Below are 55,798 nucleotides of genomic sequence, written 5' to 3'. Positions count from 1 at the left end.
TATCTAACAGTACGGAACTAACCTACACAACATACGATACAATGGCAATCTAACAGTACAGTGCGTTTGCTTTTGTGTTTGCGTTTGTGTTTGGGTTTGCGTGTTTGTATTTTCGTTTGCTTTTGTGTTTGTGTTTGTTTTTGTGTTTTTGTTTGCGTTATGTTTGCATTTTTTTATGTTTGTGTTTTGGTTTTTGTCGGTTGTGGTTAGTGTCAAGTTAAAAGTTAGAGATGGGTTTAGGGTTATGTGTCGGGTATATGCTGCTTAATACACACACATACGAATATATTTTGGAGGGTGTCCATTTCAATATTAAATTTAAGAACGGAAAAGAAAACACTCTACTAAAGCAAAAGAAAAATAGGGGACACACTGACACACATGTTAGGATGATCAAATGAGTCCCGAAACATATAAGGACAAAGCAACACGCGGGTTACAAAAACACTGAACCAAATAAAACTACGGCTGGTTAGAAAAGCGATACTAAAAGTTAACACTGGCCACACCCAGAGAAACAGATTCTTTACTAAGGAACACTGAGGGAAATCTAGGACACAGATGCCACTATACAAAACTAAACTCTAACCTAGTAGCTTCAAAGAACTGGACCGTACCCTCAAACAATCCTGCTGCACCCCTAACATCACGTGACGAAAACATTACAAACTGGACGATGATAACGTGACTACAGACAGCTTAGAGTCAGGGGTGTCCAAACTTTTCAGTCCGAGGGCCGCATTAACTATCAAATTTCAGTTCAGGGGCCAGTTTCTTCCTGGCATGTCTTTAATTTTTCTGATCAAAGTTCCTCAGCCATCGCCAACAAACGGTTTTTTCCGTGGACAAAAATATCTCCGCGGACCGGATAAGAGGACCTCGCGGGCAGCATTCGGCCCGCGGGCCGTAGTTTGGACACCCCTGGTCTAGAGCAACAGGAGTGAACATCAGCAACCGGGACATGTTACTAAGTACACAAAACATTCACCCATTCATCCCATCTACTCCTTCACTAAAACAATGATCTAACTCTTATACTCTTAATCACATTATGCAAGTGCATTATAAGCGTGAATGTTATCTTGCGACAAATTCATCATGATATTCATTGGTGTATATTACACGACAATATATGTTTGTATTTGCGATATATCTAGTCGTCAATGACAAGATTAGCATATTTCATGTAAAGGTATTTCAAACATAAACCACCTGCTCTTACTCGTATTTCCAATGAATACGTGTTTAAATTTGAAAAATCTGAAGCAAATCAAAAGTACCATCACAACGGGGTAGCGCATCACACAGAATGACACAATTTTTAAATTAGACCACGGTTAAACAATTGCAGAGAAAAAAAGCTACATACACATGAACTAATAAAAGACATTTTAAAGATAAAAAATATAAAAATACACGACACACTTCCCTCAGTTTAAAGACTAATACGGTGGTACGGTAGGAACCGTAGACCCCCTAAGTCCCTATAACACTCTTCTACGGCAATTTAATTCATTGATAATTTTATCTTGTAAGTACGTTACTTAAGTGTACTCAGAGTTTTTTCATTTAAAAAATGTAGGAGTTAAATGGGTTTTTAAAAGAGAAATGAACCTTTGACAAGATGAAGGTTGTATTGGGAAAAAAATCTTATCTTGAATGATAAGAAAAATGTTTAAAAATACTTTTTTATTACCGCTTTAACATGATTTCGTGATATACTTAATCCGTTAAGTGAATATTTTAAGAGACACATTTAACTTTTAATATTCAAAGCTAGTAATATTACATAAACTGCTTTTTACGAAGGATGGGCTTATTTAAATAATACAATTTATGTCTATGTAGTAGCACTACAAATAGACGTAAACTAAACAAATCCTCCATTGGGCAGATGAAGTAGAGTTAATGTTCCTTGACTTCGGCAAGTGAAGGGAAGGTGTGGTCAGCACTTTGCCAAGCCGTCTTTACTTTCCAAACTTGAGTGAGGAGTATTTTAACCGGATCCGGAAAATGTTATCGGATGTATACGAAAATTTAGGTAGAAGCGAAAATTTAACAGGATAAGAACTTGCACTGGAAACGGTACTTTATCCGGAATTGGCACTTTTAGCGGTTCCGTAAATTTTGCTGGATACGGATATTTAGAACCTTAACAGGTACGAAATATAACCCAAACGAATCTTTATTCGGAACTGGCATTTTAACCAGATCCTGAAACTTAACCTAAATATAACCACTTAACTGTAATCCTAATACCTACTTTTACTATATTTTATTCCGGTATAGCTACATACTTATAAAAGTAGACACTTAAATTATGCGTTTAATTTTTTGCGTCTTTATGAGCAATGACGTCATTATTATTGTTTATATGATTTTTAAATCAATTTTTTTAAATTCTACAACCAATAACGCCATTCTAATTTCTATTTTGTGACAAGACACTACGGGTAAAAGTATATATTTTCTATATAAATTCGGTTTCCTTCTGACGAGGGGGACGTAGACGGGGTGGGGGTGGTATGCTTTGAGAACTAAAGTTATAATTTAATATACTTGAATTCTAAAAGGAAGTATGCAAAATGTACATATGAATTTAATGATTATGGTATTAAAAATGTGACTGCTGAGCGTGCAGTCATATATTATGTCGAATGTCAACTCTATTTTTTGCGTAAATTATAAATACATGGAGATACATTGTCAAACTAATCTAAAATCACGCTTTTTGCTGATAAGGAAAATCGTTTTGTTCAAAAAATCTACTTCCGTCAGGGTATGCCATGACAATAAAAGGAAACCGAGGTCAAAATCTCCGCACACACTTCAACAAGTGGTTTATAAGTTTCGTGAACAAACTCTGTAGAGAAATATCCGATTGCTCACAACAAAACGTAAGTAGATTTCTAACAGTGGATATCTAATTATTGTAGTGAAATAAATAAGAAAACTCTTATATGATGGATTAATTTATACCAATTTTTAAATATTTTGTTTTTACAGGTAGGTATGGGTTAAAAAATAAATGTGGTAAAAGTTTATTTTACTCGTCAAAAACAAACTTCTATTTGCTAACAGGCCTTAAAGTTTGTAGATCATTTATCGTCATATTAATTAGGTACATATTTTAAATAAACTACGAAAGCTTTCAACATGATACATACTTTTTGTAACGTATACACACAAGCAAATATATATATATATATATATATATATATATATATATATATATATATATATATATATATATATATATATATATATATATATATATATATATATATATGTATGTATATATATATATATATGTATATATATATATATATATATATGTATGTATATATATATAAGGCTTTTTACAAGCATATATACATAATGTATACATTAATCTATTTATATTGTTTTATTTATTTAAGGTGTATGAGGTTTATAACTATTATTTCATAGAACTAAAGATGCTGGTCATTCTAGTACTGGTCTCATGTCTGCCATACCTGTCCTTTGGCCAGGATGTGAGCAACGTGGCGTATGAATCCTTCAGGAAAATAGATGCTAACCATGACGGACACATCACAAAACCAGAGCTCGTCAGTTACTTCGATGTACGTACATGACTTTGGGTTTTTTATTTGTTTTAGTTTTGTACGTTCTAAACACTAGGGCGAAACTACAGTTTCATTTCTTAATCATCCCACATAGAATAAATGTTTACGTATTGTGTCCACCCAGCGGTGTAAGTTACCAGGTCTGTGTACTGAAACTACTATTTTATCTCCGTTGTTTGGTGAAGCGTACTTCAATGATGGTCCATAGCCTATTAGATCTGCCGGATTAGCTGCAGAGCTGAATGTTTTACCTAGTGTTACATGCTGTGAGATTTCTGTAGAAGCTGACCAGGAGGGTCTTTACGCTAAATGATATTGTACATAATTATTGTCAATCTTGCTCTCCTAGTGCTGAAGTACGTCGATTTTGCCATCTCCATAGCTTTTGTTTACTCAAGAACAATCTTCAAGGCAGCAGTTGTTTGGTCCTGGAGTTTTCTCTACTCGAGTTGCTGTTGTCAGCTATCGAGTCTCATCTGCCCGGGATTTCGAGCTAGGGACAGATCAGTTTTTTTGCAACTATGCGCTTTACCTACCCGACCAAGCCGTCCCCTTTCTTGCTTTAAATGCAGGAAAGATGTGCGGAATACAGATATTTAAAAAACAATTAGTATTTTTTTTTATTTGGAAAAAAAAATGGTCAAATGTCATTTTGAAAAAATGAGTACATCGATTAGGAGCTGGATCAGGTCAATATTGTGGGCCTTTGTATTGCCATTCATTTCTCGTCTTTCCTGAACTGGTTTTTCTTTTAGGCTTGCGGTGTAGTAAAGTAAAGTTTCGTTTCAAACTTGACGGCCTATGGGGCAAGTGAAGTAGAGTTTACTTGTTTCTGAGACCTCGGCATATAAAGGGATAGTGTGGTCATCACTATGTCCAGCCGACTAGCGGTGTAGGGGTGTGAAGAAGTAGCAAGCGGAAGCAGCGTTAATTGGTTGTCGTTAAACTGCAATAAAGATGTGAATTTTACTAGAAGATCTCTTGGACAGCCATAGAAATCGTGGTTGTGTTGAAATGTAACCTGGTAATGCCCATAGTAAAACTAGACGCTACAGCAACAAATGTCTATGTGAGCTGAGCACCACAGTTATTAAACCACGGAGTACAACATTAGGATCCTTATCCTATCATACTTTGTGCTTTTACAGTTGTTTTGTTTTACGTAGCAACCGCCTAACCATGACATTTGAACTCAGAACTTTGACCTGAACAACGACGGTCACGTGACCAAGCTGGAGTACGCCCACCATGTTGACCAGGTGTACCACGAGGCGGCGGCCAATAGAATCATGCACCAGATCTTCGGTGGGCTGGACACCGACAACAACGGCCACCTCAACCACGCCGACTACGACGACATCTTCAACCTGGCCGACGCCAACAACAACAACTACGTCAGCGATCCTGAATACGAAAGGTTTGTTTAATGAATGGTTTCTCTATCGATTGGTCTAATACAGGGGTGGGGGTGTTATAGATTACACAGATAGTATTGCAGTAGATAGGATTCTGAGTGCTGCGCCGACATAATAATCCGTTATCACAGGTTCGGTTCCAGATTTATAGTGACTCATTTGTTTCCCGAACACTAATATCTGTAAAAGTCCCTCAGATTATCTGTAGAAGGTCCGCACAATGTCTGTAGGAGATCTACACATTATCTGTATGAGGCCCACACATTATATGTAAGAGGCCCACACATTATCTGTAAGAGGCCCACACATTATCTGTAAGAGGCCCACACATTATCTGTAAGAGGCCCACACATTATCTGTAAGAGGCCCACACATTATCTGTAAGAGGCCCACACATTATCTGTAAGAGGCCCACACATTATCTGTAGAAGGTTCCCCATTATCTCTAGGTGGCCCACATTTTATCTGAAGGATAACTACACAACAAATTTATACTTTCAAAACATTATTAACAGCAGACATAGCTCGACACAAATAAACGAGACTCAGTCTTTAGGTACCAGGGGTAGACGAATCTTGAAAACAAAAACAATAACTTTACCATTCTTTCCCTTTTTCAGATACTTCAAAATTATTGCAACGTAAAAATAAACAATAATGGATTTGGATAAATAAAGCTTATTTGAGGTTTTAATAATACAGTGTTTTTTCTTTTCTTGCACTGTTCGAAGTCAGGCATCTATGTTTTAGAGAAAACAAACGGAGACAACTGGATGAAACACAAGTTCACGAGTCTACTTTGTACTTTACCCCCCGCCTTAGAAAATTTAAAGTGCTTCCTCCCCCCCCCCCACCTCCCGGGGGAAAAAACCACTGAAAAAAAAGTTCTTGTATTGTTGGACTCTCTGCAGTCCCCCCGAGGTGTTCCAAAACGGAACTTACTTGTTTTAAGCTTAATTTGTCTTTAGTTATAACTGTATAAATGTCTATACTGTGTGATTGTGTAACGATTGTTGTTTTTTAGTTTTAAAAACTAAAAGGTTATAAATGTTATAGATTCCAGCCTAAAATTGTTATATATGAATCCTTTAGGAGAGGGTGAAAAATATGAAAAGACAATTAATTAGATGTTTAATTTACGACTAAGACTGTATGTCTACTAACATTAAGTTTTTCCAATCTACAACGGCTACTGATGTACAGGGGCGGAACTACAGTGCCGCCAGACCCCGCAATGCGGGGGGGGGGGGCCCAGGGCATTTAGGGGCCCAGAGCTGACCATAATCAATTTTGTTATAGTAAAAAAAATAATTTTCTAGTAAAAGCAAAACAGATCTATAATACAGTAGTGATCTTCTACAGTAGCTAACACACGCTGTTTCTTAAAGGAACAAATATATAGGCTACATGTCTTGTAGTGTGAAAGACAGGCAAACGTTCTAACCACTCCCATGACTTATTTCCCTTTTTTAAATAGTTAAATATGTGTGCTTTTAAGAAATTTTTAATAGATTTGCACTAAACAAATTAAAAAGCAATTACTTCTCTTAATTATTATTGCTTTTAAATACATAATAAAAATGACATAGTATAAAAAGGAAATGTATTAAAAACTAATAATATAAATACAAAAAAAATAATCATAAGGCGAGAAACCATTACACATACAAAGCTTTCATGCTTCATATTCTTTTGACCGACATGTACATAAGGAAGCACTATGTCAGACATTAAAACAGAATTTCAAAGCAGGCCAATAGCACACACACAAATTATGTGATGTTTAACATATTTTAATTTAAAATAAAAACTAAGAATTTTTAATATTTTTCGAATTTCCGTCAAGCCTGGATTGAGTATTCTATGTACGTATTTCGTATTTTCGTATATAGGGTCCTATTTTATATATATATATATATATATATATATATATATATATATATATATATATATATATATATATATATATATACATATATATATATACATATATATATATATATATATATATATATATATATATATATATATATATATACATATATATATATATACATATATATATATATATATATATATATATATACATATATATATATATATATACATATATATATATATATATATATATATATATATATATATATATATATATATATATATATATATATATATATATATATATATATATATATATATATATATATATATATTTGGTTCCATGACATATGATCTCAGGACAAATGATCTCAGACAAAATATCTCAGACAAAATATCTCACGGACAAATGATCTCAGGACAAATGATCTCAGGACAAATGATCTCAAGGACAAATGATCTCACGGACAAAAGATACCAGGACAAAATATATCAGGACAAATGATATCATGGACAAATGATCTCAGACAAAATATCTCAGACAAAATATCTCACAGCAAAATGTTGATAGTATGTACAATGATTTTAGTTAATTTGAACTTTTTAAAAAATTGACTGCCAATATGTTTTTGTTTACTTTCTTTACGCATCATAATTGTGAATAAAATGAATGTGTTAAACTTAACAAACCATCAATAGATTTATTCAACTTAATCTTTGTAATGGCCTTTGATTTGAAAAAATAAAAATTAAAACAAACTTTCTCCTTTAGCCTGAAAGGTATGATAAATGATAATGTATAAAACAAAGTAACGGTAGCTATACAGCAATAATGTTTAAAACATGCGAAATATCTTTCAAAAATGTTAATGGGTCTCTAGGTTCGTAACGTAAAATTATTGTTTTTATTGCATGATCAACACAAACATAACGTTTACGTTTCTTTGCTGACAGTACATCGTTATGATCACACCTCTCCAATATTATGTGATCATGTATTGTGTGAACTCTTGCTCGACATGTTCTAACTCCGCGATGACCGCTGTTTGTCTTAAATAAGCATTAGTCACCTGATCACTAAGGTGTGATGACGCATAACTATTGAATTTAGCTATTAGTTGTATTGTTCATGGAGGGCGGATGTCTTTCCCTTAAGGCATGTCTCTACCATCAAAGCGGGCTGCCACCTTGATACGCATGTGTTTCTCTATTGTTATTTCATCCTCTTTGATCTAGTTTCGTCCACCTGACATGGTTGGATTGTTTCATGTTTGGCAAGCCCGCCTACGCTGTCTATCGAACAATTTCTTTAATCTTCTATAGTAATAATCCTAATTTTAAAATTCAATATACACTTTTAAAAGTGCAATATGATAAATTTATACGGCAAACATTTCTTACAATTATCATATGGGCCTATAAACAATATTAAACATATTAAACAAAACCATACGACAGTCAATAAAAAATTGTTCAGATCAACTAAAGTCACCCAATACACTATCAAAATTTAGGTGTGAGATATTTTGTCTGAGATATTTTGTCTGAGATCAATTGTCCGTGGTATCATTTGTCCTGATATATTTTGTCCGGGTATCTTTTGTCCGTGAGATCATTTGTCCTTGAGATCATTTGTCCTGAGATCATTTGTCCTGAGATCATTTGTCCGTGAGATATTTTGTCTGAGATATTTTGTCTGAGATCATTTGTCCTGAGATCATTTGTCCTGTCACCATATATTTATATATATATATATATATATATATATATATATATATATATATATATATATATATATATATATATATATATATATATATATGGGGCCCAAAAAATTTTTTTGCGGGCTGGCCTTTTTTTTCTAGTTCCGCCACTGCTGATGTAATTTGTTTTTCAACTTGATTAATTATGCTAATAAAAACTACCAAACTATTTTGTTTAGAACTTAAGCTCTATATAATTTTTACAGTAGCAAATTATAACTTAAAGTTGTATTTATATGTAAGCGGTCAACCTAAGGTGCAGGAAATGAATGTAAAGTTAAGCAACGAATTATCTCCCATTTGAAAATCCAAATAACAAAATTTTATTCAAGGGAAATGACTTTCACTAGAATTGCTAAATTAACCAAGTGTAACTAAGGCATATTTTTAAAACACAATAAACGCTCTAAATTTCATTATTTAATAATTTTAACAAATCTTTTATTTTAACTATGTAATCTTGTAAAATCAATATATTTTACCTATTGAATACTTAATTGTAGGTTTTGTTTGAAAGTCTAAAAATAGAAGTTTTATCATAACATACTTCTATTCAATTTGGATGACACACATCCGATGGGGGTTATCTGTTCGAACATTTATTTTAAATTTTGGATCCCTTAAATAAAGGGACGTCTTTCAAAAAAACAAACACGGGGAACTGTTTTAGCCATTTCTAGAATTATTAATTAAATATAAAAAAAATAATTTGAAAAACAAAGTTTACGGTTAGATATATATATTTGACATATATTAATACTTTAAGACTGGTAATATAGATTCCTAAAAACACTAAAGATTTTTCAAGCAGAGAAGGCCTACCTTACTTTGTAGTGTGTTCCGTACTGAATTGAAATCATCTAACTTACGATAAACTCGACTACTCGATATACTCTACTACATTCACAACTTATATCAAACTTCGATACCTAAACATAACTAGACTTGATGCTCCAGAACCACGACACCAACTAGATTAACTTCACCAAGCTCAACAAACGGTACTCCCAATCAACAACGATTTCAGTGAACCTACTACTACACTTAAACAGTCAATATAATTCGATATATTAATACCACAACAATCAATACTCCCGAACTCCAGAACTACCATACTTCATCACCTGCATTCTTATTTCTCTACTACCAATCATATTCCACTAGACCTTCAACTACACAACAGCCAAAAAAAAATTCGACATTTTCACACTTACATACTTTATACCTACGAAACCATATCAGCAACAGCCTTCCGTCGTTACTCCCAAATCTAAACGAGTCATCACAACTTACCAAACAACTGACAATACTTTGAATACCCCGTCATTACAAAACTCTATACACCAGAACAGATTTCTAATTCAAAGTCAGAGAAAACTTACAAGCCCTATTAAAATGTTCGAAATTTAAATTACGAACTTATTTAATCGTTTTCTACACAGTGGCGGAAATAGAAAAAAAAGGGCCACCCCGCAAAACATTTTTTTAGGCCCCCACATATATATATATATATATATATATATATATATATATATATATACCTATATATATATATATACATACACAAAATGCATACATAGGGTACTTATTGCTGGCCTGTTCGGATTGGATTTTGAAAAAACAAAACAAAAATTCAATTTAAACAAATTAATACAACAACATGTCATTATTGTCACGCGTGTTTTGAAAGTCTGTTTTATTTTATTTTTGCTATACGACCTAATAACCTTTAGTTGGTAAAATGTGTAGTAAAATTAGTAGTAGTAAAATTATTAGACATATTCTAGCTAAAATACACACTTTAAGAAATCCTAACAGGGTAGTTTCCCTGGATGTATTCCATTTTTGGGTTGGTGTCTATAGAATAAAGATAATCCAACCGCAGCTACGGTAATTTTTTCACAAAACAACCATCAAGTCAGAAATGCAAGAAAATTAAACTTTTTTTTTATTATGGTCGGCTGTGGGCCCCTAAATGGCGTGCCCCCCCCCCCCCCCCCCCCGCATTGCGGGTCTGGCGGCACTGTAGTTCCGCCCCTGTTTCTACATCAATTATGTTACACCAAATTAAGAAGGCAAAGTGAATGGTAAAAAACGCCCCGATCTTTCCAAATTAGGAAGGTGGGGTTGCATTTTCACAATCGCGAATAAATATAGGCCTACAGACCTAATTTTGGGTGGGTGCGGTTACAAAATTGATAGTTCGTCCTGGGTGCCGAAGTAGATCGCTACTCCTTTATAAAAGTTTTTAATTATTAGGTACTCTTGATAATAGCGATTAAAACTTTTGCGCCCCCTAGAGATGGCGCCCTAGGCGACCGTCTAGTTCGCCTAGGGTAGCGCCAGCCATGTATGTGCAAAAACGATTTACAACATTACCATGTAATGTGACTTCTGATAAAAGAGCTGTAACATAACTATGTAACGGTCTAAACTTAAACGTAATTTAAAGTTGTCAAAATGTTTTTAGTTAAAGAGGAACTAACAAGATGATATGTTAGCAATCACTGGACCAGTGAGGTCAATTGTGTTGCGGATTGTCGACTTTTTTAAAAAAATGAAAAAAGAAAATGTGGCACTTTAAAAAATAAGTCTTAGGTATCTAAAAAAAAACACAACGTTAAAATCCTATATTATAAAAATTTGAAAACAACATTTTTTAGTATTATCTTGATATACCTTTGTCTAATCTATATATATAATTCTCTTCTGGGAGACGCTAGAAAACAAGCTGTAAACACGCTCCCTACCACCCCACCCCTACATGGTCTTAGTGAGCTGTGTTCACTCTAAATGTTTACAAACAGATCCGGGTTTAGTGACGACTATTAGGGGCAGATAATTTAGTTTGAAACGATTTTAAACGTAGGAAGGGGGGGGGTTATGGTCCTTAACGAGCTACTTATAGTGTTTTAAAGAAATATTTTCAGTGGCAGCGTTGGTACTGTCGAATTCACAAATTATGAATTACTGAAAAGTAGAAAAAAAACAACTAAATAGCGGCGCATTTTTATGCCGCGGGCGGGCTCGTGTTCAATAATTAGCGTTTAATATTTCTAAGGGGAATAACAAAGGAAACAACGAAAATAATCAGCTATTAAGCAGAGTTACAGGAAATGGAAATATTAATTGATTTGTTATAATTAATTAACTGTGTTATTTTATTTTCTTCAGCCTTTCGTCCGACTGGCTTTAGAATATTTATTTCTTCTTAAATTGTTGCATTGGTTGTTTGGCACATTATATCAAATATGAAAGTCGTTTTAATGTGCATTTTTTATTGTTCTTTTTACATTAACGAGCCCGCTGCATCAACATTGTATTAATAGTTAAACACGAATAATAAATAATAATAAATAATTATAACAATATTATATTAACTAAATAAATGTCCCATTGATGAAGAAATACAAACGGCGCTAGGTTGATAGCGTTGTCTTTTGATCTAAACCGGACCAAAATCATCACCTTAACTTCAAAATTTACCAGAAACGAAAAGTGTAATTGCAATAAGATTTTTATCCAAAAAAAAAGCATTCTAACTGGATCCAGAAATTTAACTTGAAACAAAACACATTAAAACCCCAACTTTAATCCTGCTACTAACGCTAACTACATATATTGCTTTTCCGATTTTTTGTATATTTATATTCACTTCTAAAATTAGACAATTACTTTAGGCGTTTAATTTTTTTGTCTCAATAGGGCTGGTAAGTAGGTCACCAACCAGTTCTATGGCTCATGCAGGTTTTATTGAGCCGTATAACTGGTTAGTGACCTACCTACCAGCCCTATTAACAAGACGTCATTATTGTAGAATATTGTTTTTGGCATTCGATTCTTAATTCTATTATTTTTTATTCCTCAATCCATGATGCCTTTCTATTTTATGTATAGACTCTAAATATAGACATTAACACACTACTTTAACTGGGAACCTTGATCTACATGTATAGTTACTGCACATTCATACAAAATATAGCCGTAGTCATACCATTTAAGCCTTGCATTTAAGCTAAAACTTGAAAAAAGTCACATTCTGAGTCTCTTTCAGGCAATTTCTACCGATCCGAGGTGGGAAGGGGGGGGGGGGGGGGATGGGGAGGGGCGGGAGTGCGTCTAACTCCCCATGGAACGAAATATCATTTATATAGAATATATTTGTACATGTATCCGACCCACCCCCCTTCCCCCCGGAAAATTTTAGTTTCCCCACCCCCCCCCCCCCCCCGAATTTTTTATTTAAGTGCATCCCCTTTTGTGGGAAAAACGCATTTGTAGATCATACAGACTGAAGGTAGACTCAACTTGTATAAACTAGACCCGTTTTATACTTCTGGCCGCTAAACCTCAAGCATGCAGATAGAGTGTCTTTCATACTCTTTTTTTCGGGGGGGGGGGGGAGTTAAAGTATGTATTTTCTATAAAAATTGTATTTTGTTCGGGGAAGGAGAGGGTGGGCGATAGACGTTCGTTGAACGGGGTGGGGGGCTCTGCCTCACCCTACCCAAAGAGATGCCTGAAAGAAACTACGCACGCATACTTAAATACTACACCACTCCCACCACATTGAACACACTCGAGCACCCTCCTTATTTTTAAATTTAGCAACTTTTTTTTTATAAAACCGGTAATTTCCTAAGCTTTTTACTGAGCGGGGTCAAGATTAGACAAAGTGATATTTTGTTAATGCAATATACAAAAACAAAACACGTATTCAAGTTACTTCTAGAATGTTTGACCTGACTTATATAACATTTCATTCATAGAAAGACACTAATAGCCTACTATAAAGTATAAAGATGGTTGGCACTAATTAAGTACAGAGATGGAGGTAACAAATTGGTACACAGATGGTTGTCAAGAATTAATTACACAGATGGTTGTCAAGAATTAATTACACAGATGGTTGTCAAGAATTGAGCACACAGATGGTTGTCAAGAATTGAGTACAAAGATGGTTGTCAAGAATTGAGTACAAATATGGTTGTCAAGAATAGAGTACATAGATGGTTGGCACCAATAAAGTAGAGAGATGGTTGGCACCAAATAAAGTAGAGAGATGGTTGGCACCATCTGTATTAAGCACAAAGGTGGCTGTCACACGTTGATCATAGAACACAGATAGACGCCAGTCACTGATCATAGAACACAGATAGACGCCACACACTGATCATAGAACACAGATAGACGCCACACACTGATCATAGAACACAGATAGACGCCACACACTGATCATAGAACACAGATAGACGCCAGTCACTGGCCCCTATATACACAGAACACATGTGTCCCGTATTTCCGTTTTCTCCACTTAGATATAAACCCCGATAAGAACACCAAAATCTATTTCTGGAACTCTAAGGCTGGTGATGAGACTCTACCACGTGACCACCTCGTCCTGGTTTCATCTATCTGACCCAGACAAAAGATACGATGTGACCTTGGTGCTGAAGCGTCTAGAACGTTCCACGCTCTTATCATGCTCGCGTCTCGTGGTCGGCTGTGTTAAAAATTAGTTAGCAATATTATTTTGATTCAATAAAAGAAAACTTAGATTTAAAAAAAAATAGTTTATTGTTTTGTCATTAACTTCTCATCAATAAATCAGGACGTCAACAATGAAATACATCAACCGTTTGATCATTAGTAAAAATTACAATATTTTAGTCATTATTTAACTATTGTGATGGTTTATAATATAGTTAGTAATAGATCAATGCTAGTTTCATTGGGATAAGTCAAAGCCAACATGAATTAAGGAGAGACACTAACATTAGTTCATGTGTGTATAAACACAAACACGCACGCACACATTATACACACTCGAGCGCGTTTTGTTTGTTTACCCTTTTATTCGGTATCCATAAATATCAAAGCATTAAAAAAAAGCAACATTACTTTGGTAACGAAAGCTTAGACTTGAAATATACATAAAGCTGTTCTCGATTCGCCTCTACTACCCCCCCTCTCCCTCACTTATACATGATTGCGATAATCAGTGTTTTAATGCTATTAAGAAACTGTTGTTTTTTTTTTTGCTTTTTAATAGAGTGCTATACTTTCCCAATAGTTTATTTCAATAAACTCAATTTTAAATTGTTGACATTTTACAAGCTTTTAACTCACTGTCTCTGTCTGTCCGTCTAGATCGAAACGCCCGAGCGAATTTACGGGCACTTCTAACTGACAGATGCGGTTCGTAGTTGATACTTGGGTCAAGACATGAAGACAATGCAACATGACATATAAATATCACTTAATTGTTTGCCTAATTAATTGTGTATGAATTAATTACAATATTGACCAAATTAGTAGGCAGTCTTACCCAACTACTCCGTACTATTATACACGCGCAATCACGTTCATTAAGTGCGCAATGGTTTTTAGTCATGCAACTATTGTAAATTTTAAAAATTTAAAGTACTCAAAAAAATATTCATAAAAAACATTTTAATAACAAGCTTTTATGTGATAATGCACTAAAAAGTACAAAGTAAATTATACACTACTATTTAAATAACTATATAGACAAGAGTGTGTCACTTTAGTATCTATTGGATATCTTTACTAATCTTTACGACACCCACGCTTCTTTATAGTTAATTAAATAGTAGTGTATAATTTATTTTGTAATTTTTATTGCATAGTCATAACAGCTTGTTATTAAATCGTTTTTTTTGGGTACTTTTTATGTTCCCTATTTTATTGAGTGTATTTTTATTTCACACTAATGAGAACTGTTTTCATCAGAAATTAGTTTAATTTTTTTATTTCCATTCGAATATTTACACGTGAACATTCCCTTTACACAGCACACTCCGTACGTGAATGTTCATATCCTGTTTAAGAGATATTAAAGATATTATTTTTCATATATTATTTTTTTGCGCCGACGCGAAAAGGGCGCAAACGTGATAGGTAATAATATGAAGAGCTCATGACTGAATTGTATACAGTCGAAATAAAGAATGTGGACTTCTTACTTGGCATGACAGACTTATTTAATTGTTTTCTATATCAGTTGTGTGACACCAAAATAAAAAGGCAAAGTGCCTGTTAAAGACAAAGTTTTTTCCAGGCATCTCTACCGCCCCCCCCCCCCCGGACGAAATGGAATTTATATAGAAAAATATATACTACTTTTAACAGTTTCCACCCACCGTAAATTTTAGTCCACCCCCCCCCCCCCCCCCCCCCCGCCTCCCGAAAATTTCAAGTGCCCCCGGAAAAAAAGTCTGGAAGAAACACTAGTTAAAAAGCGCCCCGATCTTTACAAATGATGGAGGTAGGGGTGCATTTTCACCAACGCGCAAGATGGGGCGCAAAATTGATAGTTCGTCATGGGCACCTACATAGATCGTTACGCTTTTGTATATAGTTAATGTAATATAATCAAAATTATCAATTATTACGTACTTTTTGATCATGGCGATTTCACATTTTTGCGCCCCCCTATGGACAGCGCCCTAAGTGACCGACTAGTTCACCTTATAGGTAGCGCCGGCCCTGCATATACCGGACATTCAAAATGCTCAATATTCAGTAAATATAGATTCTGGTCAAACAATTTATATAATTCATCTAAATAAAAATGAAAATACAGAGGACGGTATTTAAAGCATCCATTCCTCCAAATGTTAAATATCGGATACTTTGGGAGTCGAACATCGCAAATTACCTATTTTATTATTCGGCACAATTTCGGGACAGGCATCTCTGCCTGTTTATTTTCGTATATCCAAAACGTTATTTAATCAAGCAAATGTACTTTAATATCTCTAAAACATGATGTAAAACATGATGTAAATATTTTTTTATTTCTTACACCAAGATATCATGTGATTGACATCTGCTGGGTGTCCACGCTGTTTCTCCTTCAAAACTCCATCTGTATTAGGAGGGGCTTCACAGTATAGCAGTCCAGCTTACAGTTACCACAGTGAGTAGTGCTGTTATAGTCAACCCATGTGAATATTTTAATTTTTACAAGCTTTTATTTAACTTGCTTCCTAGCACTTGCTTTGTTTCGTCTTTTGTAGTTGTGGATCGGAACTGGCGAGTGAAATTTCAACAAATTTGTTACCGACCAATTACTCTGAAATCATATTGCGATCTGCCATCAAATTGGACTTAATTTTATGCTTAATTAGTTTTTAAAGAACCAATTAAAACTTCTTATATAAAGAACTATTTACCGCGCTATTATACGCACATTTTTCATTTTCATTTAGTGCTCAATAGTTTTCAGTCCTGCAACGTTATTGTATTAAAAAAAAAAATTAAGTACTAAAAAACGTTATAATAACATGCTTTCATGTAATAATGCACTAGATCTAAATATGAAAAATAACCGATTAAAAAACAATTAAAACATGAACTACTATTTAAATAACTTTTTAAAAACGCCGTGGTAGCTTCTTGAATTATAGTGAATGTATTCAATATAAGCCCGCGTGCGCACTTCTCTCTCTCTCTCTCTCTCTCACACACACTCTTGGAGTTTTGCTGAAAATAATATGGTGGATGTTATAAATGTATAAACTAAATTTTATTTAACGACGGAAAATAAAAATTAAGTTATTTTTGAATATAGAAACACAATTTGAAATATGCAACCGGAAAAGCGATTATTGTTGTGAAAAGAACGCAATAAACAATGAAGTTACGTGCCACATTTTTAAACTTCGGAAAGAACACAAAACTAATGACGTAATCTTCCAATTTAAGAATATAAAGAAATGAATTGTTTCATTTAAATTTAAATTAGATCTATAAATCTACATCTCACGACATACGCAATGAAATATGTACAATTTTCTCGGCCTAAAGTAGCACACATTACTTTAAAAAAACAACATAAGTACGTAAATCTAAGTCTCTTAATCAGTGTGTGAATTTAGTATGGTGATGTGTTGACTAATAATGTACATAATTTGGTTTTTCTAATAGGTATTAGTAGTCTATGTTATTTTAAATGAATCGGATTTCTAGCTATTTAGTTATTCCTTTGCTTTGTCGCTAATATCGTTGGATGTGTAGTAAAGAGCATTGCGTTTTGACCAATAACTATTTTATAAAATACTTTTCTCATACAAGTTTAACATTAAAATTAATATATAGGCCTATAATTCACGTGTAACGTGTACCGACGGCTAGTACGTAATATAGTGACCCAATCTTTTCTTTTTTGAGACAATATTGGTACGAGGAATTAAAAATGATGTTTTGATTTTTAATATCAAACGAAAATGTTAAGCTGATAACTTCTTGTGAAAGCTTATAGAAAATGTATTAAAATTATACAGAAAGCAGCATAATTGTCCAAAATGTGGTGTTTCAAAAATGTTCCAGACCCAGCACCATGTCAATCATCCTAGCCCTTCTCGTCTGCCTGCCCATGGTCTTTGGCCAGGACATCAACCAGGTGGCCGACGCCTCCTTCAGAAGTATGGACGGCAACCATGACGGTCACATCGTTAGATCAGAAGTCAACACCTACTTTGATGTACGTAATATTCGCTGTATTGATCGAAATATCAAGTCACATTTTGTTAAAGCTGTAAAAACTTGTACTTATCGGGTAAAAAATTGGTGGGGTGGTAGAGCATACGGTTAATATCACGTAAGTCGACAGTTCGGATTCGGGGTTGTAGAACGTCCTTTAGTCCACTCATCTATAAGTTAGTAAAGTAAAGACGGCTGTGCATATTGCTTACCTCACTATCCTTTCAAATGCGCATATTACAAACATGTTAAACTTTCCATATGGACCGTTATGGTCGACAAAAACTTTTTAATTAGGTAAAAACAATGTTCATGTAAACAATTGACATTGGTATATTCTCAATTTCAGGGCTACGACCAAAACAACGACGGTCATGTGACCAGAGGTGAATACACCCACCATGTTGACCAACTGTACCATGACCCCACCGTCAACAGAGTCCTCCACGGCATCTTCAACGGTCTAGACAGCGACAGCGACGGTGTCCTTGACAACGACGACTACACCGCTCTCTTCAGCAGCGCCGACTCCAACAACAACAACCAAGTCACACACCAAGAATATGTCAAGTAAAATAAGTTCTTTTTTTTTGTCTAACAGCATTATACACTGTCATTTCCCTTGTCTAAGTTAATTTACTAAATAGCCACCATCATAAATATGTTGTAAGGGACTGAGTTGTCGGTAGGTGGGGTACACAATTGTTAACCTGAGTATCTTGAGTTCGCAACCCGGATTTAAGTCTTTAGAACGTCGACGAGTCAAAACAATTCTGATGTGTAGACCGCTGGGCCTTATTGGCTGGGCTTAGAAATGACCACACCATCTCTTCATATACCAAGCTTATAGAAATAGCTAAACTACTTCATTTACCCTATTTATTGCCGAGTTTGAATTATTATACATTTTATTCCTCATGCCATTAAACCCTCAACTATTTAGGGACGATACGTCCAAAGAAGGAAAATATATGCGGCATATCCACTAGGGTTAAACTGAATATATACTCATACATTGTTATCAATTGATCTAATATTTTCACATTTGATTTTTGTTTTGACAGCTACTTCCACACCCTCGTCAACTAGAAAGGCCTCAACAAAATATTTTGGTATCATATTATTTTACGATGTATCAAAAATAAAAATAAAAGAAACGCTAAATTATTTGCGGTTGTTTATTTTATCATAACAAAAAGTGGTAAAATATGAAATTTTGTTTCGATATTATGTGTGATTCAAACATGGTGTGAGAAAAATGCGTAATATTTTTTAGAAAGAAATTAATCAAATATATTTATTTCTAAAATATAATCGCAAAAAATATACCAATTACTATATATTCTTGTAAAAAATATCCTTAACAACAAACTAAGTGAAGGACATTATATGGTTATGAAAATAATCTCATCAGTGAAACATGTTAATGAAAATATTTTTGAACAGCTTATAACAATTTTGTGATCGACAAAGTAAATAATCTTGCACGTGTGATGTAGGTTTGTCTGTGGTTTTAAAACAGAATTCCAGTCTAAGTCGGTATCGTTTACGTCACATGTGATGCAACTGTCAGACAGTTAAGAATAAGCAAGTTTTGCAAAAATCTGTCTAAATAGATAAGTATCACTTAAATATCCAACAAACTTATTGGAATATAAAACCAATCAACCAGCACAAATAAGATACGGAAAATAATTTTTTTTTAAAATTAGAATATTACACGAATTGTAAATGTTAGATTATCGATTAATCTTTAATAAATATCACACAAAGCAAAACAATGATTTACATCTTAAATCCTAGCTTCCAAAGGTGAGTGTTAATATTTAGTAGGGGACACCAAATCGAATTTTTAAAAAGATTTTACCTATAAAAAGAGATTTATCTTGTATACATTTGACATAAGCGAAGTATATAAAGCCATAACACAATGACGCATTTGGAGAAGCGGAATACAGAATGACACCAAGACCTCTTATTTTCCATTCCTAGTAGTACTATTGGAGAGGCTACCTTCAACAGAATTATGTTTAGTGAATGTTATGCGCCAACGACCAGTTAACTGCTACATCAGCCTGCTTTTCTTTTTGGATTTACTTCCAAAGCCTTTATATAATTAATAAATAATTAAATAAATAAATAAATAAATAAATAAATAAATAAATATAAATATATATATATATATATATATATATATATATATATATATATATATATATATATATATACTAGCTGCATACCCGTGCTCCGCCAAGGTACATTTTTAAATATACAAACTTGGGAACAGAACAACACAAAACTACAAAACACAAACCCAAAAGAAAAAACAAACCCAAAAGAAAACACAAATCCAAAAGAAAACTAAGAAAACATAAACACAATGCAAATACAAACGAAAACACAAACGCAACACATCAACACAAAAGAAAAACAAACGCAAATAAAAACACAAATGAAAATATAAACACAACACTCATAACATAAACACAACTTAAATGCAAAAATAAACGCATAGTGCTCAGTCTAGCCCGTAGCGCCAAATCGCAACCTGCCCGAGCACCGGCGGACGCGCCTGATTCGGTGAACGACTATAATAACCCCAGTTTGTCCGCAAACCGAAAGATACAATAATAATTAGTAAACAGTACGTTCAGTGTATACAATAAATAATAAGCAGTATTTAAAAAATCCGTGTTTTACCTACCATATTGCACTTTATCATTTCATGCATTTTTGTTTCAGTACTTTAAATTTAAAAAAAAATTACAATAGAGTTTCATAACTAAAACCATTGCGCACCCAATGAAAGTGATGATTTGGGGTTTCGAGAATTTAACAAAACAGAGATCGGGATGATGTTTGCGATTAAAGATTTCTAACCTGGAGAAACTAATATTTAACATCGAAAAGTAAAATCTCTTCATATGCCGAGGTCACAGAAACAAGGGAAGTCCACTTCACTTGCCCCATAGATCGTCAGGATTGAAAGGGAACTTTAAAAAAAAATTAAGATACATCTTTTAGAGTTTGGATCATACATAGTGCTGATGTCCAATGTATTATATTTATCGTGCTGATGTCTCTTATATTATATTTATCGTGCTGATGTCCCTTGTATTATAATTATTTTGGTGATCTCTCTTGAATGTCGAGTCTCAGTGTGTGGATATTCGTGTTGTTTATGTCACGTGAGTTGTCAGTGACGTAAGCCTGAGAAAAGACGTGGGATCGAAACTGTCATGTAGGTAGAATAAAATATTGATGTTAACTGGAAAAAGTATCCTGTTTATTCCTTATAGTTAGAATCAAATATTGTGTCATCATTATTTGATCTTATGAGCAGTTAGCCCCATGTACACGTTGTTCTAATCACAATCACAAAGTCTAGAAGTTGCAGTAAGCAAATTCTTGTTTTTTTTTTTTCAAGTTTGAACGTGGGAGAATCTTCAGGTGGGGTTTCGATTGTTGTCAGCAAATTATTAAAGTACATGTTTAACAAGTCACCTTGGTGTAATCTTCTGTAAAATATAAAGTAAAATATATGCAACTAGTGTACTTACAAAAATAACGTATTTGGTTGTCAACAAGGACAAAGTCAAGGCCATAATTGAACTGAGCTATTTATAGTTATTATGCAACTGTTTTAAACACGCAGCTGTTGGGACTCAAATAGAATTTGACTTTTAAATTTAAAGCCAAATGGACAAGCTAATAATATAAACTATGCAATAGGTGGTACCGAAATAGAATAGTCTGATATTCTTGACAACACCGGATGTACATCTGGGTATGACTGGGTGTGTATATAAGCAGCGCTACTTTTGGGTGGGGAGAGGTAGAAGATGTGTGTAGAGAAAGAGGGACGCTGAGAGAGAAAAGATGTGAACTGAGGAACGAAGATGAAAAGATCGGAGGCACAGAGGATGAGAGATAGAGATTGGATTGAACGCAGAGACAAGTGTTAGTAGATTGAAGCACAGAGTGATATAATGTGTGGTCCTTTGACAGAGGAGGTCTGTTGAGATTCACCTAATTATCTGAACTGTGATTATTCATGAAGAAATAAAGTGTTGGAATCTTGAACCCGCGGGCAGAGTGTCCTTCGTTATATCAGGTGGATGGATAGGTACCAAATAAGGTGTCCGCGGCCTAGAGGCAGGAATTCTTAAGCCGCGGTCGAATACCTACAGTGTTTCTTCCAGACTTTTTTCTCAAGGATGGAGGGGGGGGTGGGGGGCACTTGAAATTTCCGAGGGGGGCGGTAGACTTTCTTCGGGGGGGGGGGGGGCGGACACTGTTAAAAGTTTATATTTACTATATACATTTCATTTCGTTCGGGGGGGGGGGGGGCGGTAGACTCGACATTCAAGAGAGATCACCACAATAATTATAATACAAGGGATATCACAATTATAAATATAATACATGGGACATCAGCACGATAAATATAATACAAGGGGCATCACCACGATAAATATAATACAAGGGACATAACCACAATAAATAGAATACATGGGACATCAGCACGATAAATATAATACAAGGGACATCAGCACGATAGATATAATACAAGAGACATCACCACTATGAATATAATAAAAGGGACATCACTACAATAAATATAATACATGGGACGTAACAATAACTACAGAGACATAACGTAACAGTGTGTGTCACTGGCTTGACAAACGACTAGTTAGTAATCACTCGCTTCAATTATGGTCAGACTTGAACTATGTATGATCCAAACTCTGAAAGATGTATCTTAATTATCTTTTTTTAAAGTTCTCTTTCAATCCTGACGATCTATGGGGCATGTGAAGTAGAGTTCCCTTGTTTCTGTGACCTCGGCATATGAAGAGGTTTTACTTTTCAATGTTAAATATTAGTTTCCCCCAGGTTACAATTCTTTAATCGCGAACATTATCCCGTTCTCTGTTTTGTTAAATTCTCAAAACCCCATCAACATCCATCGACGTTGGCTCTAGTTACTGCCACGTGGAGAATGTTTGCAGCAATGACATAAACAACTAACCTGTGCGACGCTGCGTCACGCGTCCTTTCGGAAAGAGATAAGAGTAAACACGTGTTCTTTAGTCGTGACGCTAGCTATCAGCTACACAATTTTCCAAATAAGTTTTTACAAAACCACTTCGTTCAAACATCGTACAGTTTGATTTTTTTGTTGTTTTTTAAAGTGAATTACAACATAATTATAATAACGTTAAACAAAACAGCGATGTAAAGAATATAACAGCTGTACAGCTCCGTAGCGTCAGCAGGTACACTCGAACACTTGCCGTATCTTCTTCTTCTTCGTTCTTAATTATTAGTATTGAAGGGGATCGAGATTTATCTGCAAGTGGGTTTGAACTCGAGACTTTGTTCGAATTTATCAACCATGAGCTTTTTTTTTTGCCGACTCGACCACGCCTCCAACACAATTAAGCGTTACCCTTCAACTGGTTATGCGCCATTGAGGCCATTGACTCCGATTTCAGCCTGCTTTTCTTTTTTGGATTTGCTTCTATAGCCTTTGTCCAACCAAGAACAAACTACAAGGCAGCAGTTGTTTATTTTGGAGTTGTATCTCCTAGAAGAGTGGCTGGCCCCAGCTAACGAGCCTCATCTGCCCGAGACTTGCCGTATAATACAACACAGTCATCTTGCATTGAGCACGAAGTGTTTGGTAAAGCTCTAGTAACGTTGTCTGGTACAACCCCATAGAGCCTCATTCAACGGGACTAGGTGGTTTAACCTACATGCATACATTAAGCTTCATTAAGCTTCCAGCAGTACTACTATCTTGGCTAACTTTTTGATATCATGACTACGCTAAATCTTTATTTACACGCATGTTTTATGTTCACCTAAAATTGCACGTCGAATACACTAAAGCCACCTGCATGATTGTATCATTGTGAAAAACTTAAAAACGTTTTTTTTTTCATAGTATAATTACTAAAATTAACTACAAACTCGACATATTGTCATTACATATTTTTGAAACAACAATTGCAAAATACGTTGACATTCAAGAAAGTACGATGTATTTTAATCAGGACAATTACTTTTTTTAAAATATCTAGTATAATTATTATTTCAATTAACATTCAAAATAATTTTTTTGAAAAAGAAAATTGTTTTCAAGTAAAACATTAATCATGCGCTGGCCATATGTTAGTTTCCCACGTCAAACGGACCAGATGGGCAGTATAAACCTGGGTTACCTGGGGGACATTTCACTACGCAAACATCAGTACTTACCGTAACTATTGTAAGCAGGTTTAATATTGATTTAAAATAGCGGATTAATTATCATTAAAATGTGTTTAGTTAGTTTTAATTGGTTTTATTTTGGTTGGAGACAAAGTATCACTAAAAATTTGTAAATTTAAAAAGTAATTTAGAAAAATAAATCGATAAAATGTATGTGTTATATTTTATTTCTTGCAAACTCAACTCATTATTTCTTATTACAAATGTTATACCAGTACAAGCTATTAGGATAACATTCTTTATTTTCAGTAGTGACGGTTTTCTTTATCCTCAGAAAGGCAAAATGTCAATCATCCTCGCCCTTCTCGTCTGCCTGCCCATGGTCTTTGGCCAGGACATCAACCAGGTGGCCGACGCCTCATTCAGGAGAATGGACGCCAACCACGACGGTCACATCGTTAGATCAGAAGTCAACACCTACTTTGATGTAGGTCATTGTGTGGCTAGTTCTATTTCTGATGTTGGTCTTTGTGTAAATATTATCTTTTCCTTGTGAGCATCGAACAGGACTACAATAATCCAGTTTTCTGAATATTGTCTTTATTTTTCAACACCCTGGGGGTCGCGAAGGGCTTTCTGGGGGGTCGCCAACTGGTATACTAAACCTTAGTAATTTGAACAAAACATAAATATCTAGAAGAATTTTTGAAATTCGGCTTTACTAACATAACTGGAAAGGGAATAGAGAAGAAGCAAAGCGTACTGTACAAAGTTGTTCTCAGTCACGAGTTTATGAAATCTTCAAAACTAAAACGTCATTTGAGACGAGTCATTCGAAACACACTAAAAAAGATATGGAGTTCTTTCGTCGGTATGAAGCTAGTTGCAAACGTCAGAGACTTGATCGAACAGGAAGTTTTCACCAAGGAAACACAGCATTAGTGCAAGCATCATATGAAGTGGCGACAGAAAATGCCAAGCAAAAAAAAAAACACAACAGGAGAAAATCTCATCAAACCCTGCATGTTGAAGATGAAGTTAATTCTTGGAGATTCCAGTGCAGTAGAGATGCAACAAATATCTCTGCCTAATAATAATATTCAGCGGCTTATAGCAGACATGTCCGTAGATGTTAAATAACAAATTTTCAATAAAATCAAGCTTTCACCATTGTTTGCTTTTCAAGTTGATAAATCAACAGACATGAGTTCGTGTTCGCAGTTGCTGGTCTTTGTCTATATTCATTCAGATGATAGCAAAGAAGAGTTGCTCTTTTGTGAAGATAGCATGGAGAAAATAAATACGTTTTTTTTAATTGGATGATTAAAATGGGTTAAAACGGCTATGAGGGTTTGTACGGATGGTGCACCATCTATGTTTAGGTCAAAATCGGGCTTTCAGAAAGCAGAAAAGATTTAGCTCCCTAACCACTGCCCTCAACAATCGCCATCACGACTCCATTGCTAGTATAAGTCGTAAATTATATAAAATCTGGAGCCTTCAAAGAACTGAGCAAAGACCTGAATAAAGATCACGAGGTTCTGCTCTTCTACACTACAGTGCGCTGGTTGTCAAACAAATTGTTGTGAATCGTGTTTTTTAATTGAAATTTGAAATCAAATTGATCTTGGAAATGCAAAGGAAACAAGACCTTTTGGTATACTTAAAACGACAGAGTGGTTGGAGAGAGTATCATACCTAGCAGATGTGTTCGAACATCAACATAAGCATAACCTGAAGCTTCAGGGAAAATGAACGAATATTATCACTTTCCATGATAATCTCGGGGCATTTTTATCAAAGCTGCAAAATCGGCGAAGAAAATAAATCTAGGAAATATTGTAAATTTGAGAAACTATGCAGTGTGGTTGATGAATCTAATTGTGAGATAATTAAAATTTTGAAAGAAGAAATTTCTAGGCATCTTGAATCTATTGAAAACGAACTGCGGCGCTATTTTCTGAGCTGAAAGAAGAAGAATCTGCATTGACGCATTGCCCATTCTCTTCTTCCCTCGATGTTGTCAACATTCACGATGAATTACAAGATGAATTATTTGATTTGTAGAATGATTCCGAGTAAGATGAAAAACTGCAGGCGCCATTTTGGTGTAGTATTAACCATTCATCCCCAAACGTAAAATTGATTGACTTTTCGAGAATATATTTTCAACATTATTCGTCGATTAAAAACAAAATTAAGATAATTATAATGACATAGGTTTGCGTTAACAAAAAAAAAATTATGATTAAAAAGTTAACCACGAAGATTTAGTGAATAATATGCAATTTTACTCATGCTATTAAAACAGTTATCAAGAGTAGTTCATATTGAAAGTCTACTAGAAAATCTTATTTTCGTGCTTATTAATTTCCATACTAATTTCGGCTTTTTAATTCTATGGGGGTCGCGGGTCACTTACTTTTTATAAAAGGGGGTCGCCACTCGAAAAAGGTTGGGAACCACTGCCCTATACGATGTTTCTTTCAAGCATCTTTTCGCAGGGGCACCCCCACCCCCCCCCCCCCACCCGCCCCCTGTGAAGCATGAGCGTCTAATTTTGTCGTTTTTATGATTTTTCATTTTACTGTAGCCTCCACCCATCTTAATGTTATTTTGTGACGATGGCTTAAGAACAACCCCCCCCCACCCCCACGACCAGAAACATGTTTCTCGAAACGCTATCAACAGAACCCACACGCATGTGTTAGGGGTAGCTGATGCGTTTGAAAATAAACATGCTATGTACTGAATAATTTGTCTTAGCGCAAAAGTTAGCATCTGTCGTGTTCTATGTTTTTTAGCATTTAAATCATTTCGCAAATTTTTTGAACATGTGAAATGATTTAAAGTTAGGAGAAACATGTCTTTAAAATGTATAACACATATCGATTTACTAACAGCTAATTAATTGTTTGTAATAACAGGGCTACGACCAAAACAACGACGGTCACGTAACCAGAGGTGAATACACCCACCATGTTGACCAACTGTACCACGACCCCACCGTCAACAGAGTCCTCCACGGCATCTTCAACGGTCTAGACAGCGACAGCGACGGTGTCCTTGACAACGACGACTACACCGCTCTCTTCAACAACGCCGACTCGAACGGCAACCATCAGGTCACCGAGCAGGAATACAGAACGTGAGTAAATTAACTTCGTAAAATATAAACACACTGCGTGATATCATTCTATTTAGTAAATGTTATTAAACTTGTTATAATATCCAAATGGGAAAATGTTTAATTTGTTAATCACATCAACATAAGCGATTTTTATCTCTTCTTGCAAAAAACCACACATTTGAATATATTGAATGTAGCACTAAAATTGTACTATACTGCTAAATTTTATTATAAAATCTAAAATAAAACTCTGCTGGCGCCCCCCATATATTCTTTATATTTATAATGCAAATGTACCCCCCGCCCCCCCCCCCCCCCCCCCTTCGGCTACGCCTCTGAAAGTTCTTCCTACATTTTAACATTTAATCAATTTTCATTTTCAGTTATTTCCAGACCCTCGCCAACTAACCAGGTCCAAATATCAAACAATTTTTCTAAATTATTATACATTGTTTTAAAAATAAACATTGTTTTATAGTGTAATAATATTTTTTTACTTGTATTGTTTCGTATAAATGTGTGCGTTTGTGTGGTAGAGGTTCATGTGGCTTTGAAAAGAATCAGTGATGTATCCATCATTGAGTATGGTAGGGTTTTCTAGTTGATAATCAGCCTCCTTTTGTATGATACTTTTTACAGCATATCCACAAGCTAGTTAGAGTAAAGAAGAACAATGAAAAGAACAAAGCATATACAGAGTTTGTTTTCTGAACTGCAGTCCGTTTGGGTATTTCTTTTGACCAGCTACTTGCAATAAGATTTCTGATTGGAATTTAGGTCACATAGCAACGGCTGTGCTTAGTGCTGTAAAATGTTGTTAAATTAATGAGAATTTTCAAATGACTTTGGGACTTGCGACGCGAGGGGGCGGGGGAGGGAATTTAGAAAGTCTGACTTCTGCCTTTAAAAAATATTAAATTGTTTTTCCAAATTAGCCCACCCCCAAAAATGTCTCCTGCAGATTCTAAAAAATCAAGAATCCTATACTCAGTCACTCAGGACAGCACTTGAAAGGCTAAACAATACCTGTAGCAGGATTGTGCTGCAGTGGATCCCGGGCCACTCTCAGATACAAGGAAATGGGATCGCGGTTTAGCATGCAAATGTTGGGGGAAAGTTCAAACGATTATCTACAAACAAAAGAAATTTTAAAAAATCATAAAAAGCAAACAATCTTTAATGTTGTCTGACACGCACCCTAATTACACAAAAGACGACGGATTTTTACAAATTAACATGTCAAGAAAAACACATAGTTTTCAGACTCATGTTACGTTTACCTATCTATCAGCCAGATAGATGGTGAACGTCCCCGGATTCTTTTTTCGGGGTCATATGCAAATGACTAAAAGCCTAAATGGATGAATACTAACACAACAACACACTAGGGCTCGATCTCGATGTCTCGGGAAAACTAGTGATACTATTGAAGTTAACACTCATCCAATCTGCATACAACCTTTAATAAGCGAACACAGTTGTGGTAGAACACAAGGTTAAACTAGATAAAATATTCAATTTATAAAATATCAAAACCCAACTTACAAAGCGTAAGAAAAAACACTATCACAGATTTCAACACTGTAAAAATTAGCCACAGGCCACACAACACTGCTATAGCTTCAAGAATCACTTGGCGACAAGTAATATTATACTAGAAGACTAAATCAACTTAAGAAAGCATAGCACACACAGGACTTAAGTTCTCTCACGTTCAAATGGTCAGAATCTATTGCCGGACAAAATGGACGGCCTGGTCTTCATAGACCGTTTGATCAAGGTAGACTGCCTGACCAAGGTAAACTGCCACGTGTGGCGAGTGTGCGGTGCAGTTAAAGACTTCTGCAACAGGGGAGGTCATCCTCAACTCATTTAGCCATTGGTTGGGAGGGTCATCTGATCAGAATCATTCAATCAGATCTTAATGGAAAATTTCTACGTCTTAGACACCCTTGGTAAGACAGTGGAAAAACCCCAGGAGTTGCACCATCACTCCCTATAAGGTATTATACAATGTCAAAATAAAAATGGAACCTGACTCGACCTAAGTAGGTCACATCCCCTCCCTTTTTGGAAGTGACAGATAGGTTCCACAAAAGCATACATAAGGAACCAATCTGGCAATGAAATAAAAAAAATGTTTTACAAATGTAGTCGATCAAAATCATAATACCAGATGAAAATATCCCTGAACATAAAAGGGAAGTAACTCAAACTTTTACAATTGGTGAAAGGGGAGTAACCCTTCAAAAGGTAATTATACATCAAAATCCCTCAAAAAAGGGTATTACAACATTTCCATGTGGATATTAAAAGTGGTAAACCCGCCAGGGTAAGACCTTTATTTCAATGACTAGCTACAATATCAACTGAGTCATATGAGACATATTATTATAAAAGATTACATATAATCAAAAACCACCTTTAATTAAGGTTCACCTGAAAATAAACAAAATATTCAACAGGATTGGAATTTTGAAAAAATTAAAACTCATACCACTCATTTTCATGTGAAAACACAACACTAGTGTATGGTCTTAATGAACCACAAAACATGTCACATGATCAATGTGTGCAATAAGATTTTACATCCTTGACAAACAATCAGCCACAACATTATCACTACCCTTAATGTGTGAAATTTCCAGATTAAAATTTTGGAAATATAAACACCATCTCAATATTCTTTGATTAGTCTGTCCTAACTTAGAGGTAAATTTCAGGGGATCATGGTCAGAAAACACTCTGACTGGATTGGTTGAAGAAGAGACATAAACTTCAAAATGTTGTAATGACAAAACCAAAGCTAAAGCTTCTTTTTCAATAGTAGAGTAATTCTTTTGGTTCTCATTTAACTTCCTGGAAAAAAAGGCAATGGGATGGTCAATTCCCATGTTGTCTTCTTGAAATAGGACCGAACCAATGGCTAAGTTGCTAGCATCAATGGCAAGTTTAAAGGGCTTGCTGAAATCTGGTGCAGCCATAACAGGAGCATTGGATAAAAAAGACTTAATGGTTAAAAAAGCTTCTTGACATTTATTTGACCATTCAAACTTAACACCCTTTTTCAATAATGCAGTAAGAGGTTCAGCAATAGCTGAAAAGTTTTGACAGAACCGCCTATAGTAACCAGCCATCCCAAGGAACTTTTTGATTTCTTTACAATTTTTGGGAGGAGGTAACCTTACAATAGCATCTACTTTAGCTTCAATGGGCCGAACTTGGTTCGTTCCCACTTGAAAACCCAAATAGGTAATTGAAGCTTTACAGAACTTGCATAAAAGGTGATTTCTGTAAAGGTTTACAGTAGAATTAACTTCAGACAATTTATGGCTTTTCTCTGTGGACAAATGCATAAGGTGGACATTCAAATTATCTAAAAAGGAAGAATTTACCAATTTTGGGGGTTTCAATTTATCATGTATCACATCATCAGAAACATTTGAACATACAGGTAAAGTAATTTTAGCTGTGGAATGAAAATTGTTACAATTATCATAATACTTTTTCAGTGAGTTAACATGATACACTGTCTGTTTCTTTCTTCTGTCAGGCGTATTGACAACATAGTTCAAATCACTTAATTTTGAATGCACAGTAAAGGGTCCACAATATCTCAAGGATAACGCATTGTTCAGATTAGGCACTAGCACAAGAACTTTGTCGCCTGGATTGAATGTTCGTTTACGAGAACTCTTATCATACAGTCCTTTCATTCTCACTTGGGCCTTTCTTAAATTCTTGTGAGCCATTTCGCACACGGCTTTCAGTCGAACGTGAAAATCGTCAAAGTTTTTCACTGGATGATCACTGGTACCTGTCCAACGTTCGTGGATCAGCCTCAGGGGACCACGGACAGAATGTCCAAACACCAGTTGAAAAGGAGAGTAGCCTAAAGAGTCCTGGACACAGTCCCTCGCGGCGAAAATAATCCAAGGAACAGTCTCATCCCATTGGGTGTTACTGTTAGCGAATGTTCTTAGCATGGTTTTGAGGGTTTGGTGGAACCTCTCAAGTACGCCTTGAGACTGAGGGTGGTAGGCTGAGCTGGTGATGTGGGTAACGCCTAGCTTGGCTAGTGCTTCCTGAAAATGGTGACTGGTGAAGTTGCTGCCTTGATCTGTTTGCACGATTCTAGGTAATCCAAAGGTAGTGAAGAACCGGGTCATGGCTCTGACTACAGTCTTTGCCTTAATGTTCCGTAAGGGAATCGCCTCGGGAAAACGGGTACTTGAACACATAAAGGTAAGTAGGTACTCGTTGCCCGCCTTGGTTTTAGGCAAGGGACCTACACAGTCCATGACGATTTTAGAAAAGGGTTCTTCTAATACAGGAATCGGACTCAAAGGGGCCTTAGGAATTTTCTGGTTTGGCTTTCCGGCCAACTGACAGTTCGTGCAACTTTTACAGTAACGCGACACATCATTTCTCATTTTGGGCCAAAAGAACAGTTCTTTGATCTTCGCCGTCGTTTTAGTTACTCCTGGGTGCGCTGACATTGGATGGTCATGTGCCAGTTTCAGTATTTCATGCCGATAAGGTGGAGGGACCCACAGCTGGTTTTTACCCAACCATGGTTCGGCTGGTGAGGCATTCACTGGTATAGAGCGACGAAAGAAGAGGCCGTTCTCGGAGAAATATTCTCCATCGTCAGATGAGAGAGATTTTTCGACCGTTGCTTTGAGTTCCGCGTCGACTTGTTGAGCTTTAATGATGTCTTCCTGAGATATCCTCAGGGGTAAGCCCAGGCTTGTGTTTTCTGGAAGCATAGACTCCAGTTTGGGAGTCGAATTTCTTGACGATGATGGTAGGTGTGGTTCAGACGTAGTCTCAGCCAATTGTTTGGTCTGGCTTCTTGTCACCGCACATGCAGGATACAGTTCATTATCATTATCTGGAACTGTTGACAAAGGGTCTGAAACAGTACAGGGGTATACTTTGCTTCCCGCAAGGTCATTCCCTAGAAGTAGGTGTACTCCTGGGACAGGAATACTATCTATCACACCTAAAATGACTTCACCTTCGACGAGATGATGTTTCAGGGCAAACTTGTGTAGAGGGACGACAGTAGATTTTGTCCCCACTCCCTGGATAATGGAAATCCTTCCGGTGTTCGTCTCAGGTGTAATGTCCATTGAACTTTTCAAAAGAAGTGATTGTGACGCTCCTGTGTCTCTTAGGACGGTGATATTCCGCTGAGACAACGGATCACCTGGTTTGCTAATGATGGCTTCGGCAATAAAAGATGAAAAGTCAACTTTTCTCGATCCCTCGAGATCGGTAGACTCAGAAGAAACTGGATGGTGGCGAGAACAGTCATAATGTGACTGCACATAATGTGTGGAGACTTGACTACCTTCTTGCGGACACTTAGGGTTGAAGTCCTTTTGAATTCTAGAGTTCATAGTTGAACTGGCTGCTTGAGGGGATAGAGCATAGTGCGCAGAAGTACGCACCACCTCTCTGTTATATTGACGACGTTTGTAACAGTCCTTGACAAGATGACCAGGTCTTTTGCAGAACTGGCATACTGCTCGACGATTGAGAGTTGATCTTGGTTTCTCTCTGGACTGTAATACCTTCACGTGTTGGCCAACAGGAAGATTGCTGCCAAAAAGGGGAAGCACGGGGTTGAGGCGGTTTCCTGACACTGGTGGTTTCTTATGCACCAACATATATGTGTCAGCCGACTCAGCAGCCTTCTGGATGTCAATTATCTCGTTATCCAGTATGTGTAGTCGTATCTCTTCAGGCAGGGACGTTAGGAATTCTTCCCTTAGGATAAGTGACCTGAGTTTCTCAAACTCAGAAACTTCCTCAGAGTGTAGCCACCTTGAGAATATTTTCTCCTTTTCAAAGAGAAATTCCACATATGATTGAGTGGGTAACTTGCGGAGTGTTCGGAATTTTGTCCGATAGGCCTCGGGCGTCAGTTCGTAGGCCTTCAAAATGGCAGTCTTGACCAAACTATAGTTATTTTGAACGTCGTGAGAGAGTGCCTGGTATGTTTTTGCAGCTTTCCCAGTAAGGACCGAGCTCAATAAAGCAGTAATGGAAGTTTCGGGCCATTCACATGTCTTCGCTAAACTCTCAAATGAGTTAAAGAAAACGACTAAATCTGTTTCATCAAATTTAGGAACTAATTTCCCAAATTTGGCAATCACTTGCCCTACCGACAACTTTTTTGGATCTACCAGAGAAGTGACATCACTAACTTGACCAAACTCTAATTCCAACCTCCTCTTATCTAAAGCAATTTTAGCCTCTAACTCCTTTTCTTTTAATAAAAGCTCTCTCTCTTCTAGAGATTTCTCCTCGCGGAGTAACACACCAGCCAACAAACTTTCATCAAATACTCCTTCATTAATAAAATGAACAACAATTTTATCTCTCAACACCTCTGACTTCTGCGTAACAGAATAATCCAATTTCAATTCCTTAACAACACTAATCAAAACTTTTCTACTCAACTTCTCTACCTCTTCAAAAGTGGGATTAGCCAAAAAAGACTCCATAACACTAACTTTCAAAACCAAAACAAGCCTAGATTCACTAACTTAACACGGTGCGTTAGGCCGTGTACTTGACCTCTTCAATCTAGGACGTGACACGTCTGACAATTGACCTAGATACCTCTAGCCTGCGCGCGTTTCAATAACACGGCTTCACTGGATAGAAAAACAACTAAATCAACTAAACTTAGTGTTTAACTGATATAACCAACAACTGGAACGACAGATTAAATCTCGGCGAGACCCCACTTTGTTACGTTTACCTATCTATCAGCCAGATAGATGGTGAACGTCCCCGGATTCTTTTTTCGGGGTCATATGCAAATGACTAAAAGCCTAAATGGATGAATACTAACACAACAACACACTAGGGCTCGATCTCGATGTCTAGGGAAAACTAGTGATACTATTGAAGTTAACACTCATCCAATCTGCATATAACCTTTAATAAGCGAACACAGTTGTGGTAGAACACAAGGTTAAACTAGATAAAATATTTAATTTATAAAATATCAAAACCCAACTTACAAAGCGTAAGAAAAAACACTATCACAGATTTCAACACTGTAAAAATTAGCCACAGGCCACACAACACTGCTATAGCTTCAAGAATCACTTGGCGACAAGTAATATTATACTAGAAGACTAAATCAACTTAAGAAAGCATAGCACACACAGGACTTAAGTTCTCTCACGTTCAAATGGTCAGAATCTATTGCCGGACAAAATGGACGGCCTGGTCTTCATAGACCGTTTGATCAAGGTAGACTGCCTGACCAAGGTAAACTGCCACGTGTGGCGAGTGTGCGGTGCAGTTAAAGACTTCTGCAACAGGGGAGGTCATCCTCAACTCATGTAGCCATTGGTTGGGAGGGTCATCTGATCAGAATCATTCAATCAGATCTTAATGGAAAATTTCTACGTCTTAGACACCCTTGGTAAGACAGTGGAAAAACCCCAGGAGTTGCACCATCACTCCCTATAAGGTATTATACAATGTCAAAATAAAAATGGAACCTGACTCGACCTAAGTAGGTCACACTCAGAACAGGCCAAAACAGACTGAAAGAACATGACGTTTAAAAAACTAAAAGTTGGCCCTAGCGAAAATTTCCCTTGTGGCATGGCCCTGGAGAATACAAAACACGTCCTTCAGGACTGTTCCTTATATAACCAGGTGCGATCCAAACACTGGCCCCTACACACCCCACTCAAGGGAAAACTATGTAGAGCGCCTGCAGATCTGGAGACCACAGTCCAGTTCATCCACGAAGTTTTACTTATGATTTAAATCGTCTGACATAAATTGAATTAAGAACGCAGAAGATGAAAGAGGAGCCTATCTGTGACGCCGCGTCTTGCGTCCTTTCGGAAAGAGATAGGAACAACACATGTGTTCTTATGTCGTGACGCCGCTATCAGTTGGACAATTTTCCAGATAAGGCTGAACATGGTCTCTTCTTTGAAAGTACGAAAAATCGATTTTGTTTTGTATTTGCAATAAATGTGCTATAATGTTATCACACTAATGTCAGGTCTTACAGATAGATGTCAGCTAGTGCACTCACCGTACACATATGGTTTTAATTTATAACAGAATTGTCTTGTATCAGTGTTTTCTGGCACACCTAACGTCATGACTTAATCACAATGTTCACACGCATTTGTATTACTTATACCAAAAATCTTAAAATCACTTCAACAGAAGAGAAATACGGTGATCGATTGTTAAAGACAACTAATGGTATATTATGTTTATAATATTTTAACCAATCAAGAATATTCGATGTATTTTAATAAGAACATGTTCTTTTTGTTAAAGTTATAGTGGTTTTTATATCCAAACACGTGTTATATTTTTAAAATTCTGTTATCTTTTAAATTACTTTTTAAAAGCCTAATCATGCGATGGCCATATGTTAAATGCCCATGTCAACTCGGTCCATTTCTGCCATATAAACCCGACTTTACCTGGGATACTTCACTACAACAGCACCAGTGCTAACTGTAACCACTCGTAAGCAAGTTTGTTTGACTTATTTAAATATAGGATCAATTACCAGTAAATTGTTAATAGTTCAATATTATAATATTTAGCCGTGTATTATTTGTTTCGTGCAAACTCTATTCAGCATTTTAAACTACAAACGTGGAACTATTACAAACAACAACATAATGTATTTTATTATATGATGATACTGTTGTTTTTATGATCCCCAGACCCAGCAAAATGTCAATCATCCTCGCCCTTCTCGTCTGCCTGCCAATGATCTTTGGCCAGGATCTGAACAACATCGCCGACGCCTCATTCAGGAGGTTGGACGCCAACCATGACGGCCACATCAGCAGATCTGAAGTCGACAACTACTTTGATGTACGTCGTAGTGTAACTATGATGGTTTTCTAGTTCAAGGCTTTAGCTCCCTAGTGAGCAAAGAACTAGAAAACACTTTTCAATCAACCAAGATTTGCGAATATCTTTATTTCGGCCTATGTCATTTCTACATTTTTCCATCCACCAAGATTTGTGAATCTCTTTATTTCGGCCTATGCCATTTCTACACTTTTCCATCCACCAAGATTTGTGAATGTTTTTATTTCGGCCTCTTTCATATCATATCTAAGCTGATGTTCATAGTGTATCGACTTCAGGGTTTCTGTTTTTACTGTATGTTCCACTCTTCCAGTGCTGGCATGGTCTTGTTGATATTATGTAACAACAACTGATAATCAGCCACCGCCCCCTCCCCCTCATTTCTCCGTTCTTCACTCTAAACTTTCCTTTATCCACACGTCTAAGAGAGCTTCTGTCTTGTGTCTCCGATGCTTTTACCAAAAAGGCTGCGATATACAAAATAATGTTCTTGAGTTTAATAATTATTAACGCCCATCATAACTATTTTTTATTTTTTTAACCATTTGGTACAATTTTTATGACATGAAATTATTTCAAGTTTGTGAAATTATGCCGTTTAGTTTAAAACACATTTGGCTTTCCTAATTAATGAATTTATGGTAATGATAGAACTACGACCAAAACAACGATGGCCATGTGACCAGAGCTGAATACGGCCACCATGTTGACCAACTGTACCATGACCCAGCCGTCAACAGAGTCCTCCACGGCATCTTCAACGGTCTAGACAGCGACAATAACAACATCCTCAACAACGTTGACTACGCCGCCCTCTTCGCCAGCGCTGATGCCAACAGCAACAACCAGGTCACCGAGCAGGAATACAGAACGTGAGTACCTTTAGTGGGTTCTAATGTTACACTGTGAGTACCTTTAGTGGGGTCTAATGTTAAATGTTGAGTACCGTTATTGGGTTCTAATGTCAAATTGTTGGTTGATCCGTTAATTATACACACATCTAAATATGATAGTATTAATAACATCCGTTACAGAAAATGTATCAAAATGTTTTCAACATCCAACTTTGAAAATGTTTAATTTGATATTGTTTATGTGTAGATTTGTTCATAAATGAACATTTTGCTCAATTTGATAAATACAGTTCGTTCATAACAAGTATCAAAACATCTGAATTTTAACATGTTAATTGAATTTAGAATATGTTTAATCTGTTAATAACATTCAAATACGAACATGTTGCCTTATTAAGAATTTGTATATAGGCCTATATATTTATATTAACATATTTTAATAAAAAATAAATATAAATATTTAAATATTTTTTGTGATCTTTTACTTTCAGTTATTTCGCCACCCTCACCAACTAAGCTGGCTCAAAAACATTTTTTTCTAAATTCTTATGTACTGTTAAAAAAATAAAACATTGTTTTATAATGTGATTACTTGACTTGTGTTTTATTGCTCAAACAGAAAGAGAAACAATTTAAGCAAATTTTCACCATTGTATTCGATGGAGAAACTAAGGATGATAGTTTCTGAAACAGCATAATGACAGATCATTGGCACAAGCTGTTGTACGAATTATATTTTCTTCGTGCATCTGTTTTTTATACCTGAGAGGTGTTGTAGTTTTATGTAGTTGTGCGAGAAACGGCAAAGTGGTTTGGGTACAAGAGGGTTAATTAGTAAACAGTGATCTCATTTCAAATATAATCTTTTCAAGTTAGTGCCATTAACGTAAAATATTTTTATATAAACTAAGCAAACGTTTTGGTACTTTTTACAGCATATCAAACTAGTTTTAGATAAGAACAAAAATGAAATAAATTAACGTATAAAAATGTGTTTGCCGTCCATTTGGACGTATCTTTTGACCATCCAGGATCGCCTGGTGCCAGAGTTAATCGTGTGATGATCAGATGGGAGGGGAGTGGTTACAAAGTGTAACGTAACACTTTAAAATTTTACACACTAAATTTTAAAATGAATTTTCTATTTATTTTGCATTTTAAAGATTTTTTGTTTATAATTTATAATGAAAGTAAGAATAGCATTATATTGAGAAACCATAGGCCTAATTAATATTTCATGGGTAGCCTTTCTTTGTAATAAACCACTAGAAATTTTCTTGACTATGGTAATGATAACGTAAGATGGGGGTTAAATTCGCAAACAAATCATTGACGTCATTTAAGGACAACTCCTGCCATAAGTCTGCTGGTCCTCATTATCAGCGGCGTGTCTAGGGGCTGTAAGGAGAGGTCAGAACTGACCAATGGACTGCCTAACTGAGAGCTGTTGCACAGCAAGCTATAGAAAGTTCACAAAACCGCGCAACTGAATGCTCGCAAAATCATCACAAAATTAATATATATATATATATATATATATATATATATATATATATATATATATATATATATATATATATATATATATATAAATTTATTGATATAATTATATATTGTAACGCTTGGCTAAGTAGGTATTTTGGGGTCGTATGGGCCAGGCGTAACAATAGTAAATAAAACACAATCCACAGGGATTATTATTTACTTGTAATATTCACCAACAACAAGTAAAAATAAACCGGGAGTGATCTGCACTGAACTTTCTCGAATATTCTTGTATAAAACAACAGGGGATTGGAACTTTGAAAAATTCAAAGTAGAAAAAGTACCACTTCCGGTTATCGGAAATCGCTCAAAAGTTGATACGGATCTACGATTTTGATAAAATACTTATGTATGAAATTTCATCAACCTAGCTGTAACTAGTTAACAAGTTATCGTGTTTACACACACACAGACACACAGACAGACAGACACACAGACATACGGACAAGATTGCAAAATTATGTTTTTCCGTATCAGTGATATGTAAAACGTCGAGATTTGTAAAAGTCTCGATTTTTTTTTTTGCACGATTGCAAGACTTTCTCTATACTTCGTATATACGAGAAAGTAAAAATTGAAAAGAAAACTGACGAGTCATTCTACTGCGTTGACATCACACAACCATTTCTCCACACTCACACGTTTACACACTTCCTCTCCCTAGCCCACCACTTTCAAGGGGAGGCCACTCTCACACACACACTCTGTGCCTACACATTTCATTTTAGACAACCACAAAATGATTAGATTCCAGTATAAAATATTATAGGCAATACTTTTAAACAGAAATATTTGAAATATTCAGTTCCACTTAACGCTAAGGTACTATCAACAAGCATGACTCTTACCCAAAATATTAATGCAATGGTCATTCAAGAGATCATTAAGCAATATAGTTATATAAGGTCATTAGGCAGACTTGACACAATCATTAAAAAACCTAGTAGAACATTGACCCAGAAAAATTGAGTTGGCTGATCAAAAGCGTCTGTCGTAATAACAACATGGGTTGATCAATAAAGAAATGCGATCTTAACATTCCTGGAAAGAAATTATTTCTTCAATGTTATTAGTAGTCAGGCAGTTAATGCAAAAAATAAGAAAGAGATTTTATTCATTGAAAAAAAAAATGCAACTAAGATATGATCATTAAACATTCATTTTGTAAGTCAAAGCTAAGAAGTTGATTAGTAAAGTTAACTATCGCGTTTTACTCTAATATTTGGTAGACTAGAGTCAGTCATAGTTCTTTTTCTTCGCTCGATGTCCAGTCTCAGGACACATGACCATTAAACGTAACACAGGATATACTGCTCGTTGTTGTATTTTTGCTTTGTCGTTCACAAGCATATTCATTTCGGTGCTATGTTTTCTTTTATTCAGCCAAGTCCATTGACGAATGGCAACGAAATTAGTAGTATTTTAAGAAGACGATTTTAGATAAGTATAATATGACAGCTGATGTAAACACAATATATTTGTGCCCTAGAAATGTTTTCGAAGATTTCACTAAAAAAAACACTACACACATGTGTATGTTACTTGTTAGATATTTTTTTTTAAATAACACATACAATATGTTTGTTGGTTTAGTATATCTTGTACTAATGTTATGTAAGAGAAAATTGGAAGAAACTTTACTTCGCGGAGCCTCGGGTATCTGCCGTGTTAGCCCTTTCTTTAATCCGCCACAGCTGTTAAAGTCAAGTGAAAATTATGATTTAGCTAAACAAATATACATTTTTTTAAAAAATCCTCATATATTGCGATTTGGAAAATCAATGTTATATCCTACATTGTTTAGAAATAGTGGCATAAAAAGGAAGACTGTAAAAATTTTTTTATTTTAAAACATTGACTGCCAAACAAACATTTAAAGTGACCTAGTTTGATTAAAAATGACCTTAGTTTTGTGGGTTGCACTTGATCGAAAAATTAGAAGTTTTTTAAAAGAAATGTTCTATTAAATTACTTTTGCACTTGATTAAACTGTTTGCAGTATTTTAAAAGAAATGTTCTATTAACTTACTTTTGCACTTGGTCACAGTGGCGTAGGCAGGGGAGGGGGTTAGGGGGGGTCATAACCTCCCCATAGACCCCTCGGTATATATAAAAAGTATGAGGGGGGGGGTGCAAATCGAAAGTTTGAGGAGGGGGGGTGCAAATCGAAAGTTTTAGGGGGGGGGCTGCAAATCGAAAGTTTGAGGGGAGGGGGGGGTGCAAATCGAAAGTTTGAGGGGAGGGGGGTGCAAATCGAAAGTTTGAGGGGGGGGGGGGGTGCAAATCGAAAGTTTGTCCCCGGGTAAAAATTGGAACCCCCCCTTGAGACGATCCTGGCTACGCCACTGCTTGATCTAACTGTATTTTAAAAGATATGTTCTATTAAATTACTTTTGCACTTGATCGAACTGTAAGCAGTATTTTAAAAGATATTTACTATTAAATTATTTAAGTTAAAACTTTTAATCTGTTGCCTTATCACTAGCAACGCAAACAATGGAGGGGGAGGGGGGGTAACACTATCATTTAAGACACCCTCAATCACCGAATGACACCCTCATTCACCGCACCGGATGACACCCTCAATCACTGCACCGAATGACACCCTCAATCACCGAATGACACCCTCATTCACCGCACCGGATGACACCCTCAATCACTGCACCGAATGACACCCTCAATCACCGAATGACACCCTCATTCACCGCACCGGATGACACCCTCAACCACCCTCAACCACCGGATGACACCCACAACAACCGGACTACATGACACCCTCCATCACCGGATGACACCCTCAATCACAGGATGACACCCTCAATCACCGCACCACACCCTCAATCACCACACCGGATGACACTCTCAATCACCGCACCGGATGACACCCTCAATCACCGGATGACACCCTCAATCACCGGATGACACCCTCAATCACCGGACCACATGACACCCTCAAGCACCGCACCGGATGACACCCTCAATCACAGGATGACACCCTCAATCACCGCACCTGATGACACCTTCAATCACTGCACCGGATGACACCCTGAATCACCGAATGTCACCCTCATTCACCGCACCGAATGACACCCTCAATCACTGCCCCACACCCTCAATCACCACACCACACCCTCAATCACCACACCGGATGACACTCTCAATCACCGGACCAATTGACACCCTCAATCACCGCACCGGATGATACCCTCAATCACGGCACCACACCCTCATTCACCGCAACGGATGACATCCTCAATCACTGCACCGAATTCACACCCTCAATCACCGGACCACATGACACCCTCATTCACCGCACTGGACGACACCCTCAATCACTGCACCGGATGACACCCTCAATCACTGCACCGGATGACCTTTAACCCAGTGACGCTAGTTTTCCTTACCGTTGTTTGATTTTATTTTAAAAAACTCTCACTTTTAAATCATACAGGCCTACGGTAAAAAAAAAAAAAAAAAAGCAACTATCGGAAACAACGAAATGCACTTGCACTTGGTTGCCGTTTTGATTAGTCTGGAAAATAGTTTATCATTTTAAAAAAATAATCGTGTCCGTCCCATCTGTGTCTTCCTCACGCTCAAGTGTCAAGAAACACAATAAAATCCCCTGAACCTAGGGGAAATCACACATCAGTCAACACTACTGAAACTAACATGTGAGTTATCTCTGAGCATTATTTTAAACCGCTTGTTTTAGATGAATGCTTAGAGGTGATATCTTGTTTATAGTTTTAAGTAATAAGTAGGCTTGAGGTAGCATAAATTGAAATACATTTTAGTGTATTTATTGACGTTTTAGAATATTACTGCTGTAACGTAAGTTAATAGTTCTAAAACACCAAAGACATGAAAACGATGTTTATAGTTTTGAATTTGCAGCAATACCGCGTCAAGTGCAATATATTTGTCAATATAAATACTAATGATTGTTATTCTATACGAGGCACACACTATTCTCTATTATTGTATATTTTAAAAAAACTATATTTTAACATCTGATTATTATTAATATAAAAATTGCACTTTTAAGATTTATTAAAAGTTCCTTTTTGGAATAATTTCAAATGTTACCTCCCAGTTCTGTTTGATAGACCTCTTAGCTTAAAATTTTTCCTAGACAAATTGCACAATCTTTCTGGAGCCTTGTCGAAACTCAAAGTTAAAATATTTACTAATTCGGTTTGCAGAGTCACTTTGTTAAAATATCTACTAAGTCATTTTGCAGATTGTCTACATTAAAATGTTTACTAAGTCAGTTTGCAGAATGTCTATGTGAAACTCCTTGTTAAAATATTTAACTATTCAGTTATCATTATCTCAAAGTTACAATCTATTATACTAATTTAGTTAGCAGGATCTCTATATTAAATACTTACTATTTTAATCAGAAGAATTTTTATGTTGAGATATCCTGATTCTGTTGTCGAATATTCCAGCATGTCTCCCTTCTTTGCTCTCCTCGTCTGCCTGCCCATGCTCGCCCTGGGTCAGGATTTGAACGCAATCGCTTCAGCATCTTTCAGAAGAATCGATGCTAACCATGACGGGCATTTGACCAGATCTGAAGTGGACAATTATTTCGATGTACGTATCTATAGCTATAGTGCCTTTTTATAAAAAAAAACAGACATTTCTGTTACTGGAGCTGATATATTTTTTACAGTGGTTTTATAATGTCAAATCCAAAAGTTTTTCAACTACATGTAGAGTCTGGGTAAAGGTAATGCCACCAGGTGGGTCACCAGAGGCTGTCACCCCATATCTCTCCAAGAATTTTGAATCTTTGCTTGGTCGTACTCCACTCCCCTACAACAACATTGGTGTCACCCCGCTCCCCTACAACAAATTTGCATCTTTGTTTGGTGTCAACCCGCTCCCCTACAACAAATTAGCATCTTTGTTTGGTGTCAACCCGCTCTCCTACAACAAATTAGCATCTTGATTTGTGTCACCACGCTCGCCTATTATTGTGATAATTTGATAAAACACCTTTTGACATTAAATTTTACGATTTTTTGTCGTGGTGTTACCCTATAAGCGATGTCACCGGATGCAGACCACATCCTCCCCCCCCCCCCGCCTTGGGACGCCCATGTTCCCACCTTGTTGAGTAACAGAACAAAATAAATTATTTCAGTTGCAATCGAAAACAAAGTGCCAAACAACACTAGTCAACCATACATATATGGCATACATATATCTGCCTATCCCCCGTCCCCCTATATATCTGTATGTGTTCTAGACATAATAAACATTGTACTCTGTGATTATCAGAACTACGACCAAAACAACGACGGTCACGTGACCAGAGCTGAGTACGGCCACCATATCGACCAACTGTACCACGACCCCGCCATCAACAGAGTCCTCCACAGCATCTTCAACGGTCTGGACAGCGACAACAACAACATCCTCAACAACAGCGACTACGACGACCTCTTCATCAACGCCGACGCCAACGGCAACAACCAAGTAACGGAGGCCGAATACGATAGGTAAGTAATCAAATAAACTATTTGTATTTCAGTTGTACTGGAAATTGTTGAAGTCAGGGGTGGGATTTTAGCGGAGGCCGCACCGTTTAAAATGATTGTATTCTTTAGTTAATATTAATTTCATTTCAGAAAAATTATAAATGGTATCATAAAAATCAATAAATTGAAACTTGCCTGTATTACCAAAGAAATATTTGAGTGTCCATTTTTCATTAAACACGCGGGATTAATCATCAATTTTACGCTTTTTCGGAGGGCTCATGGCTTCACTTTATTTGGAAATTTTTAAATGTTACTGTTGCATAGACAAAACTGAAATAAAACTGACAAACCGGAAAAGTGGGTATTTTAAATGCCTGCGCATGCGCTTTGACATAGCCTCTCTAATGGAAAAAATACGAGACGAACTTTCGCCCGCCTCTGGTTTAAGCGATAGTAAAAAAAAAAAAACTATTGCATATTATATGTAAACTATACTATGTGAGCGTTGGTCTGTGGAGACCTGTTCTGGATAAACCTAATATGTCTGTAGAAAAGAACTGCTCATTAGCGTATCAACCACTTCATGATCAGGAAGTATAGACTTGAGTTGATATTTTTCAAGTTTTATGAACTATAACAAGAACAGCAACCGTTGTATTTTTTCCTGCTTTTTCAACCGCTGTTCTCCCTTAGATTGATTGGTTGGCCGAAATTGTACATACGATTTTCGTACTAACATTTAGTAACATTTACCAATGTATATTCTCATTAGGGTTAAGTAACATTCTCTCACTTTCTTACATAATTTCTTAAATCCATTTTTACTGCTGAATTGTTTTCTAATACGTGTTTTTTTTGTGTTTTCAGATATTTCAGAACCCTTACCAACTAAATAAAATAATAAATAAAGTTTGTAAATACAATTTCATTTGTTGTTTGTTTCTGGTAGGGTTTTTTTTTTAAATGTGGTGGACGTGAAGGTTTTAAAAATCAACTAGCGTGCCGATTCCCGCGCGTTGCCGCGGGGCCAGAAGAAAGTCTGATAAAAAAATTTAAGAGGGTTTCATCAATACGTTACCAATCCTTTATTCTTAGACGCCTGACCTTGTTTTCTAAACCCGAATTGTTTAAATTAAAATAATACCTGCTCTATATTTTTTGGAACATACTTGTCGGGGCAATGGTTTTACTTGGGTGTATGAAGGCCTAGAGTGCACGTTAATTACTCTCAATAAAAGTGAGTTAGAACACACCTCGGCGACCGCCCAGGGGAGTGCTGGGTGATCGCGGGAGCCATCAAATATTGCCCCTGGCTCGATTAAACAACGAATGTCGTGTGTCACCATGTCAAAATTGTAGGGTGCTCCTCTAAACTAACGTTGGCGCAATAGTGTTCTTGGTATAGCCCAGGGCGTCAAATAACACCATACCGGGGCGCCGGCGGATGCTCCTGATTCAATTTAGTACACGACTATAATACCACGTGTATCGATAGTCTATCGCACTCTTTAAAACGAACGTATGAGCCATAGAGCTCATGGAAAGCCCCGGGAGCAGAATAGCACCCTGCGGGACGCCAGATTTGATTTAGTGAGCGACAATAGCATCCCATTTTATCCATAGCCTATCGTGGTGTTTAAAATGAAAGCTATACTGCTCTAGGGTGAGCCCGGGGCGCCAAAGTGCACCATGGCGGGGCGCCGGAGGACGCGCCTGATTCGATCTAATCAACTATTATTGATGCCCATCAAGTCTTTAGTTTTTTTAAAACGTACGTAGGAGCAATAGTGCTCACAGGGGAACCAAGGGCGCTTCGGTAAACACAATCACCGGGGCACCAGCTGCTGCGTCTGTTGCAGTTTTACCGCTGAATATAGTTCTACCCGCTATGCAGGACCCAGATAAACGGATACCAAGTACTAAAATATCTGATCTGTAACTCTGGGCATCAATACGTGACAAAAATTACACCCTCCCGATCGCTGTCAGTAAGAATTTTTTTTTCTGCAGAAACCTTCTCGTGAGTATTCTCATCAACCCTCCAAAGTTTCATGGCACTCGGAAGAACTGTGTCGAATCGCATCCGACTTTTGTTTTGTATATATCGGAGTAGTAATGCATAAAAGACAAACACACAAACACACACACACACATACTTATATATATATATATATATATATATATATATATATATATATATATATATATATATATATATATATATATATATATATATATATATATATATATATATATACCGCATATAGAGAAAAAAAATCGCACCCACCGGGGCGCCGCCCTTGCGAAATTATTTTTTTTTTGCAGTAATCTCCCTTGGGTTGTTCTACTCATGGCAATCGGATGAACAGTGTCAAACTGAAATCGACTTTTATTTTATATACGGTTTATCGAATCGCGCCCTACCAGGACACTATCCCTACGTATTTGATTTTTTTTTCTGCAGAGATCTCCCCAGGAGTAATCTTAACAACTTCTTAAATTTTCTTGGCGATCGGATGAAAGGTGTAGTAATGCATAAAAGACAAACACACACACATACATTGCTTTGCATATATATGTATATATATATATATATATATATATATATATATATATATATATATATATATATATATAATAAGATTTTGCATTCGTTATCAAAAATGTATTTGCATAGTTTATTCTACTTTTAATACTATTTTTAAAATAAATCATACAACACGCTATAAAGTTCAACATTAATATTCTCCAAGTACTTTAAATAATAATTTAACGAGTAATAAATAATAGTTTAAACAAGCGTCGAAATGTCTCCCAATCGTTTGAGAGAAGAACATAATATACAGATGACAGATTCTGAAAGTTTTTTCACGACTCGTCTAGATTTCTTAGGTATTATTGTGTAAAGCAAGCTGTTATTAGCATTTGTAGAGAACTGAATTAAGGGTAACAGAGATTGTAGAACTAGATACGAAATAACTGTTTAGAAGACTCTGCTTCAACTAGACCATTTCATATATTGACTTGACTTACTTTGATTTAGTCCTCTTTGCTCCTTATGGAGCATAGGGCCTCCACCATTTCCTTCCATTTCTTCCTATCCTCGGCTATTAATTTTGACATCTCCCAAGACATCCCTGTTGGCTTCAGTTCTTCAAGAAGACTCCGCCTCCAGGTCTGTCTTGGGCGCCCTCTCTTCCGCTTTCCCTGGGGGTTCCACTCAAGCGCTTGGCGTGTAACATTTGTGTGAGCCTTTCGCAGTGTGACCCACCCAGCGCCACTAGCTCCTGCCTAGCTTTCCTCCATAGTTCCAAGTTCGGCACTTTGTCCTGCCATCTCAGTTTCAGTATCTGTCTAAGGCATATGTTCATTAAGGTCTGTATCTTTGCTGTGCTTGCCTTGGAGACTCTCCATGTCTCTGCTCCATACAGCAGAACTGCCTTGACATTAGAGTTAAATATCCTAATTGTTGTGGTAATGGAGATGGCCGAACTTTTCCATATGGGTCGCAGGACTGTGAAAGCGCAGCGGGCTCTTTTAACTTTAGCGCGTATGTCCTCCTCTGTGCCTCCCGTTTTGCTGATCTTGCTGCCAAGGTAGACAAACTCTTGCACATCATTTACCTGTCTTCCGTCTATTGTCACTGGAGCCTCCTGTTTATTGTTAATTATCATCATTTCCGTCTTTTCTTTGTTGATCTTCAGACCTACGCGCTGCGAGATGGCTCCTAATGCATCAACCTTTTCTTGCATGTCCTGTATCCTGTGCGAGAGTAAGGCAAGATCATCTGCAAACTCCAGATCTTCTAGTTTCCCCGTGAGTGTCCACTGTCATATATGGTGACATGAAAGGGGATTTGACTCTATAAAAATAATTTCATGAGAGGTTTTGCACGTTGTGCGGGTTTGAATTAGACCAGATCAGTGGCGGATTAAGGTAGGCGGAGGGGGGGGGGGGGGGGCTGAGGGAACTGCAGTCAGGGGCCCCCGAATTTTAAGTACCCCACATTTTCACTTACAAATCATAGTAAATTTCACTTTACAACTTAATTGTTGTTTTTACTATAACAATCAACGATTTAATGCATAAATCACTTTTTCCATTTTTTTTTCTAAATATCAAACACGTGCACACACTTCAGTATAATTACTAGCTGTCATCACCTCGTACTCAGACGTTTTTTACATTAAGCTGATGATCCCTAAAATAATATCGTCCGGACCAGCGTTTGCTTATGTCATTAAAATGAGTTGATTTTTAGAGTTTCAAAAAATACCACAAACAGCAGCGGAATTCAGACCAAAAAGTTTAGGGCCTAAGATTGACCCTCTTTAAAATAGTAAGATAGAAATTTGAATGTCATTTCGTCATATAAATCCAGATTCTGTAGTAAGGGAGTAATCATACAATAACGCACATACGTTAGGCAAATGGTCTGCACTGTTTATTAAATCTCACTCCCAAGCATTCATACAAGCAGCATTTTAAGGGGTCCACAAATTCGCCCCCAATAACTCATTTTTTATTTCTACATATGTTTTTTTATGTTAGTAAAATCATTCTTTTAATGCCTAAATTACAAGCTATTTTTTAAACAAACAAAGGCCATACAAAAATCCTACTCCCAGTGTTTACAGCAGCTGTCATCGCTTTCCCCACGGAAACGGTTTACCTAAAGCGACACATCTTAAATAGGGGCCTAATAGTAATACTTTTTCTGGAACATAAATGGGTACAACAGCCTGTGCCAGGAAAAAAAAACTGAATCTCATCAAAACAAATAAAAAAACAAGTTTTACTACACGTTTGTTTATGAGTAATCCGCCTAATTGTTAACAATAATGTGACCAGCTAGTGATAGGGCAACCCTTTAGCCCTATAGCCCCAAGAAAATAGAAAATAGTAGAGACCTACGGATCCGGCTGTCAGCACCGTTAAAAAACACAACGTTTTTGTTAGGTAAGAATTGTGTTTTGAGTGTGAGTTATTGGAAGTGACAGGTCGGATAGTAACGATGTTTGTATGTGCCAAATTAACAATAATTAAAACCAAATCTAGACGCCAAGTGATGGCAACAAGGACATGGTGTACCGCTATTGAAGTCGTGAGGCCTTAGCTCGTCCCCAAATCTTAGGTGCTCCAAAATTTTCACTTTTTAACAATAGTACACACTATTCGTCGATTTTCCTGTCGATTTTTGTTTTTACTATCTCAATGAATGTTTTAACGTTCAACCCTTCAGCTTATCTTTTTTACACATATAAATTTGACATGTATTCTTCCATGAAAGTATACGTTTGTCGTTTAGACAGACACACACGCACAAGCTATACATTGCTTTCATCGCTTCCCGTAAGACAATGTTTATTAAAGAGAGCTGTCCTTAAAATAATAAAACGTGTGACACTGGACTAAAAAATTAGTTTTTTGATTGACCTCGCTTATAAAACATTATAAAACACAACCAGAGAGTAAATTACATTAGACTAGGCCTAGCCTACATTTTCAGATCTGCATGTGTTAAGTGGAGATCACATAAACTAACATCATACAAACTTGACGTATGTTTTGAAATCCTGGATCTTTAGTTCCTTCATCATTTTCGAATTGATTTTGACTCGATTATTTATCTTGTTTGTAAATACAAGATAAATACTAATACAGCTGAATGATGCAAAACCAAGTGTATTTTAACTATCTTGCCAGATTAACACTACCAGCCGGCTTATATATATATATATATATATATATATATATATATATATATATATATATATATATATATATATATATATATATATATATATATATATATATATATATATATATATATATATATATATATATATATATATATATATATATATATATATATATATATAAACGTATGGGGGGCCCCAAAAAATTTTCAGCCTGAGGGCCCCGCTCAAGCTTAATCCGCCTCTGGACCAGATGACCTACTTTGAAACAAATTTGTAGATTGCAAATAATAAATAATTATGTCAGAGTTTTTTTTTAAAGTGCAGACTGATTGCATGTTTTGATAAAATATAAAAATTATGGAACATTCTGTTTTTTAGTCTATTAAATAGAAATATACATTTTTGAAAACTACACAATAAACGCGTTATACAAAAAAAGAGAAAAATGCATATTTAAAACACCACCTGTTTCGCTCATTAATAAAAACAAAACAAAATGTCAATATAACATGTCACACATGGCTACAGGACATTACTCCCCCCCCCCCCCAGTCCCCGTCAATTGCCCGCAGGACAAAGCCCCCTGTATTTACCCTCTGAGCAATTATCCCCCTTTTAATCCCCCCTCCCCCCACCCCCAAGTTAGAATCCTAATTCTAACTCAAATTCTATACTTATATAACCTCAAGAAAAAAACAAAAACCTAAGCATTCCCCTCAGCATAACATTTATCACAAAACCAAAACCAACTCTAGACATTAGTTTAAGCCTAAACATGACCATAACACTAACCCTAATCCTAATCCTAGCCCTGACGCTAACACAGACCATTTCCCTAGCTCTAATCGTAACCCTAAATCTAGCCCTAGCCCTAGCCCTAGCCCTAGCCCCAGCCCCAGCCCCAGCCCCAAGCCCTAGCCCTAGCCCTAGCCCTAGCCCTAGCCCTAGCCCTAGCCCTAGCCCTAGCCCTAGCCCTAGCCCTAGCCCTAGCCCTAGCCCTAGCCCTAGCCCAGCCCTAATTACTCCGGGGGGTAATGTCGGAGGGATGTCCGGGAGGTAAATGGGGGGGGGGGGGTAATGCCCTGTTCCCATCAAACATGTAGACAAAACAGAGAAACAGAGAGACACATTAAATTTGAGTGTAGTTTAGTACTGAAAGCAAAAATACTAACAACAATGAAAGCAAAAATACTAACAACAACAAATCAAACAGCCAGTACAAATAAAGCAATCACACTGAATTTAACCGACTTGAGAAAGAGCAGAAGACGAAAATAAACTGGTAGCAAAGGTAATTTTTAGGTTGACTGTTCGAATCCGTGTTCAAGTCAGTAGAACGTCACTAAGTCAACCCAGCTCTGATGGGTACCCGACTCACGCTAGGAAAACTAAGGCGGCTGGGCATTGCGCTGAACACTACCCCTTTATTATTTCAGCTCCAGTTATAAGCCCATAAACCCCTCCCCAACCCACCAAAAACAGTGAAAACAAATGCCCTGCTATTTTATTTTATTTTAATTTCAAGTTTTCCCCTTTTTTTGACTTCCCAAATCTCCATAGAACGTCGATTCACAATTTAATTTTTTTGTATGATTCACAAGTAAACCGTTTTCATTGTATGAAAGTAAATGACAGAAAGAGGTATTACTACTGTAAATCTGTATCAGTCCTCACAAGCCGAAGATAAAAACTATAATGCTAAAGCGAACATAGCAAGGTAAATCGACGCTGTAAATTACATGACTGAGGACATAAAACCTCCACAGATTTTTAACAAAATATCATGTACCATCACAGTACAAGGGGCCGGTTAAGTAAGATCATCAACAGCTCGTTACAACCCAGTCACACCGCAGACACAACCTAGACACAACCTAGACACATCATAGCCACAACCTAGTCACGTGAACAGATAAGCAGGTGCTCTGTTCAAATGGTTTCCAAATCATGTCTTTCCGTAGTCCTAATGTCTTTCCGTATTGCTCATGTGTTTTCCTATTTGTCACGTGCTTTTAAAAGGTTATTGTCTAGTGTCCATTTATAGAGTTACCAGTTTAAATACACTAATTAAAACCGACGTAATTTTGATTAAGGTGTACCAAGTCACTCGCGTTTAGTTTTCCTAATTTACACTTTCCCAATAAGATGTTCTTCAAGACGGGATGGGAGGGGGCGGGCATCGGGATAAATCCTGGTGAGGGCCCAGGAAATATCCAGTGGGGCGACATGATCGGTGTTGTGATGGGCGTATTAGTTTATTTCAATACTGTTTAAATGACTTATTTAATTAATCAACCCATCTTGTCATTTTGTTATTTTTGTATTTAAATTGGGAGGGGGGCGCTTTTATTTTTTTTTCCTGGGCCGATTAGACAGCACCAGTCTACCGCTGCTTCAAGATAAAACTTTTATATACAAGTTCCTTAAGTGTCTGCTCAACATTTGTAGCTACATCTAACAATTATTTACAAGTGTTTATGATGACAAGAGGGCTGTGCCCTAGTGGCCAGGGAAGTTTTAAAAGGCGTCTACAACCCCCGATTAAAATTTTCTAAGTGCTTTTTTCCCCAATAAAAGCCTGCATTTTAGGCCCTAGTATAAGGGAATGAAAAAGGTGAAATAGAGAAATACCAACACATTTTTGGGACCCATCGACATTTTTTTCCTGTGGACTCGCCAGGAATTTTCCCGGTAAACTGGCGGGCCAGTCCATCACCAGAACAAAAGTAACAGGATTTACAACTCGCAATCTTGTAGTTACACATATGTAGGATAGACCAACCACACGTTCAACTTTCATTTGAACTGGAAGATCAATTTCTAGGTTATGGATCTAAAATATTTCTTATCGGGATTATGATCTTATCTTCAGTGATTTTAGTAGATCGTGGAGATTTTTTGTGTAAAAGGTGGTTTTTTTTTTTACTGGGACGTGAGTTAGGATAGGTATAAATAAAAGCGTGGTGATGATGTGATTATCATTGTATGTAAAGGAAACTTTGCTACTAAAGTAAGTATCGGGTCTCTATAACTATTGCCTTTACAATCAGAATACTATTTTATAAATGAGATAGAAGTAGACGTGCAGGCCCATATACAAAGCTATTCACATAATTCCATCTCTGGGTAAAGATTACAAGAGCGTATCAGAGGTAGTTAGAAGTGTATAGCTTACGTTTCGGTACTATACAAATGGAACGAAACTGTTCAGTTAGATTCTAAAATACAAATCAATGAATACATGATTATATTTTATAATTTAATTGGAATTATTTATAAATATATTACATTCAAGCACATTATTAGTTATACATAAATATGTTTGTATTTGTATTTGTATTATATATATATATATATATATATATATATATATATATATATATATATATATATATATATATATATATATATATATATACTAGGCATGCTGCCCAGCTTCGCTTAGGCTTTCGAAAACATTGAGAATTTGAATGCTTAATTAATTCGCCCGAGGGTCGGTCTACGACCTCAGGAGTTATGAAGAGGTTCCTCCGTGGACACATCGGGAACCCGACAACTTAGCTTTATAGATCATCTAGATCTAGAATTTCTAGATCTAGATGATCTAGAACATCAAGATCTAGATCAATATCTAGATCTAGAATCTCTAGATCTAGAATCCAAATAGATAAAATAATTTTTTTTAAGTTTAGGCCGAGAAAATCGTATTGTATACATTTCATAGCGTACATAGCTCTAAATCATATTTGAATGAAATAGTTCATTTTTAAAATTCTAAACTCGGAAGATGACGTCATCAGTTTCGTGCTCTTGTTTTAGTGTTTTCGTGTAAACAATAAGCGACGTCATTGTTAAATGCGTTCTTTTCCCAAGTTTATACACTTTTCCGGTTGCATAAATAATACTGTTTCTCTATATTCGAATACGCCTTTATTTTTTATTTTTCTTCTTTAAATAAAATTGTGGTTATACATTTAAAACATCTAACATATTATTTTCAACAAAAGTCCGTAAAACGTTCTTCATATATCGCTGCCGATTCTGACGTGATGTCCGGCGAAAATATTTTGCGGACAGACAGAGAGAGAGAGAGAGAGATGTGCGAACGTGGGGTTTTATATATTAGGATATATATATATATATATATATATATATATATATATATATATATATATATATATATATATATATATATATATATATATATATATATAATTGATTGATGATCTGATTTTCTCCAGGAAATCTCACAATGTCCATGCTATTCGCCCTCCTCCTGTGCCTCCCCGCCCTCATCCTCGGACAGGACATAGACGCCCTCGCTATTGCGTCCTTCAAACGAGTAGACTCCAACGACGACAACCGCGTCTCAAAATCAGAAATAGATAACTACTTTGATGTAAATATTATTTTATCTTTCGCATCATTGATCGAATTGATCTGAATTTTAAACAACCCAATCTACTTTGATAATTTTGTTCTTTTTATGCCTTACATCATTAAACGCCTCTGAATGGTTGTTTTTTTTTAAACAAATCAGAAATCAAATTTTTAATTATCATAGTCACTAAACAAAACATGTATTCTAAGGGGTGTTTTGTTTTTTTATCTTAAACTTTCAGAACTACGACCAAAACAACGACGGTCACGTGAGCAGACCCGAGTACTCCCACTACGTCGATCAAAACTACCCAGACCAGACGACCAACACCGTCATCCGTGGCTTGTTCAGTGCTCTAGACACCGACGGCAACAACATCCTCAACAACGTCGACTACAACAAGATCTTCGCTGATGCTGACGCCAACAATAATGGCGAGATTAACCAGGAGGAATATATTAGGTAGCTAGAGAGGAAATAATATAGGTGGGGGATCTTGGTAGAGGAATACATTAGGTAGCTAGAGAGGAAATAATATAGGTGGGGGATTATGGTACAGGAATATATTATGTAGCTAGAGAGGAAATAATATTGGTGGGGGAGCTTGGTAGAGGAATATATTAGGTAGCTAGAGAGGAAATATAGGGGGAGCTTGGTAGAGGAATATATTAGGTAGCTAGAGAGGAAATAATATTGGTGGGGGAGCTTGGTAGAGGAATATATTAGGTAGCTAGAGAGGAAATAATATTGGTGGGGGATCTTGGTAGAGGAATATATTATGTAGCTAGAGAGGAAATAATATTGGTGGGGGAGCTTGGTAGAGGAATATATTAGGTAGCTAGAGAGGAAATAATATTGGTGGGGGATCTTGGTAGAGGAATATATTATGTAGCTAGAGAGGAAATAATATGGGCGGGGGATTATGGTACAGGAATATATTATGTAGCTAGAGTAGAAAATATAGGGGGAGCTTGGTACAGGAATATATTAGGTAGCTAGAGTAGAATATATAGGGGGAGCTTGGTACAGGAATACATTAGGTAGTTAGAGAGGAAATAATATGGGCGGGGGATTATGGTACAGGAATATATTATGTAGCTAGAGTAGAAAATATAGGGGGAGCTTGGTACAGGAATATATTAGGTAGCTAGAGTAGAATATATAGGGGGAGCTTGGTACAGGAATACATTAGGTAGTTAGAGAGGAAATAATATGGGCGGGGGATTATGGTCCAGGAATATATTATGTAGCTAGAGTAGAAAATATAGGGGGAGCTTGGTACAGGAATATATTAGGTAGCTAGAGTAGAATATATAGGGGGAGCTTGGTACAGGAATATATTAGGTAGCTAGAGTAGAATATATAGGGGGAGCTTGGTACAGGAATACATTAGGTAGCTAAAAAGGAAATAATAT

The 55,798-nt window shown here is 36.3% G+C and overlaps 5 protein-coding genes across 8 annotated transcripts; all 5 read left to right on the top strand.

The window, feature by feature from the left end:
- The first annotated feature begins 2,786 nt into the window (after positions 1–2,786).
- Positions 2,787–5,720, top strand: LOC131947723 (uncharacterized). Its single transcript, XM_059309012.1, has 4 exons — positions 2,787–2,897; positions 3,451–3,605; positions 4,805–5,025; positions 5,644–5,720. Exons 2-4 carry the CDS (start codon positions 3,459–3,461, stop codon positions 5,666–5,668), a joined length of 393 nt encoding a protein of 130 aa, XP_059164995.1. The 5' UTR covers positions 2,787–2,897; positions 3,451–3,458; the 3' UTR covers positions 5,669–5,720.
- Positions 5,721–16,503: 10,783 nt separating this feature from the next.
- On the top strand, positions 16,504–19,329 carry LOC131947707 (uncharacterized). Of its 2 annotated transcripts, none has more exons than XM_059308983.1 (4): positions 16,504–16,606; positions 18,019–18,172; positions 18,521–18,741; positions 19,236–19,329. In XM_059308983.1, exons 2-4 carry the CDS (start codon positions 18,029–18,031, stop codon positions 19,258–19,260), a joined length of 390 nt encoding a protein of 129 aa, XP_059164966.1. In that variant the 5' UTR covers positions 16,504–16,606; positions 18,019–18,028; the 3' UTR covers positions 19,261–19,329. The 2 variants fall into 2 exon arrangements, with proteins under 2 accessions (XP_059164966.1, XP_059164965.1); XM_059308982.1 differs by having other exon boundaries at positions 16,598–16,634.
- A 5,057-nt stretch (positions 19,330–24,386) lies between these two features.
- LOC131947709 (uncharacterized) lies at positions 24,387–27,973 on the top strand. Its single transcript, XM_059308984.1, has 4 exons — positions 24,387–24,448; positions 24,725–24,877; positions 27,318–27,538; positions 27,904–27,973. The coding sequence occupies exons 2-4, from the start codon at positions 24,734–24,736 to the stop codon at positions 27,926–27,928; spliced, it is 390 nt and encodes a 129-aa protein (XP_059164967.1). The 5' UTR covers positions 24,387–24,448; positions 24,725–24,733; the 3' UTR covers positions 27,929–27,973.
- An 8,020-nt stretch (positions 27,974–35,993) lies between these two features.
- Positions 35,994–45,223, top strand: LOC131947689 (uncharacterized). Of its 3 annotated transcripts, XM_059308964.1 has the most exons (4): positions 35,994–36,049; positions 36,253–36,406; positions 37,058–37,278; positions 37,752–37,845. In XM_059308964.1, exons 2-4 carry the CDS (start codon positions 36,263–36,265, stop codon positions 37,774–37,776), a joined length of 390 nt encoding a protein of 129 aa, XP_059164947.1. In that variant the 5' UTR covers positions 35,994–36,049; positions 36,253–36,262; the 3' UTR covers positions 37,777–37,845. The 3 variants fall into 3 exon arrangements, with proteins under 3 accessions (XP_059164947.1, XP_059164946.1, XP_059164945.1); XM_059308963.1 differs by lacking the exons at positions 35,994–36,049; positions 37,058–37,278; positions 37,752–37,845 and adding exons at positions 44,098–44,318; positions 45,168–45,223 and having other exon boundaries at positions 36,224–36,406; XM_059308962.1 differs by lacking the exon at positions 35,994–36,049 and having other exon boundaries at positions 36,225–36,406.
- Positions 45,224–52,914: 7,691 nt separating this feature from the next.
- Positions 52,915–54,849, top strand: LOC131947656 (calmodulin, striated muscle-like). Its single transcript, XM_059308896.1, has 3 exons — positions 52,915–53,012; positions 54,244–54,401; positions 54,625–54,849. The coding sequence occupies exons 2-3, from the start codon at positions 54,255–54,257 to the stop codon at positions 54,847–54,849; spliced, it is 372 nt and encodes a 123-aa protein (XP_059164879.1). The 5' UTR covers positions 52,915–53,012; positions 54,244–54,254.
- The last annotated feature ends 949 nt before the right edge of the window (positions 54,850–55,798 follow it).

Source organism: Physella acuta, unplaced genomic scaffold, assembly GCF_028476545.2.
Source record: "Physella acuta isolate Inbredline_101_S28 unplaced genomic scaffold, ASM2847654v3 ptg000604l, whole genome shotgun sequence".
NCBI classification, from domain to species: Eukaryota; Metazoa; Mollusca; class Gastropoda; family Physidae; genus Physella; species Physella acuta.
Note: the sequence above shows the minus strand (reverse complement) of the source record. Positions and strands in the feature narration are given on the sequence as shown.

Excerpts from the sequence above, each read along its gene's own strand:
- LOC131947709 (XM_059308984.1), top strand. The coding sequence starts at position 24,734 with ATGTCAATCATCCTCGCCCTTCTCGTCTGCCTGCCCATGGTCTTTGGC. Across the intron at positions 24,878-27,317 it reads AAGTCAACACCTACTTTGAT|GGCTACGACCAAAACAACGA; the intron begins GTAGGTCATTGT and ends TTGTAATAACAG. Across the intron at positions 27,539-27,903 it reads ACCGAGCAGGAATACAGAAC|TTATTTCCAGACCCTCGCCA; the intron begins GTGAGTAAATTA and ends TTTCATTTTCAG.
- LOC131947689 (XM_059308963.1), top strand. The coding sequence starts at position 36,242 with ATGATCCCCAGACCCAGCAAAATGTCAATCATCCTCGCCCTTCTCGTC. Across the intron at positions 36,407-44,097 it reads AAGTCGACAACTACTTTGAT|AACTACGACCAAAACAACGA; the intron begins GTACGTCGTAGT and ends TGTGATTATCAG. Across the intron at positions 44,319-45,167 it reads ACGGAGGCCGAATACGATAG|ATATTTCAGAACCCTTACCA; the intron begins GTAAGTAATCAA and ends TTGTGTTTTCAG.
- LOC131947656 (XM_059308896.1), top strand. The coding sequence starts at position 54,255 with ATGTCCATGCTATTCGCCCTCCTCCTGTGCCTCCCCGCCCTCATCCTC. Across the intron at positions 54,402-54,624 it reads AAATAGATAACTACTTTGAT|AACTACGACCAAAACAACGA; the intron begins GTAAATATTATT and ends TTAAACTTTCAG.
- LOC131947723 (XM_059309012.1), top strand. The coding sequence starts at position 3,459 with ATGCTGGTCATTCTAGTACTGGTCTCATGTCTGCCATACCTGTCCTTT. Across the intron at positions 3,606-4,804 it reads AGCTCGTCAGTTACTTCGAT|AACTTTGACCTGAACAACGA; the intron begins GTACGTACATGA and ends ATTTGAACTCAG. Across the intron at positions 5,026-5,643 it reads AGCGATCCTGAATACGAAAG|ATACTTCAAAATTATTGCAA; the intron begins GTTTGTTTAATG and ends TCCCTTTTTCAG.
- LOC131947707 (XM_059308983.1), top strand. The coding sequence starts at position 18,029 with ATGTCAATCATCCTAGCCCTTCTCGTCTGCCTGCCCATGGTCTTTGGC. Across the intron at positions 18,173-18,520 it reads AAGTCAACACCTACTTTGAT|GGCTACGACCAAAACAACGA; the intron begins GTACGTAATATT and ends TCTCAATTTCAG. Across the intron at positions 18,742-19,235 it reads ACACACCAAGAATATGTCAA|CTACTTCCACACCCTCGTCA; the intron begins GTAAAATAAGTT and ends TTGTTTTGACAG.